Here is a 70,210-nt window from a genome sequence, read left to right on the forward strand (position 1 = left end):
CCAATCTGTCTCTCTTCCTCCTATATCTGCATATGGGGATTATTCGCAGCTTTTAGATTTATAAAATAAGGAGGGAGCCACAAAACGTTACGCATCCTAGTATAATCATCCGTCAATTGCAGCTTTTATTTTCCAAAAAAAAAAGAAATTGCAATATGGGTCTCTACTTACAATGAGAACACATCTTTAATACACACCTACGAAATACCCATAAAATTGAACTGTTTTACTTACCGTTTGTCATACAACTGTCAGGATTAAGTATCTAATCATTGTTTTATCTAAATCAAGTATCGATTTCATCCTTGTAAAGAACTGCTACTTTAATATGTTAAGATATAGCTAACCTTATCAGATCTGCGATTGATATTATCTTCAGGTTCTCCCTCTTAGCAAATTGTTGCAGTTTCGGTAACAAAGCCATGGAACCATCATCATCATCAACAAGTTCACAAAGAACAGCAACAGGAGGTAAACCAGCCAACATGGCAAGATCCACTGATGCTTCAGTATGTCCAGCCCTTTTCAGCACACCACCTTCTCTATATTTAAGAGGAAAAATATGTCCTGGCCGGTTGAAGTCCTCAGGCTTGGAATTAGGAGATGCAAGTGCTAGTATTGTGTTTGCCCGGTCCTTAGCTGAAACTCCAGTTGTTGTTCCCTCTTTGGCATCCTAAAATACATATATTTAGCAGGGAAAGATTATTGACGGAAGGATAAAGTACAAAATGCAATCAAGGAGGATCATTGTGGCACGCAAAATGCTTTCGCTCAAAACGTGCTACCTTAGTTTATTCTTTCCAAAGTACAATTAGCACAACTTGCACTCTTTTTACCATTAATACGAACTTATTTGAATGTTCTTTTCTACCAAAAAGAACTGCTTAAAAGGGAAAACTCTTACCACTGAAACAGTGAAGGCAGTTCGCAGTTTCTCTTCATTTTCCTTTGTCGTCACCATAAGAGGTAGTTGTAGCCTTTCCAGATCCTCTTCTTTCATGCTGACACAAACAATCCCAGTGCCATGCCTCACTATAAAAGCCATAGCTTCAGGTGTGACCTTTGATGCTGCCATTATAAGATCACCTTCATTCTCTCTGTCTTCATCATCCACAACAATGACGTACTGCAACATAGTACTCAGTTAGAAATTCATATATATAACAGAATCGACTTGACTGGCATAACCACATAAATAGTAGTAAACACAATTCAGAGAAAAAAAAGGGGGAATACTTTTCCTTGACGAATGTCCTCAATAGCTTCAGGTATAGATGAGAAACCCTTTGTCGGGCTGTCTAAGTCAAACTCATCGTCATCAGCAGAAAACCCATCAACAACAGGAGCCATATCAGATGCAATGGTCCCAAGTGCAACAGCATCTGCTTGAACTGAATTAGATGGGTTGGCCTTCCCATTTATAATAATATTCTCTGATGAATCACCCCCAGCATAAGATACATGGAGGTTTCTGAATCGGTGGGTATTTTCCAAGTGAATGGATCTGATTATCCTTAAACTGTTTGATGCAGCACTCGGCAGAAGCGAAGTATCACAAGGCAACCCAGAAGTCCTGTACCTACCATTGATGCTGTTCAACCGAGGGAACAAAATCAGTCATGAAACAAGCACATAGGATCTGAGATAAAAAAAATAATACAAAATTTTGTCAATAGCTCACCCAAGTTCAAGGAAGAGTGTAATCAAGCAAGGGAAACAAAACAAGAAGCAAGCTATTTAATCCATGGACTTCCTCCTCCATCACCCATCTGCTTCTATTTGGGTTCCGATCAGCGATATGTGGGCTAACCCTCGAGCCTGACAGACCATACAACACTCCGATGCTATAATAAAACATAACCAATATTGGATATCAACTCGCTCCAAACACAGTACCAAAGTTCACCTCAGGTTTACTGCTCAGACATGCTTGTGGTGATACCCCTAAGACCTCTTAAAGACTTAAACTACATTTTCCGGAAGCGAGTCCGTCGTCTCTCGCACGAACCACACCGCCACACCGGTTTCAAAGCAAAATTAAGCCAGGTCGGCTGGGCTGAGGGGGCTCACCGAGCGCACGACGCTGTGGACGGCGGCGCGAATGGAGAGCGAATGAGGCCATTTTCTTCACGAGCGCGCCCTCTGCTCCGCCCGCGCAGCCGGCGCCGGGGATTCGAGGCGAGAGACGAGACGAGCCGCGGCGGATTGCGAAGCTCCTTCCCTCGCGCGGCGCTGGTGGGGGGTGGGGGCAGGACCAGAACTCCAGAAGTTGGGACGGAGGGATGGGGACGTTGCTCCTCGCTCGAGAAGGCGTTCGATAGGATCACTACGGAAAATAGGAAAGAATTTTTATTCGTTCGTATCTAATTTTGATTATTTAATATTCGTAATTAATTCGTATTTGAATATTAAAAATTATATTTTTATGATTTCGATATCAATTATAATTTTATTTGACAAAAATTAATACTATTAGTATCCGATTCCGTATCCGAATAAAAATATAAAAATAAATACAATATCAGTGGCCCCGTTGGATGGTTCCGCTGGTGGAACAGTAACTGCTGGGGACTACTGTTGCTGCTCGGCTGGATAAGCCACGGGTGCGCGAGCGCCGCTCGCTCCGCGAGTCCGCATCACCGTCCGTGACTCGCTCCGCAGGCGCCGCGCCACCTCCCCAGAGCTCGGCCGGGCCACCGCGTCGCGCCGGACGCACCTCTCGATCAGCCTGACCATCACGGCCACGGCGTCCTATGGGCAGCTCCCCGCCGGCAGCGCCGGGTCCACGAGCTCCTCCAGCCTCCGCAGCACGTCGCCGCCGCCGCCGTCGAGCTCCTCGGCCAGCTCCCGCAGCGCGGCGAACGGGTCGCCCACGCCGTCCCCCACCAGCTCCTCGGCGTCCTTCCCCGTGACGAGCTGCAGGAGCACCACGCCGAGCGAGTACACGTCGGCCCTCGGCGACACCACACCGTGCTCCAGGTACTCCGGTGCGATGTACCCGCGCGTCCCCACAATGCGGCTCGTCATCGTGAACGGCGCCTCCCGTCGGCGCCGGCACCGCCCGTGATGGCCCGTGCGGCGCCGAAGCCCCGGAGCTTGGCGTGCGGCCCGTCGCCGGCGAGGAGCACGCTGCCCCTGCTCACATCCATGTGCACGCACGGCGGGCGCGCGTACTCATGCAGGTACCAGAGCCCGACTTGCAACCGCTGCGCCCCGGTCGGCGGCGGCGGCGCCACCACGCCGCCAGCGCCAGCCGCGAGGAGGCGGCGGTCCCGGAGCGCGCCGTTTCCAGCCAACCGTAGCTGTTTCCAGCAGCAACAGGAGTCCCCAGCAATTACTGTTCCACCAGCCAAACCATCCATTCGAGCCAGCCATCCGAACGGGGCAAGTAATATTCATTCGTAACCGATCCGTTTACATCTCTAGAAGGACCAACTGATGACTGTACGCGCCGTGGACGTGGAGAGCTCTGGCCGTGTGATCCGAGCAGAGTCGACGGTCCCGATTGATTTGCTCGAGGGCACTTGACGGGGGACTCCTATCTATCTTGTGGAAGATAGATAAATCATCTATTTTTAAAGCTCACCTTAGTCTAATTATTTGCTATAAATATGTTCAATATCTTAGTAGAATTAACTCAACATTCGGCTTTCAAAATATTGAAACTGTGAAGACAAAATATTGAAATTGGAAATATAAAATATTGAGAATATTAAAATAGAAATGTTGAACGACATTTTTTTCTCCAGTGGTCGTGTGCGCGGGTGCGGCACAGCAGCAGCGAGCAGCAGCCGCACGTAGCCGTGGCGGCGACCAGCAGCGCACCTCCAGCACGCAGCAGCAGCACCGCGCAGCGGCGACGGCGTGCGGCGCAGGCAGGCGCAGCGCTCGTGATGACGCGGCGGGCGGGGCGGCAGCGCAGCGAGCTCAGAGAGCGGCGGCGGCGGCGCATGGTGACCAAGGGGGCAGGAGGAGGAAGAAGATAGGGTTGAGGAGATCCAATGGATGAAATGATTTGCACGAATCTCAAACACTGGAATATGGGGAAAAAATCTTCTAGAAGATATATAGGATTTTCAGCACTCGACGCGGATGGGAGCGATTGGGCCGGACGGACATGAGGCATTTTCCGCAGCAGTCCGCGGAGAGGTTTTCGGCCCGTGAAATTGAAATCAGGCCCGTTTTTTTGTTAGGGACGCTCGAGCCCATTCCCACTCCGCTAAAATAGAATGTGGTGATCGGGATGCAAAGTTGGGCCTCCTCCAATGCAATGCAAAGCCCAGCGCGAGCGATTGTTTCTTGGACAAAATCTATTTTCCCTTCCTCAACTATCAAGAAAATCTGATTTTCGCCCCCTCAACGATAGAATCGGGTATCTAATCTCTTCCAACTATCAAAATCATTTGTTTTATCTCCCTCCGTGGTTTCACAAGCAGTTTTTGCATCTTTTTGGAATTTTTCTTTCTTATCTCTTTTTCACTCAATTGAGGTAGCAAACATGGATCAAAAAACATAAAAATTGGCATAATGGTAGAGGAGAGTACAGAGAACCTAGTTTCATAATTTTTAAGTTGAAACAAAAAATTGAAATTATGTGAAAATAAATAAAAAAGATCAAATTTAGCTCAAATTTGACCCTTCCTAAGAACTTAAAATTTTTCTATAGAACCTATACACACAAAAATTCTCTAACAATGCATGTCTAATACATATCTAATGGGGGCAGGGACCCGGGGTACCCAACGGGCCCACAATGATAACGCCAGCCCAAGTTTTCAGTGGGCCGACAGAGAGCCAGCCCGCTGAGTCCTCGACTCAACGGGAAAGGCCACGTGGCATCCTCCCAACCAAGAACCGGGCTTGCCCGATTCGTACGGAGCGGCCTGAGCCAGGCGTATGGAGAACCCCACTCCGAGTGGTGGGCATGCCTGTCAAGCCAGCCTCCGTTCCACCGTATGCATCGCCCACTCCTACCGCACGCCACGCTCGCATGCACAACAGAACCCGCTGACAGGGTCAAATTATAGACTGTGCCACCTACCCGTCCTCATGAATGGGAGACGGGAGAGGGCGTCAACGGGCGCCATCACACACGCTGTCATCATTATCATCCTGCCACCACTCCATTACGCCTAGAATTGAGACGGGACAAGGCCACCTAACTGTAGCAGGACACCCCTCAACGAGCGTGCCGTCCTCGGCTCAGAGGCCGTGCAAGGAAGGATGTGCGGAGCCATCACAGACGACCACCGAGCCCCTGACTGGCCACGGAGATCGTCCCGACTGACTAGGATGGGACGACAGCGCGACGACCCGTCGCCAAAGAAATCCATCCGGACACAACCTCTCCGCTCCCAACCGGCAGCGTGGGACCCGCCGGCTGACCAAGACGAAGGACCTCCTACCTGACCAAGACTCCACGATAGAAATGTGTAAATAGGGGCCCCACCTTGAGATATAAAAGGGGGAGCCCCCCGCGTCGGAGAGAGATCGAATAGTTCACAACTCAAAAGCTTGTAAGCTCCCCTCCATTTTGAGCAACTAGGCTCGAGCAATAGAACCAGAGAACCACCTCCACTGGACGTAGGGCATTTCAAGCCGAACCAGTCTAAACCATCGAGTCATTGTGTGCTAGACCATTCCGATCCAACGCACGAGAATGACGTAGTCGAGTAGTTTATTTGTTGGCCATTTTCGGAACCGACAGATTGGATGGTTTTCATCACCACCGCCGCCGCCCCGGCGGCGAGCCAGGGCGAAACGATCCGCTTTGGCTCGCCGAAGTTCCCCGCGGTCCTGCAACGGGCCGGATGGTGGAGAGCCAAGGACCCAGGCGCAGATCTCGCGAGCCGCCGCCCATAGCTAGTCGCCCTCTGCGCATGCACTGAGCTCGCGAAGCAAGGCTTGGTTCCGGCCATACACCTCTGCTCGCAAGAATCACAACATGATAAATCGTGGAATGAACACTAGCACAAAAAGGTACGAGACACTTACCGACTAGTGCATCCTCGACCACCTTGCGCCCCACTTCCTGGTTCGCCAGCTCGGCCTCGAGCAGCGTGACCTGCTCCTCCGTGCGGGTAAGGAGAGCTTGCTTGCATTCCAGCCGGGACACCACGGCGGCAAGGCTGTGGCTATGCTCCCAGGCCTCCGAGGCTCACGCGGCTTCCGCAGAATGCCATCGCGTCATGAGCTCTTGCCGCGCCGCCTCGCTCATTGTCTCGCGCCCATGCTCCTCTGGCAGAAAGGCTGACTTCTTCTTTGAAGTCCGTTCCAGCGCCTAAAACACAAATGACGGCGCGATCATGGAACCCTTCCACACCAAAAAACGATTCAAATACGAAGAGCACTCACCCCATTTGTAGACGGCATGCCAGAGACGACAAGCTTCTCAGCCCACTCGACCTCCTCTAGCAGCAGGGCGACGCGGCTCTTTGCGGAGGCAAGCGTCTCCTGAGCTTCAAGACCCTAACGCACTACATGCCGCCAGAGTTTCTCCTCCCACGCATCGTCTAGGACAAACCGCACCGCGCTAGATTCGCCATGCGACGGCCACGCCAACCCTCTAGAAGGGAGGAAATGGACCGGCGAGGACCCCGTCGCTGGCGGCTCGGGCAGCAACACAAACTCGTTCGTCGATGGCGCATGAGGAGGGCCGCTCGCAGGAATGCAGGTCTGGCTCCCGGGTGGCGGCATGAAGGCGGTCGTCAACCACCCGGTGGCAAGTTGAAGGCTGGCACCGCCAACATCACCACCTACGACACAGGCGCCATGGACACTATCGTCGTCGCGCCCTCGCTCCGGTAATAGGCAACTCGAGTGGTCCACTCCATAAGCTCCGCCGGTGGCCCGAATCCGGGCAACCCCCTGCATTGCAAGCCCGAATCCGGGCAACCCCCTGCTGTAGCGAAAATGGCGTCTCATGCTATATTTCAATATAATGTTTTGGTGATTGATATAGACAACACAATACTTGGACTAATATGATTGTTAAGATGACCATTCTCAGGCTTTTAGATTCAAGTGATAACAAAGAGAAGATAGGCGTAGATAGACCCGAAGGGCCGCCCCTACGGGGGTTCCAAAAGATTCGAAGATTGAAGAGACCGTGAAGAACCAAGTCAAAACAATTAAGACAGAGATATTTTAGTATCACCGGTTAAACCGACGCTAAGAAAATTACATACGTCGGTGCATTGACTTGGAGCACATCTGGGAGTTTTGGTAACACCGGTTGAACCGATGCCAGGAAAGTTGAATACGTCGGTGCAATGAACTCAGCAGCTAAGGCAAAATCTATACACCGGATGAACCGACGCTAGATATTGGTGAACGTCGGTGCAGTTGTCCAGAGAGTTAGTTTTTCAGCAACTACACTCACCGGTTAAACGGACGCTGCATCGGCTTATTACGTCGGTCGATTGAGGTAGCCGTTGAAGTATAACGGCTAGTTGGAAAATGCACTCACTGGTTAAACCGGTGATGACAAAAACGGGAGCATCGGTTTAACCGGTGATAGCGCTTTTTGTCAGCCTTTTTCCCAACGGCTAGTTTGGGGTGTGTGGGCTATATATATGCCACCCCACGGCTCATTTGAGGGTGCTGGAGACCAAGGAAGTATACAAGAGCCAAAGATCATCTCCAACCACCTTAGAGCTTCATTGTACATCATATAGGCTTAAGCACACTTTTGAGAGTGCTTAGTGCTTGTAATAGGGATTAGTTCTTGCGAGAGCTCCCTTGAGAGAAATCTTGCTGCAGCAAGCAATCCTTGTGATCCATCGTGTGACCCTCCAACTTGGTGTGGAGTGGCAACGACACTTTGTGCGGGGGAAGAGGAGACCCCCTCCTTGGTGGAGAAGCTCCGTAGTGGATTTCGGCTGGGTGACCGAGAGAGACGGTGGCGGTGCACGAGACTCGGTGTCTTGTGGGCACTTGCCTTTGCTTGCCGGCATCGCTTTGGTGGCGTAGTGCAAGACGGTGATCGGAAGAGCCTCGGTGTCCCGTGGACGTAGGTGTTTGTGCCGAACCACATTACATGACCGTGTCTACTCGGGAGTTTGCATCCCTCTTGCACTTACCTCTTTACTTACCATATTACGTTTCCGCATTTACTTTATCTTGCGTGCCTTTACTTTCCTAGTTAGTTTGTTTAGGATTGGCTAGGTTGCAAGTCTTTTAGGGGTCAGTAGAGAGTAGCATAGATAAACCTTAGTCATAACTAGCATGTGTAGGACGTGTTAGGTTTATCTTATGCAAATAGATTGAGCCCTAGGATAGAAAGCGATTAGCGACCCTATTCACCCCCTCCCCCTCTAGGGTCGGACACCCCGGTGATCCTTACACCTGCATTGCAAGGAAAATTCACAGTCCGTGCTGGCGCCTACCAACGCCACCACTGGGAAAGCAGCGATGACGCCCGCAGACGCCAATTTTTGGGTGGCAGTATTTCATGAACCACAAATAAATCCGCAAGCGCACGGAATACCGCTGTAACATTTTACCCGGGAGTATACCGGGGTGTCATTTATATCTCCGTAGGGAAGGCGGTGAGTGAAGAGATATAGACTAGTTGATGAACTTTATCTAGATTGGATATTCTCATGCATAAACAGGGGTAAGATATATAACATGGTATGAGGTAGTGTGACACACACACAAACTACCCTCTTGGATAAATAAATAAAAGAAAGATAAAAGATGCTCTAGGTCAGGAGCAAGGCAGAAGTTAGAGTTCGAGTCAACTATGCTAGGTTAGCTATATCTATAATATCTCACTGGTTAGATCGTCAGAGATTAAACTACACAACAGGGAGACCGCTATCGAAGCAACGAGAGGAGCCCGTACACCCCGGCGGTTTTATGTACCTCCTACCCCCCATACCGAACGTGGATGATTACTCGGGCTCGGACAGGGCTGTCACCACCTGCCGGCTATCTCTACAAATCGTGGGTATAGTTGACATCCAGCAACTCTTAGCTAATCTAGACACCATGTTTACACTAGTAAGGGATACTCTAGCGTCCCGCGCTGAGCCCCCACCCTCCAGATGGACAGACATCACACTAGAGAAAACATACGAATACTGGACCAGTTGATAGAGTTCTAAGCACGAAATACTAACCATCTCAAGCACAGGACGATCATGCAATGCAAGCATTGAATAATCACACAACCATATCAAGAAGCATATATCTGATAACTCATAACATACTTCAAGCAGTTATCGGTAATCATAGTCTAATTGTATTACAAACAATCGAATATTACAAGAGAGAACTAGAGATGAACTCATACCAGACTCTCGAGCAGATCCGGCGACTCGAAGACTTCTAGACTTCTCATAAACTCCACTAAACCTAAAGACTATGCAAGATGAGTAAGAGAGGAGAGGAAGTGTGGTGTGTATATGTGTCATATTCTCTACCCCCCTTTATATTTATAGCAGGGAGCCACAGGTGAGAACCTGCAGAACCGACTTGAGCAACCAGTGAGGAGGCGACACGTGGTGAAGTTGAGGCGGTGGGGCCCACGGGCCAGATCGGCCGACCTGGTAGGTCGGTCGGCCTGCCCGGGGCTCCAACCTCCCCCATCTTCTTCTGACAGGCTGTCTTGGGCCTCCTCTTGTCTGAATGCTGGGGCTTGCCTTGTCTTGACTGCGTTTGGATTGGGTTCTTGCATCACTTTTGGTCCATCTGAGCCTGAATGGGCTCTCTGATAATTTATGTGATTTTATGTCGGGCCAAAGTGTGCTTGTAACCTGTATATTAACTCCAAAACACAACTTGCATTTTCTAAAAGGTAAAGTGTGATTTAAGGACTTTATTGGATAAAGATGCGTGTAAGAAATGCAAACTCTTATAATTTTCTGATCAAGTTGACGCCTGAAAATGATCGTTAGTGAGCGTCAACAAGATCCCCAAGCTGTCCTTTGCTCGTCCCGAGCAAAGTAGGACAAATCAGGTTGTTGATCAGAAAATCACTTTGACTTGTACCTTACCTCTCATGTCATATTCTGAAGCAGAGAGACTCATCTATAAACTTAAATGAGTTGGCTATCATACCTTTGCACAATCACCTTACTCCTTCATGGAGCTTTTTAGCTATCTCCTTGTCTTGGGCTGTTGAGAGTTAGAACGGTGCATACAGTAGTACTTACTTGCTCATAGATCCGCAATCCATCCGGAGATACTTTTTTAAAGTTTTTTTTTTGAAAATATGGCAAAGTTCTCAGGATAACTCTCTCGAGACACTCAACTTGTATTTCCTTACCAGGGCAGTAACTACCTTTGATCATTCGTACTACTACAAAGCTTTTGTGGAGCTCAAGGTAGGATAAGAACGGGGCATACTTGCATTCCATATATTATAAATTCAAAGAGATGATCCATGGAGAAACAAGTCACGCAATCCCGATCAAAAGGTGCAAGTGTATGAATGGATGGATAGATGGATGGATGGATGTGGCTTACTCCTTGAGGCAATGGTTTTCTCTCTCGAATCATCCCTTGTCTCTCTCTTTTTTCTTCTTTTTGAGACATGGCTACCCCTTTTCTCTCCCCTTTTTTTTAGGTCATGCTTCTTTGGCATGCCATCTTTTCTTTTCTTTTTGGGGGCGGCAACCATAATCTAACTTTATTTTATTTTAGGGATGTTCTACGAGAGAGATTACCAAGACATGGAGCATTTATTAATGTGGAATGGATGGATGGTTGAAGCGTCCCCTCATAAGAGGTGACTTAATGTGATACAAATATCACTCCTAGGAGGCTGATAACACATTTATTCATCAGATGGTTCAGTCACCGTACAAACCTCAGAGGAGGTGAACAATCAATACAAACGATAATAAGTAGTAAAATAGCTACGGTGATTCACCAAAGCATGACCCAGACAGTTTCCAGCTCGGGCTCAGAGTAACGCGCTAGCAGAAGCATCTTGCAGAGGGTCAACACCACAGGCAAGGTTGGGTGTGGACGCAACCTCTACTCAACGTCTTCAACAACGAAGTCCGGATCTTCCTCTGAAGCAAAACCACAAATATATATCGGGTGAGTACAAAAGTACTCAACAAGTCCATCCCCATCCACGGAGGGGGGATAACACAGATATGAACAGGATAATTCAAGGATAAGGCTGAGGTTTATTTGCAGTAAAGCTAGATTTTACACATGCAAGGATTTATTTTTGAAAAGGATTTTCTCATAGAAATTCTTTACTAACCGAATAATGAGTGGGTTGATCCTATACAAAGGATTCAAATTTTAATGCTACCGGATTCCTCATCCGCAGTAGCTCTCGGCACAACTGTCGGACACCTTCCAAAAGCAACTCTCACCATAAAATCATCCCTCCCAAAATCTAGTTATGTGACCAAACTGTAACTCGCCCAATACCGTGGGCACAGATATTCGAAGAGGTTTTAAACTTTGCAGAGGTGTACAACTTTACCCATAAGTGGGGTACCACAACACGATCACATTAGTGTTGGTGCAGATCCCAACAAAGCCATTACCCACCTTAGTTAGACCTGACTAGCCAACACGGACTCCACCAAGGGGTCTTTGACCTATCACTGAGGTTTAACCGGGGCATAGGTCACCACGATCTTATCCCTTCTCCTTGATCACCCGTTGCTCTCAGCTCTCCTTATGGCTATCAGACTAACTAGTGGGATTTATGCTAAGCCGTTGCCACACACAACGGTTGAGTGGTTTGCACGATAGTTGAGTTAGGCAAGATGACACATCAACTCAATCCTTAATTGTGATAGGATGGATATCTCCCAACCTTCTCGCTCAACCACAACGGTAAGAGCCCCCAACGTATGACAATCCACACAGGGAATGTCATTCATCCATCCCATCCTAACATTTCTTTCTTTAATCTCTTAAATATCCCATCTTTCCTTTTTTACACAAAACTCACGCATTTTCCCTTTTATAAATATGTTGTAACCGTATTTTGAGTGTAATAAAATGAGCACCGGGTCCTAAGCGGCATTCTAGAAGTGCTTATCATCCAATCGGAGCATATCATGTTTAGAGACAAGCATAGGTTAACAAGGAATGATCATAACAATCAAGGGTGGCTATCCAAAGGGTTTCAGTAGTAAATCATATGCAATTTTGTAAAACAGGTCCTATAGGTTGTGTTTATAAAATTAGGTCGAAATATGCATCAAAGGATGGGATTGAACTTGCCGTCTTCAAAGCCTTCCGGGAGTTTCTGCTCGTGGTACGGGTCTTCTGGCTCTGGCTCGCGGTACTGATCTCCAAACTCCTCGGCGCTCTCCTCCTCGGTCACTCCGTCGGCTATGGCGATAACGGCACGCATGACAAACAAACCCAAGCAAGCACAAGCATAAAATAAAATGAGCTCAAGAGAAGATGAGAATAGGAGGAATAGATAGTGTATGATTTTAGCAGAATTTAGGAAGAAGAATCAATAGAATCGGAGTTTGGATGGGTGAGATATTGTAGTGGTAATATTGGGTGCCTAATTAATTCCGAAAATAAAAAATAATATTGGTTAAGTGCATGACGTGTTCATGGCCCATCCTAGTGTGTGGTCGTGTGGGCTGGTTGTGCTATTATTTTTCTTGGGCTGGGGGTACGGGCCAGCAAGGCCCACAAGCCTTTATCAGCGCACGGAAGGGAACAGGGTGGGGGGGGGGGGGCGACGACATCCCAGGCGCCGCCGCCGGCACTCACGGTGGTAGCTTGCCGGAGCTTCGCCGGAATCGAGCTGCGGTCCACCGTTTACAATCCGAGGGCATGGGGAGAGACAGGAAGGTGAGGGGGTTCCGTTCCGGTGACTCCGGGCATGAGAGAGGGGCTGGAAGATGGTCCACCCCGAGCTGCCATAGCCTCGGCCATGGGAGCTCGTGGGAAGCTCTGCTTGAGCAGGGAGAAGGGCTGGCGTGAGTTGGGGCAAGTAGAGTAAGGTCAGGAGGTGCTCACCTCGAAGGGAATCGAACCAAGATGGCCTGGGCGATGACATCGATGGGGTGGCTCCGTTCTTGGTGGAAAACAGCGGAGTGAGGAAGAAGGCGAGTAGGATGGCTCGGCGAGCTCGGGATGGCGAGGACGGCAGGTTGGGGTGGCTTTTATAGGCGCTGAAAGGCGGTGGATGGGGTAGGGTACGGTGGCCGGCGGCCGGTGAGCATTTCGGGAGCCATTAATGAAGCTCGGCATTGCGGAGCGGCGGTGCGAGCAGCGAGGCCGGCACAGGACGACGCGACGGGTCGGGCAGGAGCCGAGCGGCGCGGCGGGCATCCCGGGTGCGTGGTGCGCGTGGGGGCACAGGGTCGCGCGTGAAGTGCGTGGGCGCAGGGAGGCTGTGCGTGAGCAGGAAGAAGGAAAGAGAAGAAAGAAGAAAGGAGAAGGGAAAAAGAAAAAGAAAGGGGAAAAAGAGGAAAAAGGAGAAAACGAGCCAGGCGTGGCGTCGACAAGAAGCGATGTGCACAAGAAACGAGGAGAACAGGGAAAGTTTAAACGATGATTGATTTCGGGATTGATTTCAGTGCTGGAACGGAGATTGGGTTTGGTGTCAGGACGACGAATCGCCGAAAAAGATTCGAGCTCGGCGATGAAAAGATTTTGAAAATCATTTTTAGCGAGTAACTTATTTGGTTGAAATTTTGGGATGTTACAATGGTGGTGCTAATTCCCCGTGAAGGAATGTAGCGAATGGATGGGACGTGTACGTGCTTATGATCGAGAAAGCATGAAAAGCATCTCCCTAGGGTCACACAATTTGACAAAACTCAACAGAACATCAAGCAGCATATGTGTAAATTTTTTCATGGAATATGACATATGGCTCTGGTAGGACATTGCATATCTCTGGGGAACTTGCCTTTTTGATTTTTTTTTGAAAACAACTCCAGATTTCAAGCATCACTAGAACAAACTTGGACAACTTTATTTACCACATCAATACTCACAACAACTTAGACTTGGATCAAGCATATGCAACCCACGAAACTTTCAGGTTAATTGGCAAGATATTTGCATAACCAACAGATTTAAACTCAAGAGATCTCTCATTTTCAAACTAAGCACAACAGACATGTCAGAGCAAAGCAAAACTCATCATTTCAACTTATCATAAAGAGTTAAAACATTCTTACCGTGCATGATGAAAAAGGGAAATAAAGCAATAAATTTTTATTTTATTTTTGAAAGTTTTTTATCAAATTTTATTCAAAAGCAATTAAGAGATACAGTTGACTTAGGGGAGGGAACCTCCCCCAAGCTAGCTCTTGGTTTATGGTCCGAAAAGCAGGACCTTTCAACATACCTGATCAGGTTGAGGTCGTTTCGTCCGTACCTGGAGAAGTAGTAGTGGTTGATGACGTCTTATTATTCTTGCACCATACCTTCTTGGTCTTCTTTGATGGCGTAGACGACGCAAGAATAGGATCCTCGGATGTCGCATAGACGATTTCCAGATCTTCCCATACCGTATTGGTGATGAAGTCAGAGATCTTCTGATCGTCTTCCACTAGCTCGGTTGGTGGAGTACGAATCTCCCAATCCTCCCAAGCTGGTTTGGAAGGGGAGTGATAGTCTTGATCATCCCAACTGGGTTCTGCCCATAACTCCTGTTTCTCACTATCCTCATGAATTAGGAATATCTCCCTCTTGTTTTGAAACTTGAATTTCATGGTCTTTCCCATGATACGAAGGCTGATTCTTTCTGTCCCTACATCAATTCTGGCATTTGTATCCTTGAGGAATGGTCGCCCAAGTATGAGCAGGAAACCAAGATCTCCTTCCATATCAAGGACTACGAAGTCCACCAATATCTAGGTATTCTTGACTTTCACCATTAACCTTTCCATAACTCTTTCTGGATATCTTATTGTAGAATCCACAAGCTGAACACACATAATAGTAGGGGAAATTGATGGATAGCCTAGCTTTTCGAATGTTACCTTGGACATGATGTTGACGCTGGCTCCAAGGTCACACAAGGCGTGATCAAATTCATAATCAAAGATTGAGCAGCTGATCACTGGGGTTCTGGGATCTTCTCTTATTGTGGCTGCTAACTCGCCCCACGCACATCTTCTTGGGCGTGTGAGCTTTTCTGTATAGCTGAGGAATGTCCTGCTAAGTAGCTCCTTCCACATAGCATTGATGATATTTACGCTCTCTAGAGTTAATTCGGGTTGCCCCAGAATCTTCCCTAGTTCAGCAGTAGGTGTAGCAGTAGCTAGCTGAGCCAATTGAGTTTTTAGCGTCTTGTTGAAACTCAACTGGTTCTTCATAGTGGTGGAGAATCCGTCCATCTTGGCATGGATGGTCTCAATTGATTTGTCTATAGCGGCCAACTTCTTCTGAAGGGACTCATTGATCTTCGCTTGGTTGTAGACAAGATCTCTCAAGGTAGGCTGGTTAGGATTGAAAGAATTTAAATTTCCATTACCTCCTTGATAGTATGAGCGTGGTTGATTCCACCCTTGACCTCCTTGTGGACAAAACCCATTATTTCCATTGAGAAATAAAGCTTCCTCTTGGGTTTCTGGGCAGTTGTCGCCCGAATGTCCGACATTCCCACAGACCTCGTACGTCATGCGAGTTTCCAAGGCTTGAAGTGTTTGTATTTGAGCCTTATCTTGGGAATAATCCTTAAATTTCTTGAGGAGGAGATCAATCTTCATAGCGAGCATGTCGGCCTCCTTGACGGAGTGCATACCTCGCTGGCGTGGTTGGAGGCGATCATCGCTCCAACCTTGGTTGGAAACCATCTTCTCAATCAATGATGCAGCTCTTTCAATGGTCAGCGAGAAGAAAGCTCCACCCGCAGCGGCATCCACATGATCACGGGATGACTGGGTCAATCCGTTGTAGAAGTTCTGTAGAATGAGCCAATTATCCATTCTGTGGTGCGGACATGACAGAATGTACTCCTGAAGTCTCTCCCAAGCTTCAGGAATTGACTCATTTGATGCTTGCTGGAAATTCGAAATCCGACCACGAAGAGCATTGGTTTTGCCCATTGGGAAGAACTTCGAGAGGAACGTCTTGGCACATTTATCCCAAGTGTCCACAACAGTCTTGTTAGCATAAAACCACTGCTTCGCTCTCCCCAAAAGAGAGAACGGAAACAGACGGAGCCGGATTGCATCTTGTGATACACCCTTGACAACAAAAGTACTGCAGAGCTCCAGGAACTGCTGGAGATGAGCGCTAGCATCCTCATTGGCCTTACCACAGAAAGGACTGGCCTGCACCAACGTAATGAGACCCGTCTTGATCTCGAAATTTTCTCCTCCGGTGTTAACCTCGGGCCTAGTAGGGACCTAGTTAGCAGACGGAGCAGAGTGATCATAGAGTGTCTTCTGGGCTATAGCTCGAGGTACTGACGATGATGCGATGACTGGTTCGGCTGCCGAGAGTGATCTCCGAGGTGATATGAGACAAGCTCGCGTCTTCCTCAAAAGTGACTCTGGATCGGAATGAAAGTTTTGCGGCAAGTCAAAACCGGCCATACACTACCCTGTTTTCATATCAACAAAGACAAGGAAACAAAGCCAAGTTAGCCTGTTTAGCAAGCGAATACCAATTTCAATTTTGTTCATAACTTTGTCTGTATACTTCAATCTGTGCCTTCCCCGGCAACGGCGCCAAAAATGCTTGTTGGCACCTACCAACGTCACCACTGGAAAAGCAGCGATGACGCCCGCAGACGCCAATTTTTTGGTGGTAGTATTTCATGAACCACGAATAAATCCGCAAGCGCACGGAATACTGCTGTAGCATTTTACCCGGGAGTATACTGGGGCGTCATTTATATTTCTGCAGGGAATGCGGTGAGTGAAGAGATATAGACTAGTTGATGAACTTTATCTAGATTGGATATTCTCATGCATAAACAGGGGTAAGATATATAACATGGTAGGAGCACACACACAAACTACCCTCTTGGCTAAATAAATAAAAGAAAGATAAAAGATGCTCTAGACAGGGAGCCAGGCAGAAGTTAGAGCTCGAGTCAACTGTGCTAGGCTAGCTATATCTATACTATTTCATTGGTTAGATCGTCAGAGATTAAACTACATAATAGGGAGACCGCTATCGAAGCAACGAGAGGAGCCCGTACACCCCGGCGGCTTTATGTACCTCCTACCCCCCATACCGAACGTGGAGGATTACTCGGGCTCGGACAGGGCTGTCACCACCTGCCGGCTACCTCTACAAACCGTGGGTATAGTTGACATCCAGCAATTCTTAGCTAATCTAGACACCATGTCTACACTAGTAAGGGATACTCTAGCGTCCCACGTGGAGCCCCCACCCTCCGAATGGACAAACATCACACTAGAGCAAATATACGAATACTAGAGCAGTTGATAGAGTTCTAAGCACGAAATACTAACCATCTCAAGCACAGGGCGATCATGCAATGCCAGCATTAAATAATAATGCAACCATATCAAGAAGCATATAGCCGATAAATCAGAACATACTTCAAGCAGATATCGGTAACCATAGTCTAATACTATTACAAACAACCGAATATTACAAAAGAGAACTAGAGATGAACCCATACCAGACTCTCGTGTAGATCCGGCGACTCGAAGACTCCTAAACTTCTCCTAAACTCCACTAAGCCTAAAGACTATGCAAGATGAGCAAGAGAGGAGAGGAAGTGTGGTGTGTGTGTGTGTGTGTGTGTGTGTCATATTCTCTACCCCCTGTATTTATAGCAGGGAGCCATGGATGAGAACCTACAGAACCGACTTGAGCAACCAGTGAGGAGGCGACACGTGGCGAAGTTGAGGCGGTGGGGCCCACGGGCCAGGTCGGCCGACCTGGTAGGTCGGTCGGCCTGCCCGGGGCTCCAACTGCCACCATCTTCTTCTGGCAGGCTGTCTTGAGCCTCCTCTTGTCTGAATGCTGTGGCTTGCCTTGTCTTGACTGTGTTTGGGTTGGGTTCTTGCATCAATTTTGGTCCATCTGAGCCTGAATCGGCTCTCTGATAATTTTTGTGATTTTATGTCGGGCCAAAGTGTGCTTGTAACCTGCATATTAGCTCCAAAACACAACTTGCATTTTCTAAAAGATAAAGTGTGATTTAGGGACTTTATTGGACAAAAATGCGTGTAAGAAATGCAAACTCTCATGATTTTCTGATCAAGTTGACGTCTGGAAATTATCGTTAGTGAGCATCAACAATCCATCAGACTCTTCCATTTACATAGGAATGGACATGATGAACCGCGCACTCACATCCTCGCCGCACCCCCAAAAGAACTTGTCGTGGCCGCAGGAATGGAAGGCAAATGCGCGATGGCAACCTCCACATCAAGCGGCGACGATTCGCCAGCCCCTCCTCGGTTGGAGACAATCGTGCAGTCCTTGTTACAGGGGCCGTCACACATGGAATCCAGCACGGTCGAATCATCGGCCCGGGGCCGCTTCGAGGACTCCAGCGCCGCATCGTCATGGGCCGTTTGGAGCCCCCAAACTCGTCCGCCCTGTGCGAGGAGGCCACTGAGCTGGAATCTCCATCCCAGCACAACTCCAATACCTCCCCTTCCTCAGAGTAGGACTCCGGATATGTCAGGGGACGGGCGTCCACCAAATCCTGCACTTCGTCAGGATTCATCCCTTCGCAGATGAGCTTTGCGACCTCCTCCTCCTCCTCCTCCTCCTTCTCCTCCTTCTTCTTCTTCTCCTTCTTCTTCTTCCTCCTCCTCCTCCTCCTCCTCCTCCTCCTCCCCTTTCCGCCCTCTTGTTACGATGAGGGATGGACTTGGGCTTACTCAGACCCTACAATCCCAAACAACCAAGGGACATCAACAAGCAAGAAACTGCAAGGGAAAGACGAGCAGTGGGAACCAGAATAAACACTCACCAGGTTGGGGGCGACCCTTTCCAGAATGAAGAAGGCCCGGCAATGGCGCGACGGTTCTCACCCATGATTACGCCCTCGAGCCACTTCCACAACCTGACGCCATGAACGCTAGGATACTGGAGTTGCTTCGCTGACTCGCCACTCTCGTAGTCCCACATCTTGCCCCGGGACGCGGAGAGGGCATGCACCTCATAGAGGAATATAGTGGCGAGGAGGCGCATAATGTCCAAGCCCAGCGCATGGCGCTTCTTCAGCACTCACTCAATCACCTCCACGCGAGTCCGCACATTCTTGGCGGCTCCCCATCTCAAACTACCCTGCTTCTAGGGAAGTTTCTCGTTGAACGCCGGGAACGCCTCTTCCCTCTTGCACGGGTTCCGGGTGTAGAACCACTCCTCATGCCACTCCCGGTTTGTGTCCATCGGGGTGTAGGGCAGGTAGGAGGAAGACTTACCCGACCTCCACTGCAGGCCAAAGCCGCGAGCAGGTGCGGGAACCATCTCTGCTCGCATCGCGGTTGGGTCTTGCTTCACGTCGACTGGCCGGCCGACAAACACCTCTTAGAATAGATCCTTGTGTGGATCTATTCCGAGAAAGGCTTCGCACACCATCATGAACCTGGTGATGTGCAGCACCCCGATGGGGTTGAGGTGCTGCAACTCAATCCCCCACTCCAACTTGGGCCAGGGTCCCATGTGTGAATAACATGCCCGCGACGATGTCGTAGCACCCACCAGAAACAGCAACAACATATCTTGATGATTTGGAGGCCTTCCCGACGTGATATTGAGATGATATCAGATGCATTGGAAAGCTTATAAAATAATCTTTCAATCAAGTTCCCATTGACCTCAAACTCAGTCCGGATGAAAGAGTTATCCCCTTCCCAATGAAGTACTCCAACTTGGAACCAAATGTTCAATAATGACCAAATGTTCAATTTCGATGGACTTGCACATTGAGATGCATTTGTACCTACAATTAAATAATGACATGTACATGTGGAACCAAGTGAAGTATACCAGAAATTACTATGCACATGTAGGAATGAGCTCACCTTATAATCAATGGTCATGTCCGAAGATGTCATGTCCTCGTCAGTTTGTCTGCAGTAGGTGTTGCGCCGATGAAGCCATGAGCTGGATTTGTCCATTTGTCATCTTGCTGATGTTATACAGGGGCAAAAATACAATATCATGACAAAACAGGGGTAAAACGTATGGACAAAGTTGTCCATTTGTCCAAAAGTTAACACCGTTAGAGGAACTTCACGGACCAGGGGTATAGTCTTCTTTCGTTTTTAAATCGCAGGGGTAAAATCACAAAATTTAAAAAACGAGAACAAAATCACCATTTCACTTCAAAACAGGGGGTAGAAACGCTTTTGCCCTTTATTATTTACCAGCCTCAACTTGCGGCAGCATGTACATACCCATGTACTACGTGCCGGTTGATGCCTCCGAACCTGTTTGGAAGGCCTCTGTCGTATCAAAATTTGACCACTATTTAGGAGTATTAAATATTGACTAATGATAAAAACTAATTGCACAGATGGTGCAAAATCGCGAGACGAATCTAATGAGGCATATTAATCTAATGACAAATATGTAGGGTTTTACAGTTAGTTTTGTCATTAATATATATTTAATACTTCTAAATAGTGATTAAACGTTTGATGTGATCCCTCCAAAACTTTCCACCCGCCTTCCAAACACCCCTGTGCCCGCACCGGTCCAAGCAGCTATATATAGGTTCACCCTTTAGCAGGCAGGACTACCTTTTACTAGCTAGGCAACAAAAGTACGTACGTATATATGTATACAAGCGTAAAGGAAGAAGATAATATACATAGGGAACAAATACAAGTACAGACCCACTAGCTTACTATTAGTTACACACATTTGGACATTTGGCAAATAAAGAAGATACTTTCCATATGCATCTTGTGCGTGCACGTTCCACTAGCAGCAGCAGTACTAGTTTGCGTGCACGTTCCACTTTCTGGTACTGACGGTACAGTCAATGAGTCAAGCAAGCCACATTAAACTAGCTTAATAGATAATCCGAGTTCTCATCTTTTTATTTATTGATGATGATGATGATGCCTACAGTCTACATCACACACATGGATCAGTGACTGGGACCATCGGATCAGTGAACCGTCGAGCTGATATATCCAGGAAGGCCGGCGAGCGAGCTAGCTTCGATCCATTGTAACTGACCGATCAAGACTCGGAGGAACGGGGTAATATTAAGTTGGGGTCTTTTACTATATATGCTACTAAAAAGATCACTCACATCTCTCTCTATGCTATCGCAGGAACTTTCTTATTCTTATTATATGCTAGGAGAGGAATCGAACCAGCGTCTGCACGTGGGATCGGGAAGAAGCCGAGCGCGGAGCGCGTCAAAACGGAGGCGGGGCGCGGGCTTCGGCATTAGAAGCCTGGCCGGACCATCGGATCAATATTGGCCATCGGATCATGGTTAAGCCCGGTGAAAATGGATCTGAGCGTATATTATTATATTGTGGGGATTTCTGGGTGCACCAACTGGTGTACGCGAAGGAAATGTCATCTGTGTTGGGGGCAATTTTCTGCGTGGACCAAGCGAAGCATAATCTCAATTGGTGCTTTAATAGCAGGGATAGGGATTTAGGGATCACAAGTTTAATCTTGCAGGGAGGCTCGCTGGCTATAGAGAGTTCACAAGTTGAATCTAATGAAGTATATTAATTTAATAAAATATAATCTCAATTGGTGCCATATATACTGCAGCCATACACCATGCACATTAAACTTGTGAACTCTCTAGCTAGCTAGCCTCCCTAGTTCTGAATTGAAGCACTCTCATGTAGTGGGGAATAATAATGTTAAGCCATCAGGAGCGGCAGCAGTAGCTGCCGAACATGTGTGATCCAAGTAATCTTCCGTTCCTTAGCTTTGTCATCAGAATTTGTGCAAATAACGACCGATACATCTTCGCCTATTCAGGCCCTATTAGTTTTTAAAAAGTTTCTTACAGTATCTGTGGCAGAACCGCCTAAATTATCCCGGCTCAAGTGCGCAGGTCATCACCATAAAAGCAACATTAGCTCAAACGCACTTCAAACGGAATAATTCTGGGTCTGTCGGGTAACGTCCCGATACAACCACCGGTTCTTGGATCGAACAAGCATACCCCGCACGAAGGCGAGTCCAGAGATATTACAACCACAAGTTTTGCAACACAGGCATAAAATGATTACAAACCAGTTCTAAAATATTATTACAAGTACAAACTTTAAAAAGCAGTTATACAAACCATAACTTTAACTTCAGAGTTTGAAAGCAGCGGAAAGAGACAACGATGGCTACAACACGTCGCAAAAGTATACCAAGCTAGCCCAAGCAAGGTATCACTCGTCATGGTCATTGCCTGCCGAAGACGAATCCCACTCTACAGACCAGCCAGGAGGCAAAGAGCAGGGATAGGTCAAACTAGCGACCTGGTCCTCAAGACTCATACCTGAAAAAGGGTTTCAACAGCAAGGCTGAGTATTCTAATACTCAGCAAGACTTAACCGTCAACGGGTATAAGTAGCCCACTATAGCTAGACTATGCAAGGATTGTGAGGCTCTGGTTTTCCTTTTTGCTGAAAAGCAATAAAGAGTAGATCCTTACTTTCAGGTTTTAGCCTTCAAGATTCTAGTAGATTAACCATTCTATGTAAGCAACTACTATCCAAACATGGTGGAAAACTAAGCAAACATCAAGATTAATAAATAATATTGTTGCTCTTATTACTCTGTGTGGCAAAGGGATCAAGCAGTCTCATTTCATCGTGAGAGGCGGACGATTCTGAATCGAAATTCAACCTTGCAAGGCAAACCTAACACACACGTTTGGAACACCGTCGGGTCGTTTCCAAACAACCGTTGACCTTTCTTTCCGGCTTGTGGATAGGAACACTCTCCCCGACTACAGGGCTCCAAGGTCCACCCGTGCCCGGTCCACCCTTGTCCCTCGAAGTCGTAGTGTTGCACAACATAAAAATAAAACCTATCTCTAAGAGAGAGTGTCAGGTATATCCACTCCCCGGTCCAATCGGCTACTAGGCTTGCCGCGTACCATATTTACGGCATGTGGCTAGTACTTTCAAAAACTTAACCACCGCTACCACACACCGCGACCTTAGCAAGTTCATCAACACAGACGGGGTCTCACATAAGGTCATGATATCGAACACAACCCCGTCCGTCGTCCTTATATTGACAACAGAAAGTAAACAAGCAATTCCTATAAAGCTCGCGAGTGACAGGCAATCACTCGACTTTTACCGGTCCTATAAGCTTAGCAAGTAGTCGAACTCAGGTCTAGTGTTCAGTACATGGGTTCCTAGGATCATGCATCTAGGGTTTCAATTCAACTCCTAAGAACTGTAAATGCATAAACAATTAATAACAGTAAATGATAATAATTTGAAATATAGGTTATGTCCGGGGCTTGCCTTCTCGGTAGTTGCTAACTATTTCAGCCCTAGACTCTTCCGAACTTTGGTCCGGGGCTTCAGTTAGTTCCGCAGTGTTCGCTTGAGCTTCGAGATCACCTCCGTCAGATTCCCGGATCAGCTCGTACGTTCCGTCCGATAAGGCAGTCGTGTCTATATGTAATGCAAGAACAACATTATAAACATACATGGGCAATCGTTTATAGAGTAGTTAAATAACAAATTTAACTACACAAGGCATCATGATCAACAGCACAAGCAAGTTATACTAACTTCATAAAATGAGTGGTGGTTGATTCCTATAACATTTAACTCAAGGTTTGCTAATTAAATAAACAACTCAGATCACAAATAGCAATAAATTTAGCAACAATTACCCTAAACATAAAATGAACAGACTAAGCTACCCTGCAAAAATCATGCCAAGACATGTAGCCAATTAATCACAACAATTCTTTCATTCAAATAACACCTAGATCAAGCTTGAATTATACAGGTCAAACTAGAGCAAAGTAGAGACTCAAAATTTAACAGGAGGTTGACACAGAAAAGGACTAGCTACTGTGAAATTTTCATGATTTTATCTACAGAGAATTAATTATGAGAAAATAAACAAAACAGAACAACAGATTATCAAGATTCATTTTTAGCTCCTGTTCTAGCCATGAACTGAGGCTCAAACTTCCTGGACAAGCTAAGATAATCAAGAAGAACATGCAGAAATATTTTCATGATTTATTATGAACAGAAACTATTTACCATAATTAAAGCCTACTAAACAAGGATTAAATCAAATAAATAGCTACAACAAAGAACTGATCATGAAATTTTTATAGCAAAACAAGTGTTACATGAGTAAACTAACACAAAAATTTCAGAGCAATACAAGCTTTAAAGCATCAGATAAGAAAAAGATTAAAGAACTAGTATTTATTTAACCAGTGACACAAAATCATTTGCACAGCAAAAACTTGCAACAAACACCTACCATATTATGGTTCTACTGCAAAGAGCTTTACACAAGGATTCCAAAACATCAAGATTTGCCTTTTTCTAAATTTCCTATGATTTTCTATGGAATTTCAAAGTTCACTGCAAAAATTACAAAGGAGTCCCTGCTGGCACTATTCATATGAGTCTTGGGCTATGCATAAAACCCCCCGGGTTGTCTTGAATTTGAACCCGAGGTCCCTGGCCGTGGGAAAAAGGAACAGAGGGAGGATGGCCGGCCTTTACCGGCGCCTCGGCTCACCGGCGGCGAGGTCTGGGTTGGGGGAAACGAAGAAGAGGCCGAGACGAACCCAAAGGTGGTCTTTTTGGGGCTCGGGGTGGTCGGATTGGGGGTTCCCCGCGGCGAGGTGCGGCGGCGGCTTGGGTAGCTCGCCGGCGACCGTTCTGCGGTGGCGGATTGGGGTGGGGAAGATGCCTGGGAGATGCGCAGTACTCGTGTGGTGCTAATGGCGGGGTCTGTGGGGGCGGATCGGGTCTGAAATGGTGGGTTCGCGGCGGCGGCGGCTTGCTTGCCGGCGTTCAAGTAGATGGCGGCGGCGCTCTAGTGGCGATTGGGAGGAGAAGCCGGACCTAGGAGCTTCAGTGGAGCGAGGCGAAGCTCGTGGTGCCTCGGGTTTGAGCCAGGTGAGGGTGGAAGGGGGTCGGCGGCGGCCGAGCGGAGCTCGCCGGCAACCACGGAGGGGGGCAGCAGCGTTCTGGGGTTTTCGGAGCAGCGAGCGGGCAAAGGAGTGGGGGAAAAGAAGGCTGCGGTGCTCTGGGTTCTCAAGCGCGCGCGAATTGGTGGTCTGGGGTACTGCAGCGGGCTCGCCACCGCGGCGTTGAGGTGGCGGCGGCACGGCGGCTCTGGAAGCGGCGAGGGTGCGTGGCACGGCCTGGGAGCACCAGCGCGAGGAAGGAGGGCGGTGGGGCGGCTCCGGGGCGACGCGTAGGTGCCAGCGCGAAGCAAAGGCGAAGTCGGAGTTGGCCTGCGGCCGGTCCAGCGCGGCGGCGGGCGGCGTGGCGCTGTCGGCGGGAAACAGAGGAGCAGGCAGGCCAAGGAGGAAGACAGGGACCTAAACGCAATTTCCAAAAATTTTAGGGACCAAACTGTAAAGCCTTGATAACTATTAATCTAGGGCTCAAATGAAAAAGTGCCCAACATGAAAGTTGTTCAGTTTTTCAAGATCTACAACATTGATGTTGAGCAAAAATTTATTTGATCAAAGATTCAAGAGCTAAATTTGAAAACATAGAAGGGAATTTGAATTTAAAGGAAACTTGACTTTTTCAATGAAATTTCACTTCAAACTTGGGCTGATTTGAAAAGTTTCCTGCCAAGCAATAAATGCACTGAAATTTTGCAAAATCACCCTCCACAAAAGCTATAAATGCACACCCCATTCAAAATAACTATAGAAAGGACCTTGCATAAAATCATAATTACACATATAACCTTTATATTTACAAAAAGATCCTTTTTCAAGCAAATCAAGCACATGATGCATAATTTGGTTCTAATTACCCTAAATTGTCTATTTAAAAACCTGGACCGTTACAGCCTACCCCCCTTAAAAAGAATCTCGTCCCGAGATTCCGAACGAAAAACTCTCAAGGGAAGAGGAGTAGACTAACCATCAAAGCCAACAGGACAAAGTCACAATAAAGAAGGTTGATGTTGACGATATGATCTTTTGTAGATAAGGATTGAGAACTTAGAGAAAGTTCAAGAAACAAGGTATGAATTTATGAGCGAGAGGAATTACTGTGCGATTGTGTGAACTAATCAATTGTTTTTCCACACTAAAGGCTCTAGGATTTCATTCTTTGCAGCAAGAGTCGGTGGATAAAATATGAGATCACAATCACCAGCAAGTTGGCTGGAAAAGACTGGTGGACTATTCTAGTACTAACATATAGTAGGATTTTTGTAAAGAAGAGAGGACCTAAGTTCTGGTAGAATCAAGGTCTCAATTTGGTGGTGAAACCCGATAGAAAAGATATCAAGGTGAGTTTTTGCTCAAGGACATTCTTTCTCAAACTGTTAATTAAATTAAATATTATGATGCGAGATGCATATGCTCAATGACCATGAGAATGATGCATCCTCAAGATGTATGATTACAATGCTGGTTAGTGACCCAGAAGGATATACCTCACGGTTTTTTTTTTTTGGCCGAATCAAAACCCCAAGTTAACACAATATTCAGGTCGCGAAAAATGGATTGTCGGGGTATTGCTTACACGTACCAAGATACCAGCGCGCTTCTAGTGGCACAAACGTATGGCTGCAGCACACATGAGGCCCTAGATCCCGTCGCGGCACCATTGGTCAGTGACAGACAACACGACAATGTAAAAATATTGCAACCTAAATAATGTGCATGGCTAGAAAGAAAGACGGAGGGTTAGGTGATAAACGCAAACCCTTCCCAGATGCATATGATGTTAATTGTAATTGAGCCCCATGATGCACATGTTTAAGTAATGGCCATGCAACAACCATGCTAGTAATGATCCTGCGTGTTATTCTAGTATTCTTGATTGCCACTCTTTTTAGTTTTCAAGGAGAGTTATACGAGCAAGGAGGGTAATGAGATTTCCCTTTGATATGCAAAGTAAGGGCTAGACGGTTTGAGAATAGAGAATATACCCGTCATAACCGGTGCACCTTTAAGAAGATCGGATAGTGAGGTACCTCCAACCTTTCCTTGTAAACTATCCTGTCTCTTTCCCTTATTTTTGTTGTTCTGCATAGAATCTTGACCCTGTTTTGGTCGTCTAGGCTGGGAGCAGTGTCGAGCGAAGTGGTTAGGATTCCCACAATTGAAGCAACGTTTTATTTTGCCTGAACCACCACGTGGGATGAAATCCGTGCAGGTAATTTCCCACCCAGTCAAGTCTATGTCGCTTTGGTCATGCTTGAGAGTTCGACGCTTTGCTTGTCGAGCCTTAAGTTCCATCGGAGGTCGCGATGGTGGCGTTAGGGAGTCTAAGTAAACATCCCTCATCTCCTTTATTCCTTCATTGAGCTCTTGAGATTCTGCAACCAGAGTTTGGGGGACATCATACCCTTCCCCTAGCTGGTGTTGTTGCTGTAGGAGTTGATAAATCTCTTGCTGTCTCTGAGCAAGTTGCTGGAGTAGTTTGGTCTGAGTAGCCACGAGTTCAACCAGGTTGGACAGTAGTGGCTGTCCGCTATCACAAGCACTTCTCAGCCCTGCAGGAGCATTGGGTGACCCTTGCACCATCTGCAATGCGTAATTCTTTCATTAACTAGGGAAAACTTTAATAAAAGCTAGAGAACACGTTTTTCGAACAAAACTTTCCACATGATCAACTATAGATCAGATCCCATACTAGGCCAATTAATTTTGTTTTTCCCAGATACAAAAGAGAGGCAGATTTCTAGATGGATCTTCGGTGATTGAATAGACAGGGTTCTGGTGCTACGCTGCTAATCAGCAGAGATCAAAGAAGTGATTGGACTAAAAATATAGTCTCACAGATTCAATAGGCTAAAATTTGATGAGCACCCATGTCACAAAATTTGCAACATTTTTAGTATTCATCAAACAGCGTAGAAATGCACAAATAAAGAGATTTGGCAAGTAGAAAAGGATTAAGATCTTCCAAACTGGTAGTCCAGGTGGTACTGTTTCATCATTTGAGATTCTAAGGAATGAAAGGATCACTAGACATCAAGATGGGGCTTCGGATGAAGGCATGACTAAAAACCATCTTTTTCAACCAAGAAAGTCTAAGCATTTAACAAGCATGCTCCTAAAATCAAAATTTCACTCACTCATGTTTTAAGCACACTAACACTTATCTATGAGGATTCATACTAGAAATTCCTTACAAAGCTTATATAACAACTTCACAGACTAGGAACCAAAGTAAACATCAACCAATATGCATGCACGTCCTAACCGTCCTCACAAGATAAACAATTGCCAACTATCGTTGGGCTTACGTGGTTAGCACGGTGGCATACATAAATACGGCTCTCCCTATATAACTAGTCGATACATTCTAACCGTTCTTAACTTATCGAATCGTGGTTAGTGTACCTGCAGAAGATTGACAAAACATATATATATCCAATGAACCTTTCATGCCAGCACTCAAGAAAGCGTTCCCAAACATTACCGCTCACTATAGAAGTGGCAGCCATACAATTTCCATCGTATGGCCAACGTTAACATACGCTACTTAGTGGCGTATTCACGAGTCCCTTTACTCCCAATATAGTCGACCGAGATCGGTATATTGGCAGCAGCTCAAGTAAGTCACTGCTTGAGCGCAGCGTTCGGTTCGCATCGCCGACGGGAAGGTCAGACTCCCTCAGCTGACTGAGCACACTTTACTTCCAATATAGTCAACTAATCGTCGATATATTGGAAGCACCTCAAGTAAGCCACTGCTTGAGGGCAGCGTTCGGCTCGCATCACCGACGGGAAGGTCAGACTCCCTCAGCTGACTGAGGATCCTTACCATCTTACCTCAACGTAGGTGCGTCGTTACAGGAATTAAGAGTTGCTTGTGAGTATGGTTTGACAAAAAGTAAAGTGCTGGAAGTCAGATACATAACCATATAGAAATAACCACCTAGTAATTCCCATAAATTCCCTAGGACTTTACGTTCTATGCACAACTCTTAACGAATCCAACGTAGTTTTCCGAAATTCTTTATTGTTCCAATTTTATACGGAAAAATGGTTTTCAAGGTTCCAACACCCCTGGTGTACGCTTGCAGCTCTGATACCAGTTGTGGCAGAACTGCCTAAATTATCCCGGCTCAAGTGCGCAGGCCATCACCATAAAAGCAACATTAGCTCAAACGCACTTCAAACGGAATAATTCTGGGTCTGTCGGGTAACGTCCCGATACAACCACCGGTTCTTGGATCGAACAAGCATACCCCGCACGAAGGCGAGTCCAGAGATATTACAACCACAAGTTTTGCAACACAGGCATAAAATGATTACAAACCAGTTCTAAAATATTATTACAAGTACAAACTTTAAAAAGCAGTTATACAAACCATAACTTTAACTTCAGAGTTTGAAAGCAGCGGAAAGAGACAACGATGGCTACAACACGTCGCAAAAGTATACCAAGCTAGCCCAAGCAAGGTATCACTCGTCATGGTCATTGCCTGCCGAAGACGAATCCCACTCTACAGACCAGCCAGGAGGCAAAGAGCAGGGATAGGTCAAACTAGCGACCTGGTCCTCAAGACTCATACCTGAAAAAGGGTTTCAACAGCAAGGCTGAGTATTCTAATACTCAGCAAGACTTAACCGTCAACGGGTATAAGTAGCCCACTATAGCTAGACTATGCAAGGATTGTGAGGCTCTGGTTTTCCTTTTTGCTGAAAAGCAATAAAGAGTAGATCCTTACTTTCAGGTTTTAGCCTTCAAGATTCTAGTAGATTAACCATTCTATGTAAGCAACTACTATCCAAACATGGTGGAAAACTAAGCAAACATCAAGATTAATAAATAATATTGTTGCTCTTATTACTCTGTGTGGCAAAGGGATCAAGCAGTCTCATTTCATCGTGAGAGGCGGACGATTCTGAATCGAAATTCAACCTTGCAAGGCAAACCTAACACACACGTTTGGAACACCGTCGGGTCGTTTCCAAACAACCGTTGACCTTTCTTTCCGGCTTGTGGATAGGAACACTCTCCCCGACTACAGGGCTCCAAGGTCCACCCGTGCCCGGTCCACCCTTGTCCCTCGAAGTCGTAGTGTTGCACAACATAAAAATAAAACCTATCTCTAAGAGAGAGTGTCAGGTATATCCACTCCCCGGTCCAATCGGCTACTAGGCTTGCCGCGTACCATATTTACGGCATGTGGCTAGTACTTTCAAAAACTTAACCACCGCTACCACACACCGCGACCTTAGCAAGTTCATCAACACAGACGGGGTCTCACATAAGGTCATGATATCGAACACAACCCCGTCCGTCGTCCTTATATTGACAACAGAAAGTAAACAAGCAATTCCTATAAAGCTCGCGAGTGACAGGCAATCACTCGACTTTTACCGGTCCTATAAGCTTAGCAAGTAGTCGAACTCAGGTCTAGTGTTCAGTACATGGGTTCCTAGGATCATGCATCTAGGGTTTCAATTCAACTCCTAAGAACTGTAAATGCATAAACAATTAATAACAGTAAATGATAATAATTTGAAATATAGGTTATGTCCGGGGCTTGCCTTCTCGGTAGTTGCTAACTATTTCAGCCCTAGGCTCTTCCGAACTTTGGTCCGGGGCTTCAGTTAGTTCTGCAGTGTTCGCTTGAGCTTCGAGATCACCTCCGTCAGATTCCCGGATCAGCTCGTACGTTCCGTCCGATAAGGCAGTCGTGTCTATATGTAATGCAAGAACAACATTATAAACATACATGGGCAATCGTTTATAGAGTAGTTAAATAACAAATTTAACTACACAAGGCATCATGATCAACAGCACAAGCAAGTTATACTAACTTCATAAAATGAGTGGTGGTTGATTCCTATAACATTTAACTCAAGGTTTGCTAATTAAATAAACAACTCAGATCACAAATAGCAATAAATTTAGCAACAATTACCCTAAACATAAAATGAACAGACTAAGCTACCCTGCAAAAATCATGCCAAGACATGTAGCCAATTAATCACGACAATTCTTTCATTCAAATAACACCTAGATCAAGCTTGAATTATACAGGTCAAACTAGAGCAAAGTAGAGACTCAAAATTTAACAGGAGGTTGACACAGAAAAGTACTAGCTACTGTAAAATTTTCATGATTTTATCTACAGAGAATTAATTATGAGAAAATAAACAAAACAGAACAACAGATTATCAAGATTCATTTTTAGCTCCTGTTCTAGCCATGAACTGAGGCTCAAACTTCTTGGACAAGCTAAGATAATCAAGAAGAACATGCAGAAATATTTTCATGATTTATTATGAACAGAAACTATTTACCATAATTAAAGCCTACTAAACAAGGATTAAATCAAATAAATAGCTACAACAAAGAACTGATCATGAAATTTTTATAGCAAAACAAGTGTTACATGAGTAAACTAACACAAAAATTTCAGAGCAATACAAGCTTTAAAGCATCAGATAAGAAAAAGATTAAAGAACTAGTATTTATTTAACTAGTGACACAAAATCATTTGCACAGCAAAAACTTGCAACAAACACCTACCATATTATGGTTCTACTGCAAAGAGCTTTACACAAGGATTCCAAAACATCAAGATTTGCCTTTTTCTGAATTTCCTATGATTTTCTATGGAATTTCAAAGTTCACTGCAAAAATTACAAAGGAGTCCCTGCTGGCACTATTCATATGAGTCTTGGGCTATGCATAAAACCCCCCGGGTTGTCTTGAATTTGAACCCGAGGTCCCTGGCCGTGGGAAAAAGGAACAGAGGGAGGATGGCCGGCCTTTACCGGCGCCTCGGCTCACCGGCGGCGAGGTCTGGGTTGGGGGAAACGAAGAAGAGGCCGAGACGAACCCAAAGGTGGTCTTTTTGGGGCTCGGGGTGGTCGGATTGGGGGTTCCCCGCGGCGAGGTGCGGCGGCGGCTTGGGTAGCTCGCCGGCGACCGTTCTGCGGCGGCGGATTGGGGTGGGGAAGATGCCTGGGAGATGCGCAGTACTCGTGTGGTGCTAATGGCGGGGTCTGTGGGGGCGGATCGGGTCTGAAATGGTGGGTTCGCGGCGGCGGCTTGCTTGCCGGCGTTCAAGTAGATGGCGGCGGCGCTCTGGTGGCGATTGGGAGGAGAAGCCGGACCTAGGAGCTTCAGTGGAGCGAGGCGAAGCTCGTGGTGCCTCGGGTTTGAGCCAGGTGAGGGTGGAAGGGGGTCGGCGGCGGCCGAGCGGAGCTCGCCGGCAACCACGGAGGGGGCAGCAGCGTTCTGGGGTTTTCGGAGCAGCGAGCGGGCAAAGGAGTGGGGGAAAAGAAGGTTGCGGTGCTCTGGGTTCTCAAGCGCGCGCGAATTGGTGGTCTGGGGTACTGCAGCGGGCTCGCCACCGCGGCGTTGAGGTGGCGGCGGTACGGCGGCTCTGGAAGCGGCGAGGGTGCGTGGCACGGCCTGGGAGCACCAGCGCGAGGAAGGAGGGCGGTGGGGCGGCTCCGGGGCGACGCGTAGGTGCCAGCGCGAAGCAAAGGCGAAGTCGGAGTTGGCCTGCGGCCGGTCCAGCGCGGCGGCGGGCGGCGTGGCGCTGTCGGCGGGAAACAGAGGAGCAGGCAGGCCAAGGAGGAAGACAGGGACCTAAACGCAATTTCCAAAAATTTTAGGGACCAAACTGTAAAGCCTTGATAACTATTAATCTAGGGCTCAAATGAAAAAGTGCCCAACATGAAAGTTGTTCAGTTTTTCAAGATCTACAACATTGATGTTGAGCAAAAATTTATTTGATCAAAGATTCAAGAGCTAAATTTGAAAACATAGAAGGGAATTTGAATTTAAAGGAAACTTGACTTTTTCAATGAAATTTCACTTCAAACTTGGGCTGATTTGAAAAGTTTCCTGCCAAGCAATAAATGCACTGAAATTTTGCAAAATCACCCTCCACAAAAGCTATAAATGCACACCCCATTCAAAATAACTATAGAAAGGACCTTGCATAAAATCATAATTACACATATAACCTTTATATTTACAAAAAGATCCTTTTTCAAGCAAATCAAGCACATGATGCATAATTTGGTTCTAATTACCCTAAATTGTCTATTTAAAAACCTGGGCCGTTACAGTATCTGTCACATCGAATCTTCGAACACATGCATGAGCATTAAATGTAGTAGAAAAAATAACTAATTACATAGTATAACTGTTTATACGAGATGAATCTTTTAAGCCTAATTAGTCCATGATTGGACATATTAATTGTCAAATAACAATGAAATGTGCGAAAGAGTATGTAGCCTAGTGGTTATAAGAGCCTCGGTAGCACCTGAGGTCCTAGGTTCGACTCCCCATGGGAGCGAAATTTCTGGAATTTAACGGCGTTGTGCATTCAGTGGTAGGCGACGTTCTCGTCGACAGCAAGGCCAAAACCCAAATTTTTTCGCGAACTAACACTACTAGAGAAAGGACCATCAGTACCGGTTGAAAATGAACTTAGGTACCAGTTTTGCAACCGGTACTACCAAACCGAGACCAATGTGACTGCCTAGAACACCGGGTAAAACACCCGGTACCTAAAATACCCTTTGCTACCGGTTGGTTAGCAACCAACCGGTACCAATAGCCCCCACGCCCATTCCACTCACATTGCTCGCACCCCTCCCGTTACGCTCCCCGTTACGCTCGCAGGAGGGGATGAGCAGGCAGGCCCGCGCGCCGGCGACGGCCATGGACACGGCGCGCTCTGCTCTGCTAGACTGCTACGACCCTGAAGGCTGTGTGGCTGCGGGCTCGCTGGAAATGCTGGCGGAGCTGCAGCTCCTGCGCGCCCCGCAGCGGCGGCCTGCGCTCCCTAGCGCTCCAAATGAAAGGATAAGGTAGAGAGATGAGAGGAAGAAAATGAGAGCGGTAGAGTAGAGAGAGGACGTCCAGAAACTTAGAAATATCTGAACAAAGAGGCCGCACACCACTGGTACCGGGTGGTGGTTTCCACCGGTACTAAAACTCGACTTTTAGTACCGGTGTGTGCTATCACCTGGTACTAAAAGGTATCTCTTTCATTAGTTTCAGGTTCTGGCACAAGCCGATGCCAATTCTTAATCATTGGTACCGGGTTGTTCCATGATCCGGTGCCAAAGGCTCTCCTGGATACTGGTCCAGATCAAAAGTACCAGCTGGCCGTTGCACCCGGTACTAATGCTCATATTAGTATCGGGTGAAACAACAAGTGGTATTTTTGGTCTGGACCGATGGCTCGTTTTCTAGTAGTGTAAACACACCCTCATTCATTCCCTAGCTCGATCCAATAGACAGAGCATGCATGCAGTTGGATATATGTAGGGAGTTAGTTGCGGCATCACATGCTTGCCTTAGCTTGCACATGGACACATATACATCGCGAGTCAATAGAAGCAAGCCTTGTTGAGAGTTGGTTCACCCACCCCCCCCCCCCCCCCCCCCCGCGGTTCACAGTATCAAGAGGGAGGGAGGTACGCATCAGGTTGGCCGGGACGTGCATTGGATGTGTGCTAGCTTGTTAAACAAACAAAAACGGAAGCAGCTTGATTTGACATGGAGAGAAATTTTAAAGCATCTGCGGAAGCATTGCGTGTGCTAGTTTGTTAAACAGACAATTGGAAGCAGTAGCTAGATTTGGCATAGTGGAGAGAGAAAAAATAAAGGCTCTGTGCATTGTATGTGCTAGCTTGTTAAACAGATAAAAACGGAAGCAGCTTGATTTGGCATGGAGAGAAAATTTAAAGGATCCGAGGAAGCATTGCATGTGCTTGCTTGTTAAACAGACAAATGGAAGCAGCTACCTAGTTAGATTTGGCATAATGGAGGGAAAAAACTAGGTCTATATATATTGGCCGCATGATGTACTGTAGTGCTATAAGAAGCATGCATGTACGACGTGGAGTAGGCAGGCATCATCATCATCAATAAAAAAAGGAGAGAATTGGGGTTGTGTAATAAAGCTAGCTAGTTTGACTTGCTTGACTGTACCAGTAATCAAGAGTTTCTATTTGCATGCATGTAAACTACTGCTGCTTGTGTGGTGCTGCTGCAGTACGTGCACGTGCATAAGTTAGCTAATTTGTGAGATGAATCTATTAAAGCTAGTTAATCCATGATCATGGGCAATCATGAATTAATTGGGCTTAATGGATTAGTCTCGCAAATTAGCCTTTATTTATGCAATTAATTTTATATAGTCTATATTTAATACTTCTAATTAGTATTTAAACATCCGATGTGATATGATTAAATTAAGTTTAGCCCATGGAAATCAAACACCCTTGATTGTTGTAGAATGAAGGAAAAATAGAGAGATAAACAATTCAAAGTTTACAGGCTCCTAGAGGAAGGTGATCAAACAAGAAGCAATGGAGAGATGTGAGTGTTGTGCACGGCCAGAGCTAGTCATGAAATTAGTTGCTGACTTTGAGACCGTGATTACTTGATTAGACAGGGAACAACACAGAGGCTCGGTATTTGGGGCTGCTACGACCGGTGGTGCAGCCGGCAGCACCGGGCGTTGCTCCGCCCCTGCTGGTTCCCTCTGCATATTATCTTCTTTTTTTTATGCTAGCTTGTATAAGTACGTACTCCCTCCATACTTAAAATAATTAACGTTTAGAACAGTGACACGGTCTCCAAAACACAACTTTGACTTCTTAATTCTCTAAAAATATTTATAAAAAGTGATATATATATATATATATATTTTTTTTTCATAAAAGTATTTTTCAAGACAAATCTATTCATATAATTTTTACATTTTCAAGCTCAACAACTTGAGAGTTATTCATGATTTATATTTTCAAGGTTTGACTCAAACTTTGTCCAAAATGTCAATTATTTTGGGTATGGAGGGAGTACCTACTTTTGTTGCCAAGCTAGTAAAATATCTTGTTGGCCTGCATGCTTTCATCTCCTCCACCTGTACATACTGTCCAGGATATATGTGTGTACATGCTGCAGCTAGCTGAGGTAAAACACGAGATTTTTGAAAATTTCAAATGGCCTCGGATGAAAAAATAGTTTATACAAAAGTTGTAGGTCTTGATCAGATCTACAACTTTATAGTTGAAACTTTTTTTCATTTGAGGTCGTTTTGGCACCGAAATACTACATGATTCAAGTTTTGAATTTCAAATTTTCAAATAGCCTCAGATGCAGAAACAGTATGTATCAAAGTTGTAGATATCAACCAAATCTATAACTTTGTAGTTGACAAGATTTTCATTTAAGGTCATTATTGTCATCAAATGGATAGTTTAATGTATTTTGTAGTGATGTTAAAAGGAAAAATATCTTTACTATTGTCACATGTGATGGTGTAGTCGGATGATAGGAAGGGTTAACGCGAACCCAGAGGTCGGTTCGAGCCCACGGACCTCCGCGACGCGCGAAAAATCACGTGACTTGTGGCTTGCGACGGCGCACGCGTGGGTGTCTTCGGGTGAAATCAAAATATTTTTTGTATTTTATTTTGGCCTAAAATATTATTTTTTTTGAAAATTTTGAACCTTCCCTACTGGCCTTTCCCAACCGGTAGGGATGGCCGCTTCTGAATGAATACTATATATATACGGTAGGTGGAGCTGGCTTACCCTCTTCAGTTCACGGATTAATCCATGCATCATTAGACGAACGGAACGGAAGCGGAGTCGGTCAGGACGTCTGCGTGTACAGCTAGCCAGAAATTAAAGAGCACCAGTCGTCTTTAGTACAAGGCAAAATTTGAGTCCAAGAGTGCTATATATGCCACGAGCTTTCTATACCTGATATTGGTGGTTCATCAACTTGCAACACATCATCATGTGCGTGAGCTATAGGATAAGCTAGCCGGCCTGCCGTGCCTACGTACCTCTTGTTAAGGTCTATATATTGACGCGTTTGTGCGGCCGCGGCATCCACTGCAAGCTTCGCTCTGCAGTAGCGCTAGCACCTCTGCTGTACACGTAGGTAAACACACAGCCAGCTGCGTACGTCGAGAGCTCAGCAAGAGCATGGCCCTCCTCGGGGTTGCCGCCGTGCTCCTCCTCCTCGTCGCCGGCACCGACGGCGCCGTCAAGGAGGAGCAGCACGGCTTCGCCATCTGGACTGCCACGGCCGGGGGGACGGACGGCGAAGGCGCGTGCGGCTACGGTGGCCACCCGGCGGAGACCATCCCCTTCAACGGCCTGGTCGCGGGGCTGGGCGCCGACCACGGTGACTGCGGCGTCTGCTACAGGGTGAGCACTGCACTGCACGTTCCTTCCTTCCTTCCTTCCTCGATCTGTCCATATCATCGCATTGCCGCGCGCGGTTCGATTCCATCAGATCTAAACACACATACTACAGTACAGTAGGTTGCATTGATTCGGTTCTCGTACCGCACGCCGGCCTGCAGGTCATCTGCCACCACAACGACGCGTGCGACGACGACGGGTTTCGCGTCACCGTCACGGACATGTGCCGCGGCGCGGCGTGCGCTCATGCTCGGGGCAACCTCTTCGAGTTGACGAATGATGACTTCGTCCGGATGGCGAAACCTGGCCGCGGGGACGAGCTGCGTGCCGCCGGGCTGGTGTCTGTACGCTACCAGTGGTGAGTACGTGTGCAAGCAAGCTGCTGCTAGTATAGTTGCGTGCGTGCTTGCTTCGGTTTCTGCTTCAGTTGCTTCGTTCCTTGGTACTAGTGTACGTAATCACGACAGCTAACTGCGAGCATGCTAATACTATACACATCCAGGGAGGACTGCGCCTACTCGCCGTTGCCCCCGTCCGGCCTCAACTTCCCGGCCTTCCGCGTCGTCCCGGGCTCTACCGACAAGGACTTCGCCGTCACCGTCGTGTGCATCGAAGGCATGGCGGCCGGCAAGGAAGTCATGGTGCAGATAAAGAACAAAGGAGAGGCGGACTGGCACTTGATGACTTGGACCGGGGGAGCCACCTGGAAGTACACCTCGCGCAACACGAGCCTGACCCCTCTGCCCGTCACCGCCCCCATTTCGATGAAGGTCACGGAGCCCTTGCTCGGCTCTTACCGCCCGCCGCCGGTCAAGGAGGTCACAGCGGACGAGGTCATCCCGGCTGGCTGGCAGGCGGGAAAGACCTACTATCCGCGAGCGAGCTAGATGATGATATCCCAGTCATGCCAGCCAGATCATATCGATATGTATGTGTGTGATATGTAGTGCGTGTACGATGATGAGACGCATGCGTGCATGTACCGATGTAATCGTGGATCCTGCCAGTAGGCAATATCATCATCATCAATAAAAATAAGCTACTTTGTCTTGCTTGACTGTACTACCAAGCAATAAATAAAGAGTTTCTATTTGTACAAGCCTACTAGCAGGCACATCAAACCTTGTTTTTGACAGCAGCTCAAGGTAAATTAATTGACGTCTTCAAGTCATCCGACTAGTACCCCCTCCTCCTCCTCTCAACTGTACAAATGCCAAGGAGCAGAACTGAAGGCTGAAACTATCTCAACTCAGAATAGTAGCAGTATGATAAGGCTGAAAACAGAGTAGCATGCCGAAAACAGACTAGGCAACAGAACTCAGTAGCTTACCATTAACTTCGTTGTTGTTACTAACTTACTACTACTGCCTGCAGGTTCGAAGCCTGATCCTCCCCCAGTAATACCTGCATCTACTGAAAAGTTCAAACGGAATTTGTATTCAGAATTGGCAAGATACTTAAATCTTTTCGTGCGTTCTCATGATCAAATTTGATTGAGCTTTCCAGTTTGCAAAGTCGTCCATGTTGATTATTCAGCCACATCCATCAGGAGGAAAATTATTTCTTTTTCTCGAAAACATCAGGAGGAAACATATGCTTATCCTAGCTCCACCGGCAAATATTACGTTACTAGAGGCCCAAGAACAAGTTAACACACATCATCATCCACTCCATGGGGGCTTTCCAGTTTGCAAAGTCGTCCATGTTGATTATTCAGCCACATCCATCAGGAGGAAAATTATTTCTTTTTCTCGAAAACATCAGGAGGAAACATATGCTTATCCTAGCTCCACCGGCAAATATTACCTTACTAGAGGCCCAAGAACAAGTTAACACACATCATCATCCACTCCATGGGGGCTGCTGGGGGTCACACGGGTGACTCCCAGCAGACTTGTCACACACTCCAGATTTTATGTTTTTTGGCCTAAATTGGCCCAATAAGTTAGCTTATAGTCAAATTTGTTTAACAAATTTATTTTATTCCGAAATAAATTTTTAATTATTCTAGTAATATAAAAAATTTGTTCGGGAATAAAAAATAGCTATCGGACCTTATATGATAGTTTGACTTTCACTGGCAGTAGCCTGAACGACTTAACATTTCCCTACTCCACCCTCTGCAACCTAGGCGTATATTCGTCCAGTGTCATCACCTAGCTATTCGGTGCATGATTCGTTGCACTGATCGTTGGCGGGCCAGGAGCCCAGGACAAGCAGCCTCCATCTCCCACATGGCGGCCATTACGAGACTTCACTGTACACGCTGGTACAAGGACTACGTATCAGCATGGGAGAACAATAATAAAAAAATTACAAACAAGGTAATGAAGGACCCAAAACGATCGATAATAAACTAGCGGATTATATTATCTTGTCCTGGATTGGATGGATGGGATCGGCTTGATTAGTATGGCAATAAAATATCTACGTATCAGCATGGGAGAACAATTTAAAAAAGGTTTGACTAATTATCTGTCAACAGAAAACAAAAACTTTTTTCTGTCAGATGTTTTAGCCAACCAGGGGGTGACATGTGGCAAAAGAATATCAAAGCAAAAAGAAGAACTGCCGGCTTCCTATATCACAACCAACACCCGTTAACAAGCAGGGATCACAACAGAAGGTGATCATAACTGTACATATTGCACCGAAAAAACACAGAAGGTGGGTCAAAAATTGAAGTGTAAAATTATTTCAAGATATGATTGATAAATCAAAATATAAATAATTAACTAGTACTAATCAGAACAAATTCAATAAGATAACTCATCCAGAGCAAAATCATTCATATAACTTAAACAGAAATTACTCATTCACAAAAAAATATATAGAACAGATAAATCCATCAGATAACTACAAAATCAATCAAAAAATGAACCAGATACCTCATTCAGAGTACATATCAATCAGATAAATAAACATATTATTTATCTGTTAAACAAATCAATCAAACTCCACTACTACAATGACTATTTTCCGAGACGGTCAAAAACTATTTTCTGAGGGAGTCAACACCAACCGCCTCGGTCATAGGGTCGCGGTTAATAGATGATTTACCGAGACGGTTTTTGCTGGCCACCTCGATTAATCAAAAAAAAAATCCCGCCGGCCCGCCGAGCCCATCAGGCGTCGCCGCCGCCCCACTCCGCCACGCCCCTGTTGGTTTCAGACTTCAAGTTTGCTGCATAGGAATAGGGTGATCAATTAAAAAAAGGTTTCATACTTCAAGTTTTGAACAGCTAAGTTCAAGTGCAGGTGCATAGGAATAGGGTGATTGAGTTCTGTTGGTTTGAAATAAAAATCATATTGTTTAAGATCATCTAGACAGCTTATAATTAGAATCATGGTCGGTCAATCTCATGTTTGCTGCATAACATTTGAGTAGTACAATGGAGGCACATTGTCTCACACAGTGTTTGTTTATAGCTTTTGACTGGAGAAACAAGTACTGTGCTCAAGGGCCAACGGAATTAGATGACGTGGATCCAGTTTTGAATATAGCTATCCCACTTTACCTAGTCTCTTAGACTACCCCATAGAATTAGGTGATTTTCTATATTTACTAAGGCCAATCTCGGTGGGAGTGTTATAGGAGTGTCATGGACATTAAATTTGCTAACATGTACCTAGGTATGAAAACGGTCGGAAACGATCGGTGAAAGACTTCACCACTTTCACTTTCACATTTTTTCATTGGAAACGAAAACAATGTGATATTATCGGAAATAAAAACAGCATCTGTAATATGGTAATTTCGGAAATGAAAATATACGGTCGAGGACACATTGAAAACAATTGAAACCCATCGAAACAATATTTTAAAAAATGATAAATATGTCAAACCCTAGAACACAATACTGACCATATGATTTGACATATTTCATACCCAAGTACTAATTGTTAAGATATTAGTCCAAGTATTAGTCCATCCATGACATGTATCTCATTTCACAATACTAAAATTTTAGTCATCCATGAAACTATACATAGTCCCATGAATTCACGTCGCTAGGTTGTGATTTAAGGTTAGGATAAATGAGTCATGACTCTCTAAAAATATAGATATGACATTCTAAAGATATAGATAGCAGAGTGTGCTGGTGTTGTACTTGAATATGGTATTTATATCGGTAAAATACGGTAGAATACCGCAAAAATACGATATTTCTCAAAAACGGTCGAAAGATGCTCAAATCACTTTCGTTTTCATTTTCATATTCTTTTACCATTTTTGTTTTCATTTTTCCGATAATTATTTTTATTTTTTTAGCCTTGAAAGTCGGTAAAATCTCGAAAACGATCATTGGAAATCAGAAACTACCATTTTCGTTTTCATCCCTACATGTACCAATAGTATGATGAGAGAGGAGTGTCATGAAATGTGAGAAAAGTGTCATCACCATGACACTCCACTGGCATAGTTCTCAAGTTTCCAATCTTGGTAATTGTGTCGATGACACTCTCACTCAGACTGGCCTAAGAGTCTACAAACTCCATATTTAGAAAATAAAATACAAGGGTAATTTTTCTTCTGGACACTCTACAATGGTGGTTTTTGCCACAGGACACTACTCAATTTTGTCTTTGCTGCTGGACACTCTTTAAATGTGTATATTTGTTGCTGGACACTACACTCACTAAAATAATAATTTCATAGTAAAGAGGACAGAGAAAATGAGCAATGTAACTAAAATACCCTTGCAATGCTAGGTGCTTCCAGAAATGGGTAATTTTGCTCTGAACAGTGCAAGGGAGGGTGGCGGCCAGAGCTCCGCCGCCGCGGCCGGCGCGTGCGAGAGCTCGAGCCCGGCGCTTGCGCGCCGCGGTCTCCGCCGCCGCGGGAGGGGGAGGGAGGAGGGACGATGGAGGTGCGGGGCGCATCGGAGCCGAGCCGAGCCGAGCTCGCTGCCCGCCGCGGCCGTCGAGGCCATTGAGCTCGCCACCCGCTGCGGCCGTCGAGGCCATCGAGCTCGCCGCCCGCCGAGTCCACCAGCCGGGGAGAGAGAGGGGCGGATCCGACCGCCACCACCCCAAATTGAGGGAGAAGGAGTGAAGCGTCCCCTCATAAGAGGTGACTTAAATGTGATACAAATATCAGTCCCAGGAGGCTGATACACATTTATTACATCAGATGGTACATCACCGTACAATTCTCTGAGGAGGTGGACACTCGAGACAGACAATAACAAGAAGTAAAAAGGCTACGGTGATACAGCAAAGCACGACCCACATGGGATCCAGCTCGGGTTCAGAGTATCGCGCCAGCGGAAGCATCCTGAATAGGGCCAACACCACAGGCAGAGTTGGGTGCGGACGCAACCTCTACTCAACGTCTTCAACCACGAAGTCCGGATCTTCCTCTGAATCAACAACATATATCGGGGTGAGTACAAACATACTCAGCAAGTCCAACCGCACCCACGGAGGGGGTATAAACAGAGTATGTGCACAGGATTAATCAAGGATAAGGTTATCGGTTAATTTGCTGTAAAGCTAATTTTATGCACGGGTTTATTTGAAAGAACAGGATTTTCAAAGCAATTATCTTGACACGTAGGGTTGATCCACACAGGATCCAAGTTTTAAATTGCTACCGGACTCCTCATCCGCCGTAGCACACGGCACAGCTGCCGGACACTTTACCAAAACAACACACGACATCCCAACCATTCCCAGAAGAAACCCTAGTTATGTGACCAAACTGTAACCCGCTCAATACCGTGAGCATGGCTATTCGAATAGTTTTTAACTCTGCAGAGGTGTACACTTTACCCACAAGTGGGGTACCACAGCACGATCACCTTAGTGTCGGTGCAGATCCCATCGAAGCCATTACCCACCTTAGCTAGACCTGAGTAGCCAACACGGGATCCACCAAGGGGTCGTTGACCTACCAACAAGGCCCAACCGGGGTATAATTCACAAAGATCTTATCCCATCTCCTTGATCACCCGCTGCTCATCAGCTCTCCTGATGACTAACAGACTAATTAGTGGGATTTATGCTAAGCCGTTGCCACACACAACGGTAGAGTGGTTGTACGATAAGTTGAGTTAGGTGAGATGACACATCAACTTGGTCCTTAATAGTGACAAGATGGATATCTCCCAACCTTGCTCAACCACATAGGTATGAGCACACTTTCTGGCAATTCACACAGAAATGCCATCCATCTCATCGAGACACGTCTTTCATTTATTTTCAACAAATCCACCTTTTTCCCTTCCCACACACTCACACATTTTCTTTTATAAATAATCACATTTGATGTGTAGTAGAACGAATATAAGGCCTTGAGCAATTCTAGCAGTGATTAACATCCACACAGAACGAATCATATGTAGACATTAATCTAGGTGGTCAAGGAATGGTTATAACAATTCAAGAGGTGGCTATCCAACTATGTTTTAGCAGTAAAAGCATATGCAGTTTTATAAGATAGGCCAGTAGGATGTGTTTATAAAATTGGGATAAAATATGCATCAAAGGATGAGATTGAACTTGCCAATCGCAAAGCCTTCCGGGAAGTCCTGATCGAGGTACTGTCCTTCGGGTTCGGGCTCGCGGTACTGGTCCTCACACACCTACTCGTAGTACTGCTCGTCGACGGGTTCTCCCTCGTTCACACCGTGATCTACGGCGCACACAAACAAACACACAATAAAGAAAAAGAAATAAAGGTTTTATCATTGAACTCGAGTCGGAAGAAATTAAAATATGGAGATGGGAGTAATATTTTTGGGTGGTTCTCTAATGGCATGGCTGAAATTATGTTAGAAATGGTGTGGTAAAGTTTTGGGGCAAACGGAGGATTTTTGGCACATGAAATGATGAGTCAAATGAGTGGTTAGGGGTTAAATGGGGGTTCAAGGGCTTCTTTGTAATTATTTTTGAGAGTGGAAGGACTTGATTATAATTTCTAAAAATATTTGTGTTACTCCAGAAAGGGGTAGGGGCCTATTTGAAATTATGTTTATATGGTGGGAGGGCTTATTCATTAAAAGGAATAAGAGAGGGGCTTATTGGAAAATACTTTTAGAAGAGGAAAGGACTTAGTTGTAATTTCTAGAAATATCTGGGGCATACTAGAAGGTGTAGGGGCCTATGTGTAATTGTTTCTATATATTGGATGGGTTATTTCTTAAATGGGGAAAACATGGGGGCTCATTTGGAAAAGAACTAGAGAGAGAGGGAGGTTCTTTAAAGAAATCGGGAAAGGGTAAGGGGCTCTGTGCAAAAATGCCTTCTTCCTCCTCTCTCTACCGGAAAATAGAGGAGAGGGGCGCAGGGGCGGCGGCGCCTGGCTGGCGGCCTTCGGGGATCGTCGGCGCCCGGGGAGAGGGGGAAAAGGAAGGGGAGGCCGAGGGGGGATCGATTCCCCTCCTCACCTCGAGCGGGGATGGGGTGTGGAGGGGGCTAGCGGCTGCAGACGAGCTTGAGGAGGTGGAGGGGGTTCTACCCTTGCCCTCACCTCGGGCGGAGGGGCCACGAGGGCCGGCGGGCGGCGGGCAGGGTAGCTCGCGGCGGTGGCGCTGCTGCGCAGGGGAAGGGGCTGGCGGTGGCAGCCGGGGTTCGTGGGGATGGCGAGCTGCGGTGGAGGGGTATTTATAGGCCGGCGAGGCGAGAGGAAGGGGGTGCCGCGGTGGTGGCGGCCGGCGAGCTCGAGGACGAGCTTTAATGGCGGCGGGGCCGGCAGTGGCGCATGAAGCGACCTTGGGCGGTGGCGCGTAGCGGCGTGAAAGAATTTGGAATGATTTGAGCTCAGCGACGAAAAAGATTTTGGAAAATAATATTTTTAGCGGGTGATTTATTTGGGCGTATTTTCGGGATGTTACAAGGAAGGGGATCCAGCGCCGCGGCCGCGCCTTCGCCCCACGTTGCGGCCGCCATGGCCACTGATGGAAGGAGCAGGGAGGAGGGAAGGGAATCTAGCCGTCGCCACTCGCAAATCCGGCGCCGGAGGGGCGCGCCGGCCAGGGCGGAGGCCGCCAAGGGTGGAGGATTGGGCGCCACGGCCTCTGCTCCGCCATGGCCCCGCGCGGCCTCCACCGGAGTTCAAGGCCGCTACCATGGCCAGAGCTCAAGGCCGTCGTGCCGCGTGGGAGAAGGAGGGGCGCCACCTGCCGAAGCCGCCGCGCGCGAGCCATCTCTGCCGTTGCCGGTGAGGAAGGCCGGGGAGGAGGGCTGCGGCCGGCGAGGGAGGCCGGGGAGGAGGGCCGCCGCGGGATGGGGAGAGAGGAGCAGGGAGGGCCGCCACCGCCGCCATGTCTCGTAGCTCGGCGCCTGCGCAGTGGCTGGCGGGGCTCCGATTTTGGGGTGGGACGAATTTTTTTAAGGGAATTTTTTTTAGGAGGCAGGGGTATTTTGGGCATTTTGGAATTTTCCTTCCTCTTTTTTTCTAAAAAAATATTATATTATCGAAAGTGTCCAGGAGCAAATATGCAAACTTAAAGAGTGTCCAGCATCAAAGACAAGATTAAGTAGTGTCCTATGACAAAAATCACTATTGTAGAGTGTCCAGGAGCAAAATTATCCAAAATATAATAGCTCTTGGAGAAAAGACTCTTCTACCCCTTCTTTCCCATCTCCTCCCACACATACACCTCCCCCACCCCCCCACCCCCCACCCCCCCCCCCCCCCCTCCCCGGATGTACACTCCTTCCCCACATACCCTACAACTCACAAATGCTTATATTTTATGGACTAATTTTGAATCACAGAAATGTTTATATTTAAGAAAACAAATTGAATGCTAAAATAATAATCTACTTATATTGAGACGGAAAGTACTCATGGAGTACGTGCGCGATTATTGGTGTTGAAACTGCATTTTTTTTGTGCTAGCTAGCTGGAGGAATTTATTAGTACTTAATGACTAATGAAACCGATCGAATGCAGCACAGGCTGTGACCAACCAGTGCACGCGCGCGTAGTCTCTTGGCCTCCATTTCATTATTCTTAATTTCTTCCTCGATCGATCTCAACAGGATGGAGCAATATATAGGAGAAACCGATCGATGCTGAGGATCCATGAATCATCTCTACGCAAGATCGACTACCTATCTCTATCTAGCAATGTCGACCACCGTCCATCGCCAAGGATGCACCACCACGGTGAAGAGGAGGCAGGAGTGTCGTCTCCTCCTCGCCCTCCTCCTGACGTGCTGCGGTCTTGCTGCGGCGGCGGCGGGACGCCGCTCAGACGCGGACGCCGTCGCTGACCTCGCTCGGTCCCTGGCGAGGCCACCGTCTACCTGGACCACGGCCGGCGGCGACCCCTGCTCCTTCGAGGGCATCTCTTGCTCCTCCTCTGGCCGCGTCATCGCCATCGACCTCGCGGGGATGGGCCTGGCTGGGACCCTGCACCCCTCCCTCTCCTCGCTCACCGCGCTCGAGTCGCTCCAGCTCGGGGGCAACGCCCTCTCCGGCGCCGTCCCGCCGCTGCGAGCCCCCTCCCTCACCAGCCTCTCCCTCGACGGCAACGCCTTCACGTCCCTCCCGAAGGACTTCCCGCTGGGAATGCCCGCGCTGAGGCACCTCAGCATGGACAACCTCCCCCTGGCGCCGTGGCCCTTCCCCCACGCCATCGCCGGCTGCCCCTCCCTCCGCACCTTCTCCGCCTCCAACGCCTCCGTGGCCGGCCCGTTCCAGGCGGTGGCGGCCATTGTCATCGCAAACCTCACGTCCATCAGGACACTGAGGCTGTCGCGGAACGCGCTCACCGGAGTGGTGCCGGCGGCTCTGGGCAAGATCGCCAGCCTGAGGGAGATCTCCCTGTCCAACAACTTCCTCCAAGGGCCGGTGCCACAGTTTGCTGCCGGAGTGGCCGCCGACGTGGTCGACGGTAACTGTTTCTGCTTGGACGAGCCCGGGGCGTGCAACGCGCAGGTGAGCACTCTGCTCCAGGCGGCCGAGGGCTTTGGCTACCCCTTCTACCTAGCAAGGGCATGGAGGGGGAACGACCCTTGCAGTGGCGACTGGCTTGGCACGGTATGCGACATCTCAGGTAGTGTAACCATGATCTACCTGCAACACGCTGAGTTATCAGGTACAATATCACCGGCCATAGCGGACCTGATAGACCTTGAAAGACTTGTGCTAGCCGGCAACAATCTCACCGGGGAGATACCGGAGTCTCTCACGAAATTGACGAAACTTGAGCTTCTTGATGTCACAAACAACAGCCTCACGGGCCAACTGCCGAAGTTTAAGCCATCTGTTTTTGTGTTGGCAGATGGAAACGCGTTTATTGGGGAATAGTCATAAGGTCCTGCTGCTGCATGATGCAGGCAGTCACAGATAGATTCCCCGTTAGTAAAGTAAATAATGGAAATATCTTTTGTTTGTTGGATTTGGATTGGATTCTTCTGGCTGTTCTTTTTCTCTGAAAGGGGCAATTTACGTTGGTGTGGTAAATGATAAGTTCCTTCTAAATGATTCTCTTGTGCTTGCTTGTCTTCAGAAGCCCCATCTATTTATCTATCTACTAGCTAGTAAAAATGCTTGTGCGTTGCTACGGGCTATAGATATATGTTCCTCGATCGTGCTCTTCTTTTCTCTTTCTCAACCAACGCTGCTGCTATATACCTCCTGTGTCTGTATGTCCCCAAGTCCATAATATCCATTAATCCATGTGCACATAAAAGTGCCCAGTTAGTTTTTTTAAGCCCTCCAGATAGGGCTCAATGCAAAGGATAAACGTTGAACCGAAATGTTCGTGCCAAATACTGCAGTCATCGAACTTCATCTCAGAAGAACACTACGGTACAGTACACAATGTCACTACGCTCATACAAACGTCCAACAGCTGAATACGTCAACTGTTTCTAAATCTAAAATAAAAAAAGCACTAAAAGTACCGAAGAAAGCATATCCTCTACTAACGTCAGCAACACAGACAAGACTTGCGCGACTCGTATGACCAAAGCTTGAGCAGCATCGAAAGATAGAAGATATTGCAATGGAATTTAGGAGTCTATTTACTGCCAGAAGTAACACAGATATATGCGGTTAAGATTCTGGAGTTTGCTCTTGCCTTGCCTCCCATTTCGCGCCACCATCAGTCATGCCACTGCCACTTGTATGACCGCCGCTAGGGCGGGTTCCGTAGACATGCCCCATCTTTAGTCGCTTCGTTTCCATATAGCGCCGATTCTCATTAGTTATCGGTGTAAGCAACGGCACTCTGCCCAGGACACTTAAACCATAACCCTTGAGTCCAGTGTATTTCGCAGGGTTGTTAGTCATCAGCCGCATAGTCCTGACACCAAGATCACGTAGTATCTGCAGAGGAGAGAGTAATCAGTACTGGCGGAAGCTAGCTGAAAACAACTCAAATAAGTTATCTTACCTGGGCACCTATACCATACTCCCGAGAATCAGCAGGCAGCCCTAGCTCCAAGTTAGCCTCAACAGTATCCCGCCCATCATCCTGTAAGTTGTAAGCCCGAAGCTTGTGACCCAGCCCAATGCCCCTGCCTTCATGACCACGAAGATAAACTACTACACCCCGGCCAGTTTTCTCAATCATGGTCATTGCCAGAGCAAGTTGATTCCCACAGTCGCACCTTGCAGATCCAAATATGTCCCCAGTTAGGCACTCCGAATGCACTCTTACTAGGATATCCTGGCCATCGCCAACATCACCCTACATACAAGCGAAACGAATCATTCTGAACTCCAAACTTACTGCCAAAGGAAAACAAAGACTAGGCGATATTTGTCATTTACACAAGAATTAAACTCGAAAACACAGGAATGTTTTTGGTTGTCTGCAAGTAAAGCCATATCCTGGATATGGCTGCAGGATCAGAAATTCAGATCTTTTGTTGACATAATGGATTGACTTCAATTAATTTCAACGTGATGCATTTGGGCACAGCATTTTACACCCTTCAGTCCATTGCATGCTATTTTACCTTTCTACATCATGCAATGAAGTCCTTGTTTTTCATAGTTAGTAAGATGTACTGCAACGTTGCAACATTTTAAACCTGATGTTCTAATGGCAGCCACGATTCTACTGAACATAACATTTACTAAGGCATCCATACCCTTTTGTTCTTGAGAGGAAAGGCATGCATACCTTCACCATGGCAATGTGTTCCATCCCATCAATAAGAGATCTATAACAATAGGCTTTAAACGATCCCCATTGCAATTGCAAAGGTGTAACACAAACACATTCAACCAATCTGTCTCTCTTCCTCCTATATCTGCATATGGGGATTATTCGCAGCTTTTAGATTTATAAAATAAGGAGGGTACCATAAAACATTATGCATCCTAGTATAATCATCCATCAATTGCAGCTTTTATTTTCCAAAAAAAAAATTGCAATATGGGTCTCTACTTACAATGAGAACACATCTTTAATACACACCTACGAAATACCCATAAAATTGAACTGTTTTACTTACCGTTTGTCATACAACTGTCAGGATTAAGTATCTAATCATTGTTTTATCTAAATCAAGTATGGATTTCATCCTTGTAAAGAACTGCTACTTTAATATGTTAAGATATAGCTAACCTTATCAGATCTGCGATTGATATTATCTTCAGGTTCTCCCTCTTAGCAAATTGTTGCAGTTTCGGTAACAAAGCCATGGAGCCATCATCATCATCAACAAGTTCACAAAGAACTGCAACAGGAGGTAAACCAGCCAACAGGGCAAGATCCACTGATGCTTCAGTATGTCCAGCCCTTTTCAGCACACCACCTTCTCTATATTTAAGAGGAAAAATATGTCCTGGCCGGTTGAAGTCCTCAGGCTTGGAATTAGGAGATGCAAGTGCTAGTATTGTGTTTGCCCGGTCCTTAGCTGAAACCCCAGTTGTTGTTCCCTCTTTGGCATCCTAAAAAACATATATTTAGCAGGGAAAGATTATTGACGGAAGGATAAAGTACAAAATGCAATCAAGGAGGATCATTGTTGTGCGCAAAATGCTTTCGCTCAAAACGTGCTACCTTAGTTTATTCTTTCCAAAGTACAATTAGCACAACTTGCACTTTTTTCCCATTAATACGAACTTATTTGAATGTTCTTTTCTACCAAAAAGAACTGCTTAAAAGGGAAAACTCTAACCACTGAAACAGTGAAGGCAGTTCGCAGTTTCTCTTCATTTTCCTTTGTCGTCACCATAAGAGGTAGTTGTAGCCTTTCCAGATCCTCTTCTTTCATGCTGACACAAACAATCCCAGTGCCATGCCTCACTATAAAAGCCATAGCTTCAGGTGTGACCTTTGATGCTGCCATTATAAGATCACCTTCATTCTCTCTGTCTTCATCATCCACAACAATGACGTACTGCAACATAGTACTCAGTTAGAATCATATATATAACAGAATCGACTTGACTGGCATAAGCACATAAATACTAGTAAATACAATTCAGAGAAAAAAAAGGGGGAGTACTTTTCCTTGACGAATGTCCTCAATAGCTTCAGGTATAGATGAGAAACCCTTTGTCGGGCTGTCTAAGTCAAGCTCATCGTCATCAGCAGAAAACCCATCAACAACAGGAGCCATATCAGCTGCAATGGTCCCAAGTGCAACAGCATCTGCTTGAACTGAATTAGATGGGTTGGCCTTCCCATTTATAACAATATTCTCTGATGAATCACCCCCAGCATAAGATACATGGAGGTTTCTGAATCGGTGGGTATTTTCCAAGCGAATGGATCTGATTATCCTTAAACTGTTTGATGTAGCACTCGGCGGAAGCGAAGTATCACAAGGCAACCCAGAAGTTCTGTACCTACCATGGATGCTGTTCAACCGAGAGAACAAAATCAGAGTCATGAAACAAGCACATAGGATCTGAAGATAGAAATAATATAAAATTTTGACAATAAACGAAAATGAAAGGGGTAATTGTTTTTCCTCACCCAAGTTCAAGGAGAGTGCAATCAGGCAAGGGAAACAAAACAAGAAGCAAGCTATTTATCCACGGACTTCCTACTTCACTAATCTGCTTCTATTTGGCTTCCGATAAGTGATATGTTTAAGAAAACGCTGTTTTACTGATCAAGTTCTCTACTCTACCTCAACACAAGGCAGTACCCATCTTTTGTGCAGAGCATGTTCGCTTCAGCTTTTGCTGCAGCTGCGGCCGAACAATGCCCAGCCTCCTCCAAAACGGCTCAACTCTACCCTTCCTCTGGTTCTCGAGTTGGCTGGCTGCTGCAGCTGCAGCTGCAGCCAGCACATGAGCACATCCGATAAGAAGACGATTTGAGACACAACAAGACACCAATTCGCCCTAGAAAATGGGGGCTAACCCTCGACCCTGACAGACCCTAGAACACTCCGATGCTATAATAAAACATAACCAATATTGGATTCCTAACTCGCTCCGAACACAGTACCAAAATTCACTTCAGTACCAAAGAGCTTCTCTTAAACTACATTTTCCGGAAGCAGTCCATCGTCTCTCGCACGAACCACACCGCCGCCACACCGGTTTCAAAGCAAAATTAAGCCAGGTCAGCTGAGTTGAGGGGCTCACCGAGCGCACGACGCCGTGGACGGCGGCGCGAATGAGGCCATTTTCTTCACGAGCGTGCCCTCCGCTCCGCCGCGAAATTCCGCACCCGGCGCCACGGATCCGCGGCGAAAGACGAGGCTAGACGAGCCGCGGCGGATTGCGAAGCTCCCCCCTCGCGCTGCGCCGGTGGGGGTGGGGGACTGGGGGCAGGACCAGAACTCCAGAAGGTGGGACGGATGGGGACGTCGCAGGCTCGCAGGTCGCAGCTCGCTCGAGACGGCGGTAGATAGGATCGAAGGGACCAACTGATGACTGTACGCGCCGTGGACGTGGAGAGCTCTGGCCTTGTGATCCGAGCAGAGTCGACGGTCCCGATTGATGATTGATCTGCTCGAAGGGCACTCGACGCGGATGGAGCGGCTGGGCCGGAGGGACATGACTCATGAGGCCTTTCCGCAGCTGTGGGCGCAGAGGTTTTCGGCCCGTGAAATTGAAATCAGGCCCGTTTTGTTAGGGACGCTCGAGCCCATTCCCGCTCCGATAAAATCGAATGTGGTGATCGGGATGGAAAGTTGGGCCTCCTCCAATGCAACGCAAAGCCCAGCGCAAGCAACTGTTTCTTGGAAAAGTATACTTTCTCTTCCTTAACTATCACGAAAATCCACTCAAAAAAAACTATCACGAAAATCTTTGCCCTAAAAAAAACTATCATGAAAATCTGATTTTTATTCCTCAACTATATAACTGGGTATCTAGTCTTTTCCAACTATCAGAATCGTTTGTTTTGTCCCCCTTGGCGGTTTCACAAGCAGTTTTTACATTTTTTATGGTTTTTTCTTTCTTATCTTTTTTTAAGCAAATATGGATAAAAATTATGAGAATTGGCATAATGGTAGAGGAGAGTACAAAGAATCTAATTTCATAACCTTTCAAGTTGAAACAAAAAAATTGAAATTATGTGAAAATAAATAAAAAGGATCAAATTTAGCTCAAATTTGACCCTTCCTAAGAACTTAAAATTTTGCTATAGAACCCATACACACAAAAATAATGATGCATCTCTAATATGCATCACACAGTTCAAATTTTATCAAACATGGAGCCAATCTTGATGCTTTAAAAATTATTGAAGTTTGAATTATTTCTTTCTTCAAAATTTTAAGTTTCAAATTTATTTGGGTCTTTAAAAATATGCAACATTGGGCTCTCTGTACTCTCCTCTATCACTATACCAATTTTTATAATTTTTGAACCACATTTGCTACCTCAATTGAGTGAAAAAAAAAGTGCCCGGAGAAAATCTATGAAAAAGTACCGTCGATCTCCTTCTGTGATGCACTGACTTTTTTTTTTTGAGCAGTGTGATGCACTGACTTGCGGTCACGCGCACGGGTGCAAGTATTTCCGTTATCTCCCACCCAAAACCGACTTGGCGACTCCTCAACAAGTTTGAGCTCAGCTTTGAAAGATATGAACAGCTACACTTCAATGTGATACCCTGTATAAAAGCTCAACCACAATTGTGAGTCTACTCGATCGAATTCGACATGGATAGAGCATTTTATTACTCCGTACATGTTACAAACTTATAATTCACTCTGTTCAACTAGCCAACAATTTTTTTTTACATCAAAGCAGTACCAGCCACCAGCCAACCAACAATACTATTTTTTCATAACAAATCAGCACCAGCCACCAACTACAACTAGCCGAATAGAGTGATTAGATGAGAACCAGATGCATGCGATGCGAACCAATGCACACGAACGCCATACCGCAGATGTCTTCACTCTTCAATAACGCATGCCACATAAACCTTATCAGACGGCGCACAAACCTTATTATGTGATCCCATATCGACAGCTGAGCCACACGGGCAACACCTGATGATCCCGAGCTCTACCCTCGCTGCCTCTGGGGTCCATGCCCCGTGATGATCTGTCAACAGAAAGGGCACCGATTCAGGCCATGTTTAGTTCTGTTTTTAAAAAAATGTTGGAAACGGAATTTTGAGATTTAAAAGTACTAAATGAAATCTATATGTAAAACTTTTTACACGGATGGGTTCTAAATCACGAGACGATTCTAACGAGCCTAATTAATCTATCATTAGAGATTATTTACTGTAGCACGACGTTGTCCAATTATGATCTAGTTAGGCTTAAAATATTTATCTCGAAATTACACCCGGGGGTTATGGTATGGATTTTGTTAGTTATCCACACTTAAAATTTCTAATTAGTGGTTAAATATTCGAAATTACTGTAGCATTGGAAATTTTTTGAAATTCTAAGGGAAACTAAACACGGCCACATCGAAGAACATTTCACGCAGGGAGTCTGACATTTTGGCCCTACCTTTTAGTCTGGACACGAGCGCCACCTGTCAGTAGCAACCTGACAGATCGCGCCTCCCCGCTTTTTAAAAGAAAATCTTTAGCTGTTGCTCTGTGCTCTCCGATGACTGCAGGCCACTAGCAATCCGCCGCCGCCGCCGCCCGCTGCCAATGGAGAGCCTCCGGCTCGCCGTCTCCCACCGCCCGGCTCTCCCGCTCCCTACTCCACACGGACACCTCCGGCGCCGCCATGTCCACCTCCAGCCCTCGCCCAATTCCCTCTCCCTCTCGCTCCCCATCTCTCCCCACCTCGCCCCCGCCGCGCGCCGCCACCTCCCCCCGCTCCTCGCCTCCGCGTCAGCCTCTCCGGCCGCGAGCCCCAGCCCGGCCCCGAAGCCCGCCGCCGCGGCGGGCGGCGCGAAGCCGCTGCCCCTCCTCCTCTCGGTCGCCGCCGGCCTCGCCGTCCGCTTCCTCGTGCCGCGCCCCGCCGAGGTGACCCCGCAGGCGTGGCAGCTGCTCTCCATCTTCCTCTCCACCATCGCGGGGCTCGTCCTCGGCCCGCTCCCCGTCGGCGCGTGGGCGTTCCTCGGCCTCACCGCCACCGTCGCCACGCGCACGCTCCCCTTCGCCGCCGCGTTCGGGGCCTTCACCAACGAGGTCATCTGGCTCATCGTCATCTCCTTCTTCTTCGCGCGCGGGTTCGTCAAGACCGGGCTCGGCGACCGCGTCGCGACCTACTTCGTCAAGTGGCTGGGGCGCAGCACGCTCGGTCTGTCCTACGGGCTTGCCATCAGCGAGGCGTTCATCGCGCCTGCTATGCCCAGTACTACGGCCAGGGCAGGAGGGGTTTTCCTTCCCATCGTCAAGTCACTGTCTCTCTCGTCGGGCAGCAAGCCAAACGACCCATCGGCAAAGAAGCTGGGCTCCTACCTTGTGCAATCGCAGTTACAGGTAATGAACGCTGAGCTTGATGGCGCAGATGCCTGCAGGCTGTGGATTTATAGTAAGATGTTGCTGATGAATCCCGCTGTTATGTCATAGAATAGATACAATTTGGCTCGGAGGCTTCTAAATTTTGCTCGAGATGGATGAATCTGTGCATGTGCTTAGATCTAGACGCCTGCATTTGCATTATCCTATTAGACTGAGCGAATAAAATTGATCTATATGTGTTACTGCTAATGCACGTTAACTATTGTAGATGCTACTAGGATTGATATAATTGATCTATAATTGATCTAAGGGCTTCTCAGGATAAATTTTCTCGTAGATGTGCATTAACTATCATAGATGTTACTTGGATGGGGGTAATGATAACTCCACTCCTAAGATATTTCAGTGTCTTCTCGGAATCTGCATTGTCGCTAATCACCACTGAACTGGAAAAGTGCATTCATCATTCAGTGTATACTGAAAAGTGCATTTTAGATCACAATAGATCGATCCTCGATCACATATTTGGAATGGCAGGTCATTTGACTCTAAACCTTGTGACATTGGTATAAATTTTAGTTTATAGTTTACAAATCACTGCTAGTCTCATGGACTGCTGCTTGTTTTGGACAGGGGCAAGTACAGACCTTGATACCTGTGGGGTATAATATCTTTTCATTTTTTTGCTAAACGGTTTGTTAGATCCTTGTATATCTAGTTTTTTTCCTCAAAAACTGTGGATTCATATACTCCTCACCCACTGGGTGGATCTAGCGTTGATTAAATGGGCTTTTTTGTTTATGTTTGTGCTAATTGCATCAGTGGCCAACAGCTCTGTCTATTTAGGAGATATTCTGTATTAGGAACATTAGAGTCTCATTTTGGACATTTCAACTTTTTCAACATAAAAGGAAATATCAGGCGAACAACATTATATTGGTGAACATATGCACCAACTTAATTTTCTCCCTTGGATCAAATGTGAATGGCCCAAGTGAGTGGTGGAAATCGCCCCATTCTCGTGTCCACATTTTTGTTGGGACTAAATCTAATTGGCCTAATTCAGCGCAAGAGGGATTTAGAAAACTCTCACCTCCCACATTGTTCACTCGGATTAAATCCAAGGAACATGATTGGGTTTGTGCATATATTGACCAATATACTCTGTTGCACCTGACATTTCATTTTTCAACATAATAGTCCTACATTTAAAGATACCACTTTATGTCTTACCTTCTTTCTTTGATATTATACATAAGATTGTGTTATATAGCATTGAACCTACCCCTTAGATGATGTCACCTCAGGTGATATGGAGGTGAAAAAAATCCTTAGTAGTCTCTGCCCGTGCATCCTTGGCTCCTTGGTTGCATTGGAATACTGGAAAACTCATGGTTTGCAATTAAGCGTGATGCAGACTGCTGTATGAAATAAATTATTTTCCACTTGAAAATCTACTACTCCCTCTGTTTTCGTTTCTTAGGTGTATCGGCCTCTACTCCAGAGACCAAGACGAGAGTTAACTCCATATGAATGTGCATCAACTTCCCAGGATCCATAATGGCAGGCGGCCACTTTTCTTCCTTTTTGCATGCAGCCATCGAGAGGGAAAAAAAATAAAACAAGTGGAGCACAGGACGTGGAGCATCAGAAGATTTATCCCCATGGCACGACGATTTGGATTCCCATAAGGCTGATTAAATGTATCACGAATTAAGTATCGTGGAGTACCGAGGCCAACGGAGCTTTCAAGGGGCGGCGGCCTATAAATCTAAAAAAGCAGAAAACCGTGATACGCCTAAGAAACGAAAACGAAGGGAGTACTACCTTAAGTATTAGTAGTACTCCCTCCCTCATTTTTCATTTTATAAGAATGCATGTGAATTGTTTGTTTTCCTTGTTTACCCTCACTGTCACTCCATCTTCCAGCATATAAGTAACTCTCTTGCTAACTAGTTTCTCTCCCACTTGTTGATATTTTTTCTTGTTTTTCTCGTGATTTATGAGCTTCTATGTTTGTGCGCACTCAATCCGAATAAGCATTATGATTTGAAATGAAGAGTCTACTTTTTTGAAAGGAGAATTCTGGTGTGTTATGACTTATGATGCCATAATTAATCAAAATAGCAGAGAGATGCATGTGTTAGTGCAGGCTGATTTCGGGATCATATGTATTCTTTTTCTTTGGGAGTTCAAATCTCCAACTGGAAACGGGAAGTAAATCAACTGCTGATTTTCTGTTCATCGAAAAGAAATAACAAACTGCACTCGATTAGGAAATGCTGCCTCTTAAATATTTCTGTACACATGAGCGCTCTGTAGTTTGACTAGTTATGCTTTCACTTACTCATGAAGCTCATTTAAAATTGACCAATGTCATTAATGTGTGTGTTTCTTGTGCTTGATACTTGACAGGCGTCTGGCAACTCCAGTGCTCTCTTCTTGACAGCAGCTGCGCAGAACCTTCTGTGCTTGAAGTTAGCAGAGGAGATTGGTGTTAAGATTGGAAACCCGTGGATAACTTGGTTAAAGGTTGCTAGTTTGCCAGCACTTGTTGGGCTTTTAGTGACTCCTTATTTGCTATACAAGATATTTCCCCCTGAAATAAAGGACACTCCTGATGCTCCGGCATTAGCTGCTCAGAAGCTTAAAAACATGGGGCCAGTAACAAGAAATGAATGGATCATGATTGGTACAATGCTTCTTGCAGTCTCACTATGGATTTTTGGGTAAGATTTTTCATTTAGGAGGATCCTTCCCATAAATTGACTTGCAATCTCAACTTGACTTGTTTTTAATTTCTTTCTTTACACTGTTCTGTGGATTGCATACACATATACACACACAGAAGTACCTTTCTTGATTGGTGACTGTTGAAGTACTCGTTGCGAACCATGTTCACCAGCAGCACTGTTCAGCATGCTATTGGTGTATTCAGTATTGTTCCATTTAGTGTTTTCGCCTGAAAGGTTCCTTTATCAGTCTGAAATAAGCTGTGCACTCAGGGTTTTGTGTGGATGTTTAAAATATTTATTTTTTCTTTGCAACCAAGAATTAATATGTTTCTAATGTAATCAGTTTTCCCTTTTCTTAGATGTGGGAAAGCTTATTCTGATCCTAATGGTGCAGGGAAACTATTGGCGTATCGAGTGTTGTTGCTGCAATGATTGGACTCTCAATTCTTCTCCTGCTTGGAGTGCTGAATTGGGAGGACTGTTTGAATGAGAAGTCTGCATGGGACACCTTAGCTTGGTTTGCTATTCTAGTTGGCTTGGCTGGGCAACTTACTAGCCTCGGGATTGTGTCATGGATGTCAAATTGTGCTGCCAAGGTTCTCCAATCCTTCTCATTGAGTTGGCCTGCAGCATTTGGTGTTCTTCAGGCCTCATACTTCTTTATTCACTATCTGTTTGCAAGCCAGACTGCACATGTTGGTGCTTTGTACTCAGCATTTCTTGCGATGCATTTAGCAGCTGGTGTGCCAGCTCTAATGGCAGCTCTTGCTTTGACGTACAACGCAAATCTCTTCGGTGCACTAACTCACTATAGTAGTGGGCAATCTGCAGTATACTATGGAGGTAATTTTTCTTTTCCATCTTTTTGCTTGAACACATGTTTTCCAAATTTTCTAGCAATCCACTGTGTTGGTTTGGTACATTCCATACTTGTTTATGCCCCAGCTTTCAATATAAATTCTTGGAGCAGCTCGTTAACTGATTAGACTCTATCTTGTATTGCAATGTTTAGAACACATTCTGACATATCATCTGTTTCCATTTGATCACTTCAATTTACTGAATCTTTCTTTGGCATCAATCTATTTCATTAGATATGTCAAGCATATTTGACTACGAAAACTACCTCCATATCTTTGTTCAGAACAAAACCATGATTCAGTGGAGCCAGGGCGAAGCTAGGATAGAATTATCCCGAATTATCCCTGGTGCACTCTCCATTGGATAGAAGGAAGCTCATGTAATTTATATGGTAAAATTAGAAGGAAGCTAGGAATATTTTTTTCCCACCATGGTGCATGTGCATCAGGGAAGGACAATGTAGTGTCGCCCCTGAGTGGAGCCTTGTAATGGAATGAAACCACAAGACAAGCCAATGCACGTACAAACATATGAATAGATTTGTTGTCGTTTTACTATTATTAGGTTATTCGTTTAGGGGCTTTTAGTTTAGTATTTATTTTCTAGTGGGTAACTAACATGATGTTTTCCTTGTGCAGCGGGGTATGTTGACCTTCCTGATGTATTCAAGCTGGGTTTTACAACAGCCGCGATCAATGCTGTAATCTGGGGAGTTGTTGGTGCATTGTGGTGGAAATTTTTGGGGCTTTATTGAGTCTCAGAGCAATGTAAGTTCGTGAAAATTGCACCTTACTAAACCTGTACCTCATGATCCACCATTGAAGGGGGGTCATTTTTCTTCTGAGGCACTCGGTGAATGCATAATAATAGAGTGATGTCCATCTTCGAAGTTTTTGAACTTGCTACATTTGCACAAAATGATCAACTCAGAAAGCACATGGGTTTTCGTATGATGGTAGGACCGTCTAATATCTCCTTGATGTACTATGATATAACCCCCCTCAAGGGAATTAAGTGTGTGAGTGAGTTTTGATGCCTCGAAACTTGGTCGTTTGAGGCTGTGGATCTCCAACGAAGGGAATTAAGTAACAAGTATTGGTTGTGCTTCACTTATGCGGTTATGCCTAATTGCCTACTAATCTGCCTGCATATATGAAGCAATCTCAGCTCCAGAGTGCAGCGTATCCAGGACCAGATTACTATTTCCCTTACAAAATGTCTATGGGAGTACGGGACTGTAGTTAGGGGTGGTAAAGGGCCCAACATTTTGAACTAGAAAATCTAAGGATCGGGCCCTAAAAGGATCGGGCTCTAAACATATGTATTTTTGAACTAAAAATTTTAAGGGTTTTATTGAGCTGTGAAGAGGCCATTAGGGCCATGGCCCATTACCACCCCTAACTGTAGTTGGTACAGCTGGTAAATGAGCATGTGCGATGCTTGCACATTTGACATCATGACTAAGATTAAAAAGGTTGTGCTGAAGACGAATGAAGCACCAATTTAGGCTTCAGGGATGAGTATGGTACGGTGAATTGTGCCTGTGAAGGCGTGAACAGAAGACCTGCACTTGCCTGACGAGCTTCAAATAACTAACGGCGAATTCTGGACCTGTGGTTAATTGTGACAATGAAGCAAACATGCTCTAAGCCTCTAACGCTCAACGTAACAATCTGAGGTAGAGGTACTGAAAGTTGAATAACGGGTTAAGTTGCCGTGCACTTGTCTGAAGCATGAGACGTTGCTTAGCATTAAACCGCCAGGACTAGGAGATCAGCATTCGAAAGTCAAAACGCCAGCCAAGTTGCCTGGTGGCTAAACAGGATGCCCATTGTGAGAGTGGTACTTCGTTCAGGTGCTCTTGTGAGAGAGGTAACGGACGGTGATGCAAAGTTTAGGTGTGATGTTCTGATCAAATTCGTGAGAGGCGATCGAGACGTTCCTCTTCAATCTGGATCTGGTTAAAGCGGGCGACGGCTACGATCTACTTTTCCGGAACAATTCGACAGGCGACAGTTGCTCCCCAGCATCTCCGTACTTCTTCCACTGCACATGATTGCAATGTTGCAACGTAGGAGTCAACTCCTTATGACCTCCTGTCCGGCTCTGTCGTTAACTCCTTATGACCTCCTTATAACTCCTTATGCCTACGTTTCCCCTGTTCGCGGCGGTCCACCAATGCGGCGAGGGTGAGGCGGGCGGGCGAGCCGGCCGGCCGGCGGGGGCACATGGCAGCAGCACCAGCCGACCAGAGAGCAGGAGACTTGAATGCATGTCCACCGTGCACGCCCGGGAGTCGGAATCAACGGGCGCCTCGGCCGGGCCGGCTCGGCCAGCTTTTTACGTGACGACACCTGACCCCGGCCGACCTGAGGAGATACGACCACGACTCCATGAGGAGCTCGGACGGGTTGCGCAGCCAGCAGCCGGACAAACGAGCTCACGCGCCGCCCGCTTCGTTCACAAAGCCACACGACCTCCACGGCTGCGGCGGCGACGACGACGCGGGGCAAAGCGAAACGTTTTCGCTCTCGCCGTCGCCAACCTCCCGCTCCGCCGCGCCTCCGAGGAAGGACCAAGGTCCATCGATCGACCAGGACTGGGCGACGGACCCGCCGGGGCTCGCCGGCTCGGCGTTTTCCGCCCCCCCCCCCCCCCCCCCCCCCCCCCCCCCCGCCGCGCCCACCCGGACCGATCCGTCCGTTAGGTGCGCGTGTGGGGGACTCGCCCGGCACGTAAGTACTACGCGCGGGCGCGGAAAGCAGCGGGGACGGGACCAGGGATGCCAGAACGCCAGAGCCCACGCGTCCGGCCGGTGTCGCCCTCCCAGGCACGGCAGTCGGCAGACGTGGGGGTAACCTTTCCCCGGTCAGGATCGATTCCCACGTCGCGCGCGTGCCGGTGCCGTGGTCTTCACCGTTCCCGGGCCCAGCCGCGCACCTCCGTTCCGTTCCGTTCCACGCGCCGCCGCAGGCGGGATCCTGGCGACACCACTCGCTCCTTGTGCGGTCCTATCGGAGTCTCGGTCTCCGCGCGCCGGGAGATGAGATCGAGGCCGCCGGGACACCAGCTCGTTGGAGAACTCGGGGTCGCCGCTGCCTGCGGGCAGCCTCGCAGGCATGCAGGCTGCTGCGCCCCTGCAGTCACTTGCTCTGCTCGACTGCTCCTCCCCTTCCGCCCCATCATCCCCATCCCCCATGGTCCACGCACCTTCGTCAGCGCAACTCCCCTGCTTGGCACGGAGCAATTGGAGAGCCGAGCTGAGCAGGGCAGGGCAGAGCCGAGCCCCACCGCCCTTGTCCCGTTCCCGAGCCTTCCTTGCGATCACCTCCTTCGGTCCCCGGTCCTTCGCGCTGCCTCCGCGGGGAGAGGCTTTTACTGTGCGCAGCGACTGCCGCATCGATGCAGCGCGCCTGTCAGTAACCTAACCACTGCCGGGTGCCGGCTCAAAGCTTTCTCCGGCGACCTGCCCGGCGAGACTTTTCCCTTTTCCTCGAGGTGAATCGGATCAGAACAATTCCCCCCGGTTTTAACCGCACGCGCCGCAGGCATGGCGGGCAACTCTGCCCGTCCGCCGGCCGCCGTCAAGATTCAATGCCCTCGTATCAAGATTCGTAAAGCGAGAGGAGCCGGGGGATCAGATCGCCGGTGGATCAGGATCCACCCAGGATGCCAACGAGGCCGGGTGGGTGTAATTTTCGCCGCCGTTTTCACGCCAGGCCCGGCGCGCGCGCGACCGACAGACAGGTCCCGTCGCCTTCGCTGAAGAATCCTCTCCTCCTCCGCGACCCGCGCACAGCTCCTGTCCTCTCCTACGGCTGGGCCCGGCCATGTCGTCCCGAGCCAAGAGCCCCCGCGCAGCCGGGTTGCGTCGGGCCGAGCCAGACATCTGTCACGCGGGTCTGCGTACGCGCGTCGTGCTGATGCGTACGTGCCGCCAACCCCCGCGCTGTTGTTCTCGGAAAGGAACGAGCGCGATGTGCCGCGAGGCAGAGAGAGAGAGAGGGAAAGGCTCAGAGCCTTTTCCAAGAGTTCTTTTGCAAAATTGATCTAAAAAAAAGAGTTCTTTTGCAAATTGATCGATGCGATGCCCCCTTGCAATTTCTTGGCTGCCTCGGCGGTTTCTTCCGAGCGTGATCTTTTTCTTTTCCAAAGACCTTCCAAGCGTAATCCAAGGCGGCTGAATCCAGGTGTGTCTCTACGGCAGATGGCAATTTGTTCTGCTCCATGTTTGCTCTTGATCTGAGAGGCGGCACGCTAGGGTTTGTTGCATAAAACTGATGCGGCAATGCCGTTGTGCCATTGATTTGGTCATGGTCTTTGGTCTACTAGAGTTTTGCCGATTCTGACCCAGCTCTCTTCGGCCGTGACAGGTCTTGGCGTCCTGTTTATTGCCATGTCTCAGTTTCTGAACCAAACTAGCCAGTGTTCAGAGCAACCCTCAACAAGGCCTGCCTGTACGTTTTCTTTGTGGGGTTACCTCTGTCTCAAAATATAAGCATTTATTGATTTTTTCTGATCATGTTTGACCATTCATCTTATTCAAAAAATTTATGAAAATATTATTTAATTTGTTATAACATGTTTTATCATCATATATATTTGAAGTATATCTTAATTATTTTTATTTTTTTAAAATTTTTTTGAATAAGATAAATGATTAAATATGATCAGCAGAAGTTAACAAATATTTATATTTTGGGATGGAGGTAATAGCTGGCAACGACATCATGCAATGCAGAAAGGGCAGGGTGACGTGAGGTACTCGCACTGAACTGAACCACTCGAGCAGCCGAGGTACCTTTGACATGGAGCGTAGGACGACGCATCATTGGGTACCAACTACCAATCACCTCGACATCATTTCATACCGGAAACGACACGGTGCGCTCAGAAAGCCAGCCGTTGCCACTAGAAAACGGCCCAAAAGCCTCTCCTCCCTTTCTTTTTCAAGATTCGAATTGGATAGCGTTCTCCTCAATTCTAGGCAAAAGGTCGAGAAACAAAATCCCGGCTGCACGTAGAGACGAGACCTACAACCACCACCAGACGAGAAAAAAAAACCTACTAAAAAACTAATCAGCCCTGAGCCCTGTAGTCTCAAAAGATGAACACAAAATCAACGGACACATCCAAACAGCTCCATCTTTTAGAACAAAAAAATGTTTCTTTCTCTTTTTTTCCGTTCATTTTCTAATCCGCGTCGTTGTCAGGGCAGTTGCTTTCTTTGGATGATCCGATAGAACAAGCGGGGTTAGACAATAGGGAGAGCAGAAACGGACGCGCCTCATCGCCGTTCCTCGTCGACGCGATCCGGTTGGAACAACGGACACGCGCCTCTCAAAACCCGCGGCCGCGACAGCGACGGCGACGCGCGCGATCCCGGCGCGGCGCGTGCGAACCTTCTCCTCCGGCGCCGGCCGCCGGGGCCGGGGGAGCGTCGAGTCGAGTCGAGTCGCGTACTGCGACCGCAAGCGAGACGAACCTGGCCGCGCCGCGCCGGCGCAGCGCGTTCTCTGTCTGGTTGGTCCAGGCAGGCTCCGGAGTCCGGAGAGGGGAGAGGGCTACGCGAGAAAGAAAAAAAAAGTGGCCGAGGGGCAGACCGGGGAAAGGGAAAGCGGGGGGCTTCACCATTTTCCCGAAAAAAAAAGCTGGTGCCATCTGCCGCTTGCCGTATGGATTGGCGTCTTGCAGAGGGGGGCGCGGGGAGGAGTGGGCAGCCCCGGCCAACGTCCAGGCCAATGGAGGCACGTCGCCTTTCCGGGCGTTTTTTTCATTTTTATATTTAAAAAAAAAATTTCAAAAATATATGTCGCCCTCATAATGGGTGCCTGTCGTCCTCATAATAGGCGACAGACGACAGGGTGACCGTCGCCCATCCAGTTAGCGACAGGACCTAAATATAAAAAAATTACATTTAGGTCCTGGCGCCAGAACGCATTAAACAGTGAATTTGTAAAATCAATATAAAATCGGAAAAAAATCGGAAAAATACAAACTCAACTTTTCTGGATTCTACGAAACAAGATCTACAACTTTTGTTACATAAAGTTTTTCATTTAATCAATGTATCTTGCTCTATTTTAAATACCAGTTTAATGCACTTTTATTTAAATAATTCATTTGGTCTAGTTGTGCTTATCTAAAATTTACCAAACTTTTTTTTATAGCTCTTAGAAAATAAAATAATGGTACTATAAAAGTTATGCCTTCTAAAACTCAGTATAACAGCATGGATAAATAACTCATTTAAACTAGACATATTGCAAGATATAATTTAAAAACTTATTTTAGAAATATTTTCTGGGCCTACCAATTTTGTACAAGCCTATGCTCACCATATGCAACACTCTGGCCAAATATGACATGCATCCAAAGGATGGATCTTGAGATTTAAAAAAAAGTGCATTAAACTAGTATTTAAAATAGAACAAGATACATTGATCAAATGAAAAACTTTATGTAACAAAAGTTGTAGATCTTGTTTCATAGAATCCAGAACAGTTGAGTTCGTATTTTTATGCGATTTTATATCGATTTTATAAGTTTATTGTTTAATGCGCCCTGGGCGCCAGGACCTAAATGTAATTTTTTTTACATTTAGGTCCTGTCGCCAACTGGATGGGCGACAGACACCCTGTCGCCCATTAGGGGGGCGACAAGTACTCATTTTTGAAAATTTCCCTATTTAGCATATATTTTTGAAATTTTATTTTTTTAAAATATAAAAATGAAAAAAACGCTCGTTTCGGCCTCCTCCCGCCTCTGCCCCACGGCCGAAAAGCCTGCTCCCTTTCCCCCGGCGCGGCGCCTGGGGCCGGCCCTCCGGCCATGCCCCCCGTCACGTTCCGCACCGAGCTTGTGATGGTGCACGGCCGGCGCCCGCCTTGGCGTCACCGGCGTGTGGCAGAATCGTCCGAATTAATCCGGCTCAAATGCGCTAACCATCACCCTAAAGACAATACAGATTAACACGCACTTCAAACAGAGTAATCCGGCAGTGCTGTCGGGTAAAATCCAGAAAAATATACTTATGCGTCGATCGAAACCCAAAGCTTACATACAACTCACACAAATATGAGTCCAGAGAGTACAGCATTTCACAAATATATTATATTACATAGTCTTAATTATTACAAACCAAGTTTGAAATCTCAGAAATGTATTTGAAATTCAAAATTAAAGTAGTTCAGAGTTCAACTGCAGCGGAAATAAAGCGAGTTCTAAATGATGATACAATATGTCATGATGAAGCCCATACATGACATCACTCGGCATTGTCATCGTTGGCCGGAGTCGGATCCCACTCCACCGACCAATCAGGAGGTAAAGTACACGACCAAGTCAAGCTAGCTATCTGATCTTCAAACGTATCATCTGAAAACAAAATTGAGCCACAAGCAAGGCTGAGTATACTAATACTCAGTAAAGCTTACCCGACTATGGGTATATTTAGCCCACTAACTAGACATGCAAGGCTTTTGGCTAGAGTGTTTGTTTCGCCGAAAAGCAACTAAGAGTAAATCCTTAATTTCCGATTTTAGTTTCAAAATTCTAGTTCAATTAACCCTTCTAAGTGAGCATCTATCCAATAGCATATATGGTGAAAACCAATTATTTTTCATCAATCAATCATATTCATCATCATCATTGTTCCACTTCTTACTCTATGTGGCAAAAGTGTTAAGCAGTCTCATTGTCCGTGAGCGGCGGAACAATTCGAATCGATTTTATTAACCTTGCAAGGCAAACCTAACTCACACGCATGGGGAGCGAAGTCACCCACGCAATATTTCCCCTTTCTTCTCGTTTCGCGGGACAGGCCCACCGCCCTCGATTACAAGTACGACGACTCTGCACCCGCTGACGGTGGGGTGGTATGTCCCACGCCCCGGTCCAATCAGATAATTAAGCTTACCGATTACCATATTTCTTGGCATGTGATTAGTACGTTCAAACGCTTAACAACCACTACCACACACTGCAGCCTTAGTGCATTGTCACTAAACCGACGGGGTCCCATGATCCCGCCGTGAGCCTTATGATTGCAGTAGGTGGTAAATATTCAACTCCTATAAGCTTGCGAGTGACAGGAAATCACTCGACTTCTACCGAATCATTAGCATAGCTATCTAGCGACCTACACATACTAGTGTTCAAACATAGGTACCTAGAATCATGCAACTAAGGTTTCAATCAACTCCTTTAAACTTAAATGTACAAGTATATAGAAACAATAAGTGACATAAAATTGAAAGTAATAGGTCATGCTCCGGGGCTTGACTTCCTAGGCGTAACTGGCCTTGGGCTCTTCCGAAACTTATTTCGGGTTTTCAGTGGCTTCAGTTAGATTCACTTGAGCTTCACGCAGCTCACTCTCGGACTCCGGCACCAGCTCGTACGTACCGTCAGCGAGAGTAGTCGTATCTATATGAAATGCATACATATGAGTTACTTTGATGATATTATTTATTTATTTATTTTTCACTATAAAGTTGTAGTTCAACAAAATCCGAATTGGAGAATGAAACACTTTCATAAATAGTTTATTGGGCAATCATTCATCGAGTAATATTTTATTTATACTTAACTCACAACGGAGCTGGGTTTGCTGTTTTTCTTTTATAAAAATGTAGAAAAATATTTTTCATCATATTAACACATGGAAAACAAGGGAGAACTATAACTAAAGATAAAAGCATAGAATGGTGCTGATATTTTTATGTGAGATGCTTTACTGGGTCACTAGTGTGCAGTAAAATTTTCAGATCATTTAATGTAGCAAATAAATCAGAACAATTCATGAAGCTATTCTCCAGGATAAAGAATGCAAGTTCTGGTAATAAAATTTTACCAGTAGGTTAGATTCCTTAAGATGAGCTTGTGGTAAAGTTTTCATAATTAATTGAGCTACACATAAAGCATCTGAATTTAGATTCCTTTCCTAGGCATATATCTAACTAAAAGTCTACAGAGCAAACTACTTAGTTTCAGCGGATCAAATTTTACAGTCATGTTCATGTACTCAAAATCAAGCTCTAGTAAAAATATAAGATTTTTCTAACGAAGGAAACTAGGGTTTTTGATTTACAAAGTTTATTCATGAATAAATCAAAAAGCTAGTTATACATTACTAAAAATTCCAAAAAGTTTTATATAACATCTAGAAACTAAGGTAAGGCTGCTGTAAAAATTTCAGCTCAAGAAAACTAGTATAGAACCTTGTGGATTTAATTCTATTTAACATAGGCATAAAACAAGATCTAATGAAACCTATAGCTAGAGTTGTCAAAATGTCTTCAAATTTTTACAGTAAGCTACTCATCTAGGGTGTAGCACACTTTACGAAAATCAGCTAAAGATTGTGGATAGAACTTGAGATACATACAAATGTGGATAAAACTAATATTTAATCTAGAGATAAAACTATTGGTCAAATGCAAAAGTGGATGTAACAAAAGTTGTAGATCTAGGTGCAAGGATTCCAAAACATTTAGATTTGTAGTTTTATAATTTTTCTACGAATTTTTAGGCATTTTCAAAGTTTGTTGTTTTGGATTCTATAGTTCATGTCGCTTTTACACTTGGACCCCTATACTTTTTGGTTCTTCTCCAGGGAGGCCCCTAGCCGGTTGGGAACAGAAGAGTGAAGGGCGCGCCGAAATCCGGCGAGGAGGGTCGCTGGAGGTGGGGGCCCCGTAGGGGAAAAGCAAGAGGAGACTGAGGGCTACCTTCGGGTGGCCTTGGCTCGCCGGGAGAAGGCCGGAGGAGGCGGGTCCGCGGCGAGCGGGCGGCCGGCAATGGCTCTGTCCGCGGCGGCGGTGCTCCGGTGGCTTGGGGCGGTGGTGGAGGGGTCGGGGAGGACCAGTGAGCCGAGGGGGCCCGTTCCCGGGGGCGGCTCGGGTCGAGGGAGGGCGGAGGATGGGGTTCACCGGTGAGCTAGGTGGGTACGGCGTCCATGGCGTGCGGCGGCGCCTGCTCTAGGTGCTGGGCATGCTCGGCCTCGGCTCTGTGAGCGTGAGGGTGGAGAGGGGAGGGTGGGAACGTCTCTTGGCGAAGCAAATGGAGAGGGGGAGAGCTCGGCAGGAGAGGGGGCACAATAGTGGAGCAGCTCGGCGCATGCGGCGTCGCGGTGGCGTGTTCGCCGAGCGGCAGTAATGGCTGGTCTGGGACGCAACGAGGAGGGTTCGGGTGCTGCAGCGGCGACGGGACGGGGCGCTGCGTGCTCATCATGGAAGGCCATGAGTGGAAGCACAGCGAGGAGGGAAGCGGGATTGACGAGCGGCAGCAAGCTCGCTCCTCGCGTCCCTGGGTCAACGGCGTGCGTGCGGGTGCTCGGCAGCGTCTGGTTGTCGCCGAGCGACTGTCGGGGCGTGGGTGTCGGGGCGTGGCTACAGGTGGTGGCAGCAAGGTTGGTCGCGCAGGCGGCGCTGCCGCAAGGTCAGCTCTGCTCTGCCGTGCCGGAACAGAGAAGAGAGAGCGAGGAGGAGGGAAGAGAGAGAAGAGAGAATAGGAAGTCAACCGGATTTTGACTCGTGTTTGTTCAAATTTTTGTGTGGAAATTCGAAAAAAAAATTCAACACGAAAGTTGTAGGAAATTGCAAAGACTACAACTTTCGTTTTAGGCAAAAGTTAATTTGAGCTCTATTTTTGAATTTATTTTTGAAGCTTGTTTGTTAAGATTTGAATTCATTCATCCTTTCATGTGACCACTTTAAATTTGAAGTTGATTACTCTTGCAAAAAATTATAAACATTAAACATCACCTAGGGTGTATATCATTGCATTCTATTTGTCATTTCATGGCGACGATGAACAAACATATTTAAAACCTATAAAAGATGTATTTTACCTAAAGGTACATGCACCTACACATACATACATATGCATTTGTAAACATACAAGAAATACATTATTTAGTTTAATCTTGATAATTATGCATGATGACATGGTTAAGGACCTTACTAATTATTTTTAAACACCGGAGGTGTTACACGACGGCGGTTCGGCACCACCACGAGGTCCACCTGCTGCTGCTTTCGCTTCGTGCCGTGAGCTCGGTCAATGTCTTCCGCTCGTCCTGGGCTCTGTTTGATTTGGTCCCTAGCACATCGTTCACAAACTTTGACCAATAATTAGGGGTATTAAATAAAGATAGTTTGCAAAACTAACTCCACAGCTTGTGCTACTTCGCGAGACGAATCTAACGAGGTCTGTGACCGCACGATTAGAGAATAGTTACTGTAGCATTACTGTAGCCAATTACAGATTTTTTTGGTGCATTAGATTCGTCGCATAAAGTTGCACCCATCTATTAAAAAAAATTTACAAATAGACTTCCTTTAAGCCTCCATACATGAGATTCCACTGATTGCTGTTCATAGCATAGGTGAACCAAACGGGCCCTGGTGCGCAAAAGGTCGTGGTGCACCTACATGGCCGTGAGTACGTTTGTGGAGTGGCTGTCACGGCCTTGGGGGTACGATTGGCTTCGATAAAACTTTTGCTTCGCTCGCTTCCGTGCGTGTAGATGCACGGAAATAGGGATGATGCAATCCGATTTCAGTCCATCGTTTGATTTTGAGCGAATAAGATAAGATTATCATGAGAGAGCTCTT

The 70,210-nt window shown here is 46.6% G+C and overlaps 6 protein-coding genes and 1 non-coding gene across 7 annotated transcripts in view; 4 read left to right on the forward strand and 3 right to left on the reverse strand.

Moving 5' to 3' along the window:
• Positions 1–2,263, reverse strand: part of LOC120712680 (probable bifunctional riboflavin biosynthesis protein RIBA 1, chloroplastic) — a 3,762-nt gene extending 1,499 nt beyond the window's left edge. The window contains exons 1-5 of the mRNA XM_039998521.1: positions 2,071–2,263; positions 1,237–1,591; positions 905–1,126; positions 348–673; positions 1–26 (exon numbers count right to left, since the gene is read on the reverse strand). The exon at positions 1–26 is cut by the window's left edge and continues 104 nt beyond it. Of these exons, the coding sequence (XP_039854455.1) occupies positions 1–26; positions 348–673; positions 905–1,126; positions 1,237–1,350 (688 nt within the window). The 5' untranslated portion in view covers positions 1,351–1,591; positions 2,071–2,263. The remainder of the gene's footprint in view (positions 27–347; positions 674–904; positions 1,127–1,236; positions 1,592–2,070) is intronic.
• Positions 2,264–15,888: 13,625 nt separating this feature from the next.
• Positions 15,889–15,995, forward strand: LOC120639416. Its single transcript, XR_005661419.1, has one exon. It is a non-coding gene; the product is annotated as a small nucleolar RNA R71 (small nucleolar RNA).
• Positions 15,996–19,194: 3,199 nt separating this feature from the next.
• Positions 19,195–33,727, reverse strand: LOC120713493 (protein transport protein sec31-like). Its single transcript, XM_039999444.1, has 4 exons — positions 33,644–33,727; positions 32,025–32,639; positions 25,166–25,423; positions 19,195–19,335 (listed from the first exon to the last, which is right to left on the reverse strand). The coding sequence occupies exons 1-4, from the start codon at positions 33,725–33,727 to the stop codon at positions 19,195–19,197; spliced, it is 1,098 nt and encodes a 365-aa protein (XP_039855378.1).
• A 3,285-nt stretch (positions 33,728–37,012) lies between these two features.
• On the forward strand, positions 37,013–38,225 carry LOC120713494 (putative expansin-B14). The gene is made up of 3 exons (XM_039999445.1): positions 37,013–37,237; positions 37,396–37,592; positions 37,737–38,225. The coding sequence occupies exons 1-3, from the start codon at positions 37,013–37,015 to the stop codon at positions 38,119–38,121; spliced, it is 807 nt and encodes a 268-aa protein (XP_039855379.1). The 3' UTR covers positions 38,122–38,225.
• Positions 38,226–46,313: 8,088 nt separating this feature from the next.
• Positions 46,314–47,498, forward strand: LOC120713495 (receptor-like kinase TMK3). The gene has a single exon (XM_039999446.1). The coding sequence runs from the start codon at positions 46,314–46,316 to the stop codon at positions 47,496–47,498; it is 1,185 nt and encodes a 394-aa protein (XP_039855380.1).
• A 452-nt stretch (positions 47,499–47,950) lies between these two features.
• On the reverse strand, positions 47,951–52,039 carry LOC120712682 (probable bifunctional riboflavin biosynthesis protein RIBA 1, chloroplastic). The gene is made up of 7 exons (XM_039998524.1): positions 51,750–52,039; positions 50,657–51,011; positions 50,327–50,548; positions 49,771–50,096; positions 49,324–49,453; positions 48,589–48,885; positions 47,951–48,521 (listed from the first exon to the last, which is right to left on the reverse strand). The coding sequence occupies exons 1-7, from the start codon at positions 51,788–51,790 to the stop codon at positions 48,249–48,251; spliced, it is 1,644 nt and encodes a 547-aa protein (XP_039854458.1). The 5' UTR covers positions 51,791–52,039; the 3' UTR covers positions 47,951–48,248.
• A 2,146-nt stretch (positions 52,040–54,185) lies between these two features.
• Positions 54,186–59,542, forward strand: LOC120712681 (dicarboxylate transporter 2.1, chloroplastic-like). The gene is made up of 4 exons (XM_039998523.1): positions 54,186–55,014; positions 57,412–57,725; positions 58,126–58,574; positions 59,231–59,542. The coding sequence occupies exons 1-4, from the start codon at positions 54,235–54,237 to the stop codon at positions 59,344–59,346; spliced, it is 1,659 nt and encodes a 552-aa protein (XP_039854457.1). The 5' UTR covers positions 54,186–54,234; the 3' UTR covers positions 59,347–59,542.
• Positions 59,543–70,210: the final 10,668 nt, after the last annotated feature.

This window comes from Panicum virgatum, chromosome 6K (genome assembly GCF_016808335.1).
Source record: "Panicum virgatum strain AP13 chromosome 6K, P.virgatum_v5, whole genome shotgun sequence".
NCBI classification, from domain to species: Eukaryota; Viridiplantae; Streptophyta; class Magnoliopsida; order Poales; family Poaceae; genus Panicum; species Panicum virgatum.

Bases quoted from the DNA above. Each gene is read 5' to 3' on its own strand.
- LOC120713495 (XM_039999446.1), top strand. From the start codon at position 46,314: ATGTCGACCACCGTCCATCGCCAAGGATGCACCACCACGGTGAAGAGG.
- LOC120713493 (XM_039999444.1), bottom strand. From the start codon at position 33,727: ATGGCCGTCGCCGGCGCGCGGGCCTGCCTGCTCATCCCCTCCTGCGAG. The intron at 32,640-33,643 runs GTGAGTGGAATG...AATTGCGTTTAG, and splicing joins ACGGGAGGGGTGCGAGCAAT to GTCCCTGTCTTCCTCCTTGG. The intron at 19,336-25,165 runs GTACCCCAGACC...TTTGGCCTGCAG, and splicing joins GCGGTGGCGAGCCCGCTGCA to TGGAGGTCGGGTAAGTCTTC.
- LOC120713494 (XM_039999445.1), top strand. From the start codon at position 37,013: ATGGCCCTCCTCGGGGTTGCCGCCGTGCTCCTCCTCCTCGTCGCCGGC. The intron at 37,238-37,395 runs GTGAGCACTGCA...GCCGGCCTGCAG, and splicing joins ACTGCGGCGTCTGCTACAGG to GTCATCTGCCACCACAACGA. The intron at 37,593-37,736 runs GTGAGTACGTGT...ATACACATCCAG, and splicing joins GTGTCTGTACGCTACCAGTG to GGAGGACTGCGCCTACTCGC.
- LOC120712682 (XM_039998524.1), bottom strand. From the start codon at position 51,790: ATGGCCTCATTCGCGCCGCCGTCCACGGCGTCGTGCGCTCG. The intron at 49,454-49,770 runs GTTAGCTATATC...CCCCATATGCAG, and splicing joins TCAATCGCAGATCTGATAAG to ATATAGGAGGAAGAGAGACA. The intron at 48,886-49,323 runs GTATGCATGCCT...GCTTGTATGTAG, and splicing joins AACACATTGCCATGGTGAAG to GGTGATGTTGGCGATGGCCA.
- LOC120712681 (XM_039998523.1), top strand. From the start codon at position 54,235: ATGGAGAGCCTCCGGCTCGCCGTCTCCCACCGCCCGGCTCTCCCGCTC. The intron at 55,015-57,411 runs GTAATGAACGCT...GATACTTGACAG, and splicing joins TTGTGCAATCGCAGTTACAG to GCGTCTGGCAACTCCAGTGC. The intron at 58,575-59,230 runs GTAATTTTTCTT...TTCCTTGTGCAG, and splicing joins ATCTGCAGTATACTATGGAG to CGGGGTATGTTGACCTTCCT.